The sequence below is a fragment of the Artemia sp. Qi Xiang Cuo genome, chromosome 7 (assembly GCF_049724085.1).
Source record: "Artemia sp. Qi Xiang Cuo chromosome 7, ASM4972408v1, whole genome shotgun sequence".
Taxonomy (NCBI): domain Eukaryota; kingdom Metazoa; phylum Arthropoda; class Branchiopoda; order Anostraca; family Artemiidae; genus Artemia; species Artemia sp. Qi Xiang Cuo.
This window is the reverse complement of record NC_142800.1, coordinates 25,213,453-25,285,541: the sequence shown is the minus strand read 5'-3', so window position 1 is coordinate 25,285,541 and position 72,089 is coordinate 25,213,453. Positions and strand designations below refer to the sequence as shown.

General features: G+C 34.1%; 3 non-coding genes across 3 annotated transcripts; all 3 read right to left on the bottom strand.

Moving 5' to 3' along the window:
• Positions 1-14,330: 14,330 nt before the first annotated feature.
• LOC148950091 (U1 spliceosomal RNA) lies at positions 14,331-14,486 on the bottom strand. The gene has a single exon (XR_016142059.1). It is a non-coding gene; the product is annotated as a U1 spliceosomal RNA (small nuclear RNA).
• Positions 14,487-37,401: 22,915 nt separating this feature from the next.
• Positions 37,402-37,563, bottom strand: LOC148950090 (U1 spliceosomal RNA). Its single transcript, XR_016142040.1, has one exon. It is a non-coding gene; the product is annotated as a U1 spliceosomal RNA (small nuclear RNA).
• A 5,527-nt stretch (positions 37,564-43,090) lies between these two features.
• Positions 43,091-43,250, bottom strand: LOC148950089 (U1 spliceosomal RNA). Its single transcript, XR_016142056.1, has one exon. It is a non-coding gene; the product is annotated as a U1 spliceosomal RNA (small nuclear RNA).
• Positions 43,251-72,089: the final 28,839 nt, after the last annotated feature.

Below are 72,089 nucleotides of genomic sequence, written 5' to 3'. Positions count from 1 at the left end.
CCAAAGACTCCTGAGCCCCACATTATAATACTTTTTTAAGGCGTTATTATATCTTTTCAGAACAAATTATTATTTTAGGGAATTATTTCGGCGAAACAGTTAGAGACATTTTAAAATATTATTTTTGAAGAGATTTTAGAAGAGGATTTGAGAGTCAAACTCCGTGGTCGTTATAATACACAAGTTCCATTTGAACAGTGTTGTGAGGTCCTCTACCCCAACCCCAAAGGGTTCCGATACCCCCCCCCAACCCCGAAGGAAGCCCCGGTACTCAAAGGTCCCCCCAAGCTCCCAAAGAGCCCCAGCCCCCCAAACGCCCTACACAGACCCACAAAGGCCCTCCGCTGGTCCGCAAACGGCCCCCGGACCCCCAAAGGGCACCCCGGACCTTAGAGGCCCTCCCCCCGGTCCTCAAAGGTCCCCCGGGCCCGAGAAGCGCCGCGGGGCAGGAATGCGCCGCAAGGGGATGCGCCGCAGGGGGATGCGCCGCGGGTCGGGGGAAGCGCCGCAGGGATGCGCCGCAGGGATGCGCCACCGGGATGCACCGCAGGGATGCGCCGCAGGGATGCGCCACAGGGATGCGCCGCAGGGATGCGCCGCAGGAATGCGCCGCAGGGATGCGCCGCAGGAATGCGCCACAGGGATGCGCCGCTTTTTGTTAGAGTTATAGTTTAATTTAATTTTATTTAAGAGTTTGATTTTTTACCTTTGAGTTTAAGTTAGAGTTATTGTTTATTTTTAGTTAAGATTTTATAGTTTTTATATTATAGTTTTTGTTGAAGTTATAGTTTAGTTTAGTTTTAGTTAATAGTTTAGAGTTTTAGCTTAGAGTCTTAGCTTAGAGTTTTTGTTAGAGTTCTAGTTTAGTTTAATTTTAGTTAAGAGTTTGATGTTTTACCTTTGAGTTTCAGTTAGAGTTCTAGTTTAGTTTGGTTTTAGTTAAGAATTTAGAGTTTTTAGCTTAGAGTCTTAGCTTAGAGTTTTTGATGAAGTTCTAGTTTAGTTTAGTGTTAGTTAATAGTTTAGAGTTTTAGCTTAGAGTCGTAGCTTAGAGTTTTTATTAGAGTTCTAGTTTATTTTAATTTTATTTTAGAGTTTAGAGTCGTAGCTTTGTCTTAGCGTAAAGTTTTTTTTTTAGAGTTCTAGTTTAGTTTAATTTTAGTTAAGAGTTTGATTTTTTTACCTTTGAGTTTCGGTTAGAGTTTTAGTTTTGTTTTAGTTAAGAGTTTGGTGTTTTACCTTAGAGTATTAGCTTAGAGTTTTAATTTGAGTTGTAGTTTAGTTTAGTTTTAGTTAAGATTTTAGAATTTTAGCTTAGAGTTTTTTTTTGTTAGAGTTCTACTTTAGTTTAATTTTAGCTAAGAGTTCGATTTTTTACCTATGAGTTTCAGTTAGAGTTCTAGTTTAGTTTTAGTTAAGAGTTTAGAGTTTTTAGATTAGAGTTTTATTGAAGTTCTAGTTTAGTTTAGTTTTAGTTAATAGTTTAGAGTTTTAGCTTAGAGTCTTAGCTTAGAGTTTTTGTTAGAGTTCTAGTTTAGTTTAATTTTAGTTAAGAGTTTGATGTTTTAACTTTGAGTTTCAGTTAGAGTTCTAGTTTAGTTTAGTTTTAGTTAGGAATTTAGAGTTTTTAGCTTAGAGTCTTAGCTTAGAGTTTTTGTTTGTGTGTGTGTGTTTGTTTTTGTTTGTGTGTTATTTTTTTTGTGTGTTTTATTTTTTTTGTGTGTGTTTAAGTTTTTGTGTGTTTGTAAGTTTTTTTGTGTGTTTTTAATTTTTTGTTTGTGTTTTTTTTTTTTTGTGTGTGTTTTTTTTTGAGTGTTTGTTATTTTTTGTGTGTTTTTAAGTTTTTTTTTTGTTTTTTTGTTTGTTTTTGTGAGTTTATAATTTTTTTTGTGTGTGTGTTAGTTTTTGTGTGTGTGTGTATTTTTTTTTTTGTGTGTTATTTTGTGTTTGAGTTTAATTTTTTTTGTTTTTGTAAGTTTTCGTCTGTGTTTAATTTTTTATGTGTTTCTTTTTTTTTTTGTGTACGTAAGTTTTTGTGTGTGTGTGTTAGTTTTTGTGTGTGTAAGTTTTTGTGTGTCTGTGTAAGTTTTTATGTGTGTGTTAGTTTTTTTTTGTTTTTTTAAGTTTTTGTGTGTGTTTGTGTGTGTGTGTTTAAGTCTTTCTGTGTGTGTAAGTTTTTGTGTGTGTAATTTTTTGTGTGTATGTGATTTTTTGTGTGTGTGTCATTTTTCGTGTGTGCGTTTAAGTTTTTGTGTGTGTAAGTTTTTTTTATGCGTGTAAGTTTTTTTGTGTTTGTAAGTTTTTGTGTGTGTTTAAGTTTTTGTTTGTGTGTAAGTTTTTGTGTTAGTGTAAGTTTTTTTGTTTGTTTAAGTTTTTTTGTGTGTGTAAGTTTTTTTGTTTGTGTTATTTTTGTGTGTGGGTGTAAGTTTTTGTGTGTGTGTAATTTTTTTTGTGTTTGTAATTTTTTTTGTGTTTAATTTATTGTTTGTGTGTTATTTTTTTTGTGTGTTTTTGTTTATGTGTTTGTGTAAGTTTTTGTTTGTGTTTTAGTTTTTGTGTGTGTGTAAGTGTATGTTTGTGTTTTTGTTTTTGTGTGTGTGTTATTTTGTGTGTTTGTGTGTGTTAGATTTTGTGTGTGTGTGTTTGTTTTTTTGTGTGTGTGTAAGTTTTTGTGTGTGTGTAAGTTTTTGTGTGTGTTTAAGTTTTTTTTGTGGTTTTTTTTTCTTGTTTTTTTGCAAGTTTTTTTGTGTGTGTGTATTTTTATTAGTGTTTTTAATTTTTTGTTTTTTTTTATGTTTTTTTTGTTGTGTAAGTTTTTTTGTTTTTTTGATTTTATGTGTGTGTGTAAGTTTTTTTGTGTGTGTAATATTGTGTGTGTTTGTCAGTTTTTGTGTGTGTGTGTAAGTTTATGTGTGTGTGTAAGTTTTTGTGTGTGTCTTAGTTTTTGTGTGAGTGTTAGTTTTTGTGTGTGTGTAAGTTTTTGTGTGTGTGTAAGTTTTTTTGTGTGTGTAGGTTTTTGTGTATGTGTGTGTAAGCTTTTGTGTGTGTGTGAGTTTTTGTGTGTGTACCCATATCAATTCTATTTTCCTAAAATAATATAAAAATTTCCACTTCAATTCAGATTTATCTCAAACAGATGAAAGAATTTAAAATACTGCTCTAAATTTTTCATAGAAGATAGAAAAGTTCAAGTTCCCTTCTGAATTTTACCAAAGAACATAATTCAATTCTAATTTCTCCAGAGAAAATAAAAAGCTTCCACTTCAGTTTTAAGTTCACCAAGACATGAAAAATTTAAAGTTCACTTCTAAATTTTTCCGTAGAAGATAGGAAAAGTTATACTATGATTCTGATTATTTTCCATGAAGATACAAAGTTTCACTTTAATTCGAAATTTTCTCAAATTCAATTCCGACCTTTCTCAAAGAGATGAAAAAATTTAAAGTTCTGTTCCAAATATTTTCCCGGAAGAAGAAAAGTTCAATTTCGATTCTGAATTTTCTCAATGAAAATGAAATAAGTTATTGATCGATTCTATTTTCCCAAAATAATATAAAAAGTTTCCACTTCAGTTCAGATTTTTCTCAAAGAGATGAAAAAATTTAAAATACTGTTCCAAATTTTTCATAGATGATAGAAAAGTTCAAGTTCTCTTCTGAATTTTACCAAAGAACACAATTCAATTCTAATTTCTCCCGAGAAAATAAAAAGCTTCAACAGATTATTTTCAATGAAGATAAAAAGTTTCACTTTAATTCTAAATTTTCTTAAATTCAATTCCGACCTTTCTCAAAGAGATGAAAAAATTTAAAGTTCTGTTCCAAATATTTTCCAGGAAGAAGAAAAGTTCAACTTCGATTCTGAATTTTCTCAATGAAAATGAAATAAGTTATTGATCAATTCTATTTTCCTAAAATAATATAAAATTTTACACTTCAATTCAAATTTTTCTCAAAGAGATGAAAAAATTTAAAATACTGTTCCAAATTTTTCTTACAAGATAGAAAAGTTCAAGTTCTCATCTGAATTTTACCAAAGAACATAATTCAATTCTAATTTCTCCAGAGAAAATAAAAAGCTTCCACTTGAGTTTTAAGTTGACCAAGCCATAAAAAATTTAAAGTTCAGTTCTAAATTTTTCCGTAGAAGATAGGAAAAGTTATACCATGATTTTGATTATTTCCCGTGAAGATGAAAAGTTTCACTTTAATTCTAAATTTTCTTAAATTCAGTTCCGACTTTTCACATAGAGATGAAAAAATTTAAAGTTCTGTTCCAAATTTTTCATTGAAGATAGGAAAAGTTATACTTTGATCTTGAATATTCAAGTTCTCTTCTGAATTTTACCAAAACTATAATTCAATTCTAATTTCACCAGAGAAAATAAAAAGCTTCCACTTCAGTTTTAAGTTCACCAAGACATAAAAAATTTAAAGTTCACTTCTAAATTTTTCCGTAGAAGATATGAAAAGTTATACTATGATTGTGATTATTTTCTATGAAGATAAAAAGTTTCACTTTAATTCTAAATTTTCTTAAATTCAATTCCGACTTTTCTCAATGAGATGAAAAAATTTAAAGTTCGGTTCCAAATATTTTCCCGGACGAAGAAAAGTTCAACTTCGATTCTGAATTTTCTCAATGAAAATTAAATAAGTTATTTATCAATTCTATTTTCCCAAAATAATATAAAAAGTTTCCACTTCAGTTCAGATTTTTCTCAAAGAGATGAAAAAATTTTAAATACTGTTCCAAATTTTTCACAGAAGATAGAAAAGTTCCAGTTCTCTTCTGAATTTTACCAAAGAACACAATTCAATTCTAATTTCTCCATAGAAAATAAAAAGCTTCCACAGATTATTTTCCATGAAGATAATAAAAATTTTCCATAGAAGATAGGAAAAGTTATACTCTGATTGTGATTATATTCTATGAAGACAAAAAGTTTCTCTTCAATTTTAAATTTTCTCAAAGAAGTGAAGAAAAGTTCAACTTCGATTCTGAATTTTCGCAATGAAAATGAAATAAGTTATTGATCAATTCTGTTTCCCCAAAATAATATAAAAATTTTCCACTTCAGTTCAGATTTTTCTCAAACAGATAAAAAAATTTTAAATACAGTTCCAAATTTTTTCATAGAAGATAGAAAAGTTTAAGTTCTCTTCTGAATTTTACCAAAGAACATAATTCAATTCTAATTTCTGCAGAGAAAATAAAAAGCTTCCACGTCAGTTTTAAGTTCACCAAGACATAAAAAATTTAAAGTTCAGTTCTAAATTTTTCCATAGAAGATAAGAAAAGTTATACTATGATTTTGATTATTTTCATGAAGATAAAAAGTTTCACTTTAATTCTAAATTTTCTTAAATTCAATTCCGACCTTTCTCAAAGAGATGAAAAAATTTAAAGTTCTGTTCCAAATATTTTTCCAGAAGAAGAAAAGTTCAATTTCGATTCTGAATTTTCTCAATGAAAATCAAATAAGTTATTGGTCAATTCTATTTTCCTAAGATATTATAAAATTTTCCCCTCCAATTCAGATTTTTCTCAAAGAGATGAAAAAAATTAAAATATTGTAACAAATTTTTCATATAAGATAGTAAAAGTTATACTTTGATTGTGAATATTCTTCATGAAGATATGGAGCTCCACTTTAATTCTGAGTTTTCTCGAAGGAGTTTAATATGTACAAGTTCTCTTCTGAATTTTCTTAGAGAAGAGAAAAAAAGTTAGCTCAATTCTGAAATTTACCTTTGAAAATGAAAAAGCTTCCATGTCAGTTACTAACTTCTCAAAGATATAAAAAATTTAAAGTTCAATTCTAAATTTTTCATTTGAAGATAAGAATGGCTTTACTATGTTTGTGATTATTTACCATGAAGATAAAAAGTTTCACTTTATTTCTAATTTTTGTTAAATTCAGTTCATTCATCTAACCACCAAAAACAATAGGATAGGTTATTTTATTTATAAATAAATATTAATAAATAATTAGAAACATTTCTCCATGTTTTAGTTAGGTTAGGTTAGGTAAACTTATCACGAGCGCTCATGATAAGCTAACCTAACCTAACTTAAATATGATAAAAAGATTAAATTAGGTTAGGTTAGGCTAGATTAAGTTAGGTTAGGTTAGGTTAAGTTAGGTTAGGTTAGCCTACGTACGCGCGCGTACGTAGGCTAACCTAACCTAACTTAACCTATTGTTTTTGGTGGTTAGATGAATGAACTGAATTTAAGAAAAATTAGAAATAAAGTGAAACTTTTTATCTTCATGGTAAATAATCACAATCATAGTATAACCATTCTTATCTTCTAAGGAAAAATTTAGAATTGAACTTTAAATTTTTTATGTCTTTGAGAAATTAGGAACTGAAATGGAAGCTTTTTCATTTTCAATGGTAAATTTCAGAATTGAGCTAACTTTTTTTCTCTTCTCTAAGAAAATTCAGAAGAGAACTTGTACATTTTGCACTTCTTCGAGAAAACTCAGAATTAAAGTGGAGTTCCATATCTTCATGAAGAATATTCACAATCAAAGTATAACTTTTCCTATCTTCTATGAAAAATTTGGAACAATGTTTTAAATTTTTTCATCTCTTTGATAAAAATATGAATTTAAGTGTAAAATTTTATATTATTTTATTAAAATATAATTGATCAATAACTTATTTCATTTTAATTTATAAAATTCAGAATCGAAATTGAACTTTTCTTCTTACGGAAAAATATTTGGAACAGAACTTTAAATTTTTTCATCTCTTTGAGAAAGGTCGGAATTGAATTTAAGAAAATTTAGAATTAAAGTGAAACTTTTTATCTTCATGAAAATAATCAAAATCATAGTATAACTTTTTTTATCTTCTATGGAAAAATTTAGAACTGAACTTTAAATTTTTTATGTCTTGGTGAACTTAAAACTGACGTGGAAGCTTTTTATTTTCTCTGGGGAAATTAGAATTGAATTATGTTCTTTGGTAAAATTCAGAAGAGAACTTGAACTTTTCTATCTTCTATGAAAAAATTTGGAACTTTATTTAAAATTTTTTCATCTGTTTGATAAAAATCTGAACTTAATTTGGAAATTTTTATATTATTTAGGGGGAATAGAATCGATCAGCAACTTATTTAACTTTCATTAAAAAAATTTAGAATCGACGTTGAGATTTTCTTAACTTCATTGATAAAATGTAAAATTGAAGTGAAAATTTTTATGTTCATATAAAATAATCACAATCATAGTATAAATTTTCATATCTTCTAAGGAAATTTTTTTTATCTTCATGGAAAATAATCTGTGGAAGCTTTTTATTTTCTCTGTAGAAATTAAAATTGAAATGTGTTCTTTAGTAAAATTAAGAAGAAAACTTCAACTTTTATATCTTATATGAAAAATTTGGATCAGTATTTAAAAATTTTTAATCTCTTTGAGAAAAATCTGAACTGAAGTGGAAACTTTTTATATTATTTTGGGAACATATAAATGATCAATTTCTTATTTAATTTTCATCAAGAAAATTCAGAATTATAATTGAATTATTCTTTTTCTAATAAAGTTTTTGGGAAAGAACTTCAAATTTCTTCATATCTTTGAGAAAGGGTGAAACAGATTTTAATAAAATTATGAATTAAGATGACACTTTTGATTTTCATAAGAAATAATCGCAATCATAGTATAACTTTTCCTATCTTCTAGGGAAAAATTTAGAACTGAACTTTAAATTTTTTATGTCTTGGTGAACTTAAAACTGAAGTGGAAGCTTTTTATTTTCTTTGGAGAAATTAGAATTGAATTATGTTCTTTGGTAAAATTCAGAAGAGAACTTGAATATTCACGATCAAAGTATAACTTTTCCTATCTTCAATGAAAAATTTGGAACAAAACTTTAAATTTTTTCATCTCTATGTGAAAAGTCAAAACTGAATTTGATCAAATTTAGAATTAAAGTAAAACTTTTCATCTTCACAGGAAATAATCAAAATCACAGCAAAACTTTTCCTGTCTTCTACGGAAAAATTTAGAACTGAAATTTAAATTTTTTATTTATTGGTCAACTTCAAACTGAAGTGGATGCTTTTTATATTCTCTGGAGAAATTAGAATTGAATTATGTTCTTTGGTAAAATTCAGATGAGAACTTGAACTTTTATATCTTGTAAGAAAAATTTTTATCATTATTTTAAATTTTTTCATCTATTTTATAAAAATCTTATTTGAAGTTTAAAATTTTATATTATTTTAGGAAAATAGAATTGATCAATAACTTATTTCATTTTCATTGAGAAAATTCAGAATCGAAATTTAACTTTTCTTCTTCCGGGAAAATATTTGGAACAGAACTTTAAATTTTTTCATCTCTTTGAGAAAGGTCGGAATTGAATTTAAGAAAATTTAGAATTAAAGTGAAACTTTTTATCTTCATGGAAAATAATCTGTGGACGCTTTTTATTTTCTCTGGAGAAATTAGAATTGATTTGTGTTCTTTGGTAAAATTCAGAAGAGAACTTGAACTTTTCTATCTTCTATGAAAAATTTGGAACAGTATTTTAAATTTTTTCATCTCTGAGAAAAATCTGAACTGAAGTGGAAACTTTTTATATTATTTTGGGAGAATAGAATTGATCAATAACTTATTTCATTTTCATTGAGAAAATTCAGAATCGAAGTTGAACTTTTCTTCTTCCGGGAAAATATTTGGAACAGAACTTTAAATTTTTTTATCTCTTTAAGAAAGGTCGGAATTGAATTTAAGAAAATTTAGAATTAAAGTGACACTTTTTATCTTCATGGAAAATAACCACAATCAGAGTATACCTTTTCCTATCCTCTATGCAAAAATTTAGAAGTGAACTTTAAATTTTTCATGTCTCGGTGAACTTGAAACTGAAGTGGGAGATTTTTATTTTCTCTTGTTAAATTAGAATTGAAACGTTCTTTGGTAAAATTCAGAAGAGAACTTGAACTTTTCTATCTTCTATGAAAAATTTAGAACAGTATTTTAAATTCTTTCATCTAATTGAGAAAAATCTGAATTGAAGTGGAAATTTTCATATTATTTTAGGAAAATAGAATTGATATGGGTACACACACAAAAACTCACACACACACAAAAGCTTACACACACACAAAAAAACTTACAAACACACAAAAAAGCTTACACGCACACACAAACTTACACACACACAATCAAATACACACACACATAATAATACACACACACACAAAAAAATACACACACACAAAAACATACACACACACAAAAAATTACACACACACAAAAAATTACACACACAAAAAAAACATACACACACACAAGAAAATACACCCCAAACCTCGAAAACAAAACCGATCAATATTAAACCCACAAACACAAACTTACAAACACCACCACAAATACACACACAAAAAAAAACATACACACACACAACAGAATACACACACACAAAAACTCAAACACACAAATAAACTTACAAACACACATAAACAATTACACACACACACACAAAAACTTAAACAAACAAAATTACTATCAATAACACAAAAACTTACACACACACACAAAATAATACACACACACAAACAAATACACACACACAAAAACATAAAAACCCAAACAAACTTACACACACACAAAAAAAAATACACACAAAAAATAACAAACACACAAAAAATAACAAACACAAAAAAACATACACACACACAAAAAACTTACACACACAAAAACTTACACACACACAAAAACTTACACACACACAAAAAACTAACGCACACACAAAAACTTACACACACACAAAAAAAAACACACAAACAAAAACTTACACACACAAAAAAAATTACACGCATACACAAAACTTACACACAAAAAAAATAACACACACAAACAAAAACTTACACACACAAAAAAAATCAAACACACACAAAAAATTAAACACACACAAAATTACACACACACACACACATAAACTAACACAAAGACACAGAAACTTAAACACACACAAAAACTAAAACACACACAAAAAAACTTACACACACACAAAAACTTAAACACACACACAAAAACTTACTCACACACAAAAACTTACACACACAAAAGAACTTACACACAGATGAAAAATTAAACACACATAAAAACTAACACACACACAAAAACTTACACACACACAAAAAATAACACACACACACACAAAATAAAACACACACAAAAAAACAAACACACACACAAAAAAAAAACTTACCCACACAAAAAAAATAACACAAATTCAAAAAATTACAAAAACACAAAAAAAAAAACTCACACACAAAAACATACACACACAAAAAAACTAACACACACAAAAAAAAATACACACAAACAAAAAAACTTACACACACAAAAAGTTACACACGCACAGAAAATTACACACACATAAAAACTGAAACACACAAAAAAACTTACACACACACACAAAACTTACACACACAAAAACTTAAACACACACACAAAAACTTACACACACACACACAAAAAAACTCTAAGCTAAGACTCTAAGCTAAAAACTCTAAATTCTTAACTAAAACTAAACTAAACTAGAACTGTAACTGAAACTCAAATGTAAAACATCAAACTCTTAACTAAAATTAAACTAAAATAGAACTCTAACAAAAACTCTAAGCTAATACTCTAAGGTAAAACTCTAAACTCTTAACTAAAACTAAACTAAACTAGAACTTCAATAAAACTCTAAGCTAAAAACTCTAAACTCTTAACTAAAACTAAACTAGAACTCTAACTGAAACTCATATTTAAAAAAATCAAACTATTAGCTAAAATTAAACTAAACTAGAACTCTAACAAAAAAACTCTAAGCTAAAATTCTAAAATCTTAACTAAAACTAAACTAAACTAGAACTCAAATTAAAACTCTAAGCTAAGACTCTAAGGTAAAACACCAAACTCTTAACTAAAACTAAACTAAAACTCTAACTGAAACTCAAAGGTAAAAAAATCAAACTCTTAACTAAAATTAAACTAAACTAGAACTCTAACAAAGAAACTCTAAGCTAAGACTAAGCTAAAACTCTAAACTCTAAAATAAAATTAAAATAAACTTGAACTCTAACAAAAACTCTAAGCTACGACTCTAAGCTAAAACTCTAAACTATTAACTAAAACTAAACTAAACTAGAACTTCAACAAAAACTCTAAGCTAAGACTCTAAGCTAAAAACTCTAAATTCTTAACTAAAACTAAACTAACCTAGAACTCTAACTGAAACTCAAAGGTAAAACATCAAACTCTTAACTAAAATTAAAATAAACTAGAACTCTAACAAAAACTCTAAGCTAAGACTCTAAGCTAAAACTCTAAACTATTAACTAAAACTAAACTAAACTAGAACTTCAACAAAAACTCTACGCTAAAAACTCTAAACTCTTAACTAAAACTAAACAAGAACTCTAACTGAAACTCAAAGGTAAAACATCAAACTCTTAACTAAAATTAAAGTAAACTAGAACTCTAACAAAACGCGGCGCATCCCTGCGGCGCATCCCTGCGGCGCTTCCCCCGACCCGCGGCGCATCCCCCTGCGGCGCAGTCCGGGCCAGTGGCGGGTCGCAGGCCCAGGGGGCCTTGGAAGACGGGAGGGAGGATCGCGGGGGTTCGGGGTACCGGGGGGAGCTCCGGGGGCCCTGGGAGGACCAGAGAAGGGCTTGGGAAGGTCTTTGTGGGGCGGGGGGATGGCTGGGGTTCTTGGGGAGCTGGGGGGGACCTGTGAGTACCGTGGCTTCCTTCGGGGTTGGGGTGGGGGATCGGAACCCTTTGGGGTTGGGGTAGAGGACCTCACAACACTGTTCAAATGGAACTTGTGTATTATAACGACCACGGAGTTTGACTCTCAAATCCTCTTCTAAAATCTCTTCAAAAATAATATTTTAAAATGTCTCTAACTGTTTCGCCGAAATAATTCCCTAAAATAATAATTTGTTCTGAAAAGATATAATAAAGCCTTAAAAAAGTATTATAATGTGGGGCTCCGGTGTCTTTGGGGGCGCCGGGGGCCCTTGGGGAGCCGGGTGGACCTTTGGGGACTGGAGGGGGGTCTTTGGGGGTTCGGGGGCCCTTTGGGAGCCTGGGGAGCCTTTGAGGATCGGGGAGGGCCTTTGGGGGTCCAGGGGGCCTTTGGGGACTGGGGAAGGGCCTTTGGGGGTCTGGGGGGCTCTTGAGGGTCGAATGGTCCTTTGGGAGCCCGGTGGATCCTTGAGGACCGGGGGAGGGCCTTTGGGGGCCCGGGGAGAGCCTTTGGGGGGCTGGGGGCCCTTGGGGAGCGGGGGGGGACGCTTGAGGACCGGGGGCTTCCTTCGGGGTTGAGGTAGGGAGATTGGAACCCTTTGTGGTTGGGGTAGGGGGATCGGAACCCTTTGGGGTTGGGGTAGGGGGTTGGAGCCCTTTGGGGTTGGGGTAGAGGACCTCACAACACTGTTCAAATGGAACTTGTGTATTATAACGACCACAGAGTTTCACCATTAAATTCTCTTCTAAAATCTTTTCAAAAATCATATTTTATAATGTCTCTAACTGTTTCGTCGAAATAATTCCATAAAATAGCTAAAACGGTTTCGCCAAAATTATCCCTAAACGGAATTTCAGCATGTTCCCTTTGTTTGGCATCTCTGCGCTGGCGCATTTCAATTATTTGGAAACCTGATTCCCGCGCTAAAACAATTCATCGCTAAGATCTAAACTTTGCCTCGGAAACGATTCTTCTGGAAGAACTCCAGACATTAATAAACTTCGCGCCGGAGACAATTCAATCAATCATTACATCATCTGTCATGTGTGATCTAAACTTTGCCTCGGAAACATTTCTGTTCGAAATCCAAAGACATTAATTAACTTTACGTCATCTGTCAGACATTAGTTAACTGTTTCCCGGAAACAATTTGATTAATGACTGACAGCACAGGTGTTCCCCGGAAACTCATAACATTTGGCTCGAACAAGAACAGGAAGGAAGTATCATTAACTTTGCCCGGAAACGGTTTGGTTAATGACTCAATAATCCATGAAAGTGACAAAATTCCTGTTTTTCAAATTCTCACTGACAAAAACCATAAAACATCCAAGAAAACACACATAAATTTGTCAAAGTTCCTGTTTTTCAAATTCTCACTGACAAAATCCATAAAACATCCATGAAAAACATCAAATAAATCGACCAACACACATAACCATCCATGAATTATGTAAAAAAAGTTATAGGTGGCAGCACGGGTGCGTGACACGAGATATTATAGCATCTCTACTAGTTTTTACTTTGAAAAATATTTGACAATATTTCTGCTTATTTTTAGTTTAGTGAGGCTCTTTACTTCTCTTTAAAAAAATTTATCCGCATGTTTTCCCCTGCTAAAAAAAATAAAAAAAACAAGTCTTGCAACTGAAAGTAAGGAGCAATATCAAACATTAAAACGAACAGAAAAGCGTATCGAAAAGTAAAAATTGAGAGAGCCAAACAAAACAGCAAGGAGTTTTATCACAATGATGAAGATTACCAAAACATATATAAGAAAAAGTTGTTACCAGAATAATGGGTAGCTGCTGGGGTGACAAAAGCTATAATGAAAAAATCAGATCCTCTACGAGGCTGTACCAAAGAGCGCATAAAGACGAAAAAAAAGTTTACATTCAGAAGTCCAAGAAGATGGCAAAAATGCAGGCTGATCTTTCTAAATTGAGAAATATTTTACGAATGTTTTACCAGGATTACAAAAAATATTCAAAATTACAGATTAAAATTCTCTTTAAAAGAGTGGATGTTGTTGAAAAGTCGACTAAAAATGCTCTGGTAGAACTTCATAGTAATATCCAAACGAAATGTTGTATGTTTAATGAAACACTTCCAAGATAGCGACGGAGGCTCGATGAGATTTCAATCCATCCTTCTCCGGTGCAAACACCCAGCGCACTTCCACTGCGCTAAGCTGCTCACGTTAGAGAATGTAACGGTTTATGATGTATCATGCGCTAAAGCTTTGCTAAATTCACAATTTTATAGTAAAGAACAAGCTCTAAATGATGGTTGTAGCTGTAGATGCAATCAAACAAACTGAAGCCCATACTAACTAGAAGTTTAAAACATGTTTTGAAAAATCATAATTGCAGTAGTTGCCACAACCTAGTGAAAGACGAACCAGAGCCAAAACAAACTACTCTTTTCAAAGCCCAATGATGAATTTGACATGTCTCGTTATTGTCTTGAACAACATCAAATTCTCTACTTTTTCCTTTCAAATTCAAAATGTGTGACAAATAAAAGGGGCCAAAATGAAAATACTTTTCAATGTGTGGAAAGGGGTCCACGAGAACGAAGCCCCCACTGTAAAAATTACGCTTTTAAGTTACCCCCATTTGGGGTAATCACAGGGGTCAACCATTCCAACGTGCAATGGAAAGGCCTCACCCTAGGAGCGCCTCCTTTATGATCTAGGTAACATTTTACTAATATCTTTCGACATAAATCTGGCTACTTTGAATGCCACTCAGAAGGTCCAATTAATAAAAAAGATGCACGTGTACATAAATTTTTTCACATCAATGAATAAAGTCTCTAAATTATTCTTGAAAATAGCAATTTACCATTTCGTTATATAGGCAAACATTTTAATCGTTTGAATACAAATTTACCTTTTTGAGAAAAGAAAATAAGGGATTTCTCAATCTCTTAACAATTTAACTAAATAGTCGAAACTTTAATATCTGAGAACCCAGTGGCCGTTCTACTGATTATGTTAATTATTTTCTCGTTAACAACCAAAAGGGGCTTTAGTCATTACTAATACTACTGCTAGCACCTCACCTCAGAACTAAGCTGTCTAAAGCCAAAAACAATCGCTTTGGTAATTCTACCGAGTCTTGGTTCAATTTAAATTTCAGTAGTTAATAATTACGGACTATATCCAAAAAAAATGCATGGGAACTTTAATCCAGCTTAGGCACTTTAATTATGGCAAGTAGTTATTGGCTTTATCATCAACTTTTGTAAACTATATAAAATTGAAAAAAAGAATTCAGCCCCTTTTCAATTAAAATACCACGAATTTTTTTTTGAATCCAAGACGGGGAATGCAGAAAACGTATTATAGAAAAAATCAACTTCCCAGATTAAAGCCACTGGTATTCATTTATAATATCCGGGTTGCAGCGGTAGCTAGCGGCCTAGTAAGAGATGATCATGTCCCATGCTAAGAAATACAATAGCCCATAATTCCTAAAAATAATGCCGGGTAGAAGCACAAAGTACACTATTAGAACTGCCTTGTTTTAAACTTTTATATAGGAAATTTACAGTCTCTTGGCTTGAACAACAAAGAAAATATGCTTGCTTGAAAAACAAAAACAGTGGCTTGACCTACGATATTCGAAATCGAAGGCATCTTTTTTTCGTTGTTTCGTCTCGGCTATCTGGGCACTGGCAAAATCACAGAGAGCTGTTTAATAGATCGTTTTAAAGAGAATTGCTATGCCTATTTTGTTTTGTAATTAAAAAGATTGCTTTTAAAACAGTATCACTTTTTACACAAAAAAAAACTGCATCTTCGTATACAAACTTGATGAAAGATGTCATAATCGTAGTTTATTATTATATATGACTTAATAAGTTAATAAAATATTTATACACTATTATCTTTCAAAAAGATATCGGGGTTACAGCGACTATTTGCAACATAGTAAGAAGCGTCCAAGTCCCATATTAAGAGATACAATAACCCATAACTCCTAAAAATAGAGTCAGATCGAATCACAAAGTACACTATTAGAACTGCCTTTTCGAAACTCTTACATAGGAAACTTACAGTCTCTTGGCTTAAACGACAAAGAAAATATGTTGGCTTTAAAAACAAGAAAATTTGCTTTAACTGCGATATTCTGCATCGACAGCATTTTCCCCCCATTTTTTCTTTCTCCTCAGCTAACTGGGCACTGGAAAATCGTAGAGAGCAGTTTAATGGCTCATTCTAAAGTGTGAGCAGCTTAGCACAGCGGTTCTACTGGTGTACTTTTTGTTTTGAACTGACTCCTTTTTTTAGGAGTTATGGGTTTTTATATTTCTTAACATTGGACGTGATCGTCTCTTACTACATTGCTAGCTACCGCTGCAACCCGGATTTATGTACAAAATCAAACATCTTTGAAAAGACTGCAGTATGAAAAGACAAAAAAACTGCAGTTTTTAGTGGAAAAATTTATTCTCTTTTAGAAATAATTTATTTTAGTTACAAAAGATTTTTAACCCAATTAATTTCTTTAAAATGAGCCATTGAACAACTCTGTACGATGTTCCAGTGCAAAGCTATCTGTGGAAAAGAAAGAAGAAAGAAAAAAAATATACCGTTTAGGTAGAATGTTTCAGCAGCCGCCACTTTTCTTGATTTTCAAGCCAATATATTTTCCTTGCTGTTCAAGCCAAATGACAGAAAGGTTACTAGGTTGTGCCAACTACTGCAATAATGATTTTCCAAAACATGTTTTAAACTTTTAGTTACAATGGGCTTCGGTTTGTCTTTTACTTGATATAGCTACAACCATCATTTAGAGCTCGTAAATTGCTATAAAATTGTGGATTTAGGAAAAATAAATATGATGATTTATTTTAACATTACAGTTACTATGGCCTAGATTTCGGTGGATCTAAACCTAACCAAAGAACGCTAGACCTTAGGCCCAGCGAGGTTTGATGAGATTTCGATCCATCCATCTCCGGGGCAAACGTCCAACGCACTTCCGCTGCGTTAAGCTAATCACACTAAAGGATTTGATTTAAACAGTTTATGATTTATTATACGGGAAATTTTTTCTAAACCCACATTTGTATAGTAAAGAACGAGCTCTAAATGATGGTTGTACCTAAAGCTGCAATCAAGTAAAAGACAAACCGAAGCATATTTTAACTAAAAGTTTAAATATGTTTTGAAAAAACATAATTGCTGTAGTTGGCACAACCTAGTGAAAGGCGAACCAGAGCTCATATTAACCAAAAAGTAAAGAAACACGTTTTTGAAAACAGTAACAAAGAACGAAATCTAGGCCATAGTAACTGAAATGTTAAAATAAATCATCATATTTATTTTTGCTAGATCCACAATTTTATAGTAAAGAACAAGCTCTAAGTGATGGTTGTAGCTATAGCTGCAATCAAGTAGAAGACAAACCGAAGCCCATTGTAACTAAAAGTTTAAAACATGTTTTGGAAAATCATTATTGCAGTAGTTGGCACAACCTAGTAACCTTTCTGTCATTTGGCTTGAACAGCGAAGGAAATATATTGGCTTGAAAATCAAGAAAACTGGCGGCTACTACAACATTCTGCCTAAACGTCATATTTTTTCTTTCTTCTTTCTTTTCCACAGATAGCCTAGCACTGGAACATCGTAGAGAGTTGTTCAATGGCTCATTTTAAAGAAAATTAATTGGTTTAAAAAGCTTTTGTAACTAAAAAAAATTATTCCTAAAAGAGAATAAATTTTTCCACTAAAAACTGCATTTTTGATGTCTTTTCATACTGCAGTCTTTCCAAAGATATTTAATTTTTGTACATAAATATGGGTTGCAGCGGTAGCTAGCAGCCTAGTAAGAGACGATCAGTCTCTTACTCGGCCACGCTGCCACTCATAGCTATGTATGTGAATCCGAATTGCAGCGGTAGCTAGCAACCTAGTAAGAGACGATTACGTCCAATGTTAAGAAATATAAAAACCCATAACTCCTAAAAAAAGCGTCAGATCAAAACAAAAAGTAAGCCATTAGAACCACCTTGTCTGAAACCCCTGTATAGGAAACTTTCTGTCCCTTGGCTTGAACAAGGGAAATATCTTGATCTCGCTTATATATAGGATCTAATCTCGCTTTATATAGGAAATTTACAGTCTCTATATATGCTTGCTTGCAAGCAGAAAATATGCTTGCTTGAAAAACAATAAAAAGTGGCTTGACCTACGATATTCGAAATCGACGGCCTCTTTTTTTTGTTTTTTTCTCGTTGATTTTGAATATCGTAGGTCAAGCCACTTTTTTTGTTTTTCAAGCAAGCATATTTTATTTGTTGTTCAAGCCAAGAGACTGTAAATTTCCTATATAAAAGTTTAAAACAAGGCAGTTCTAATAGTGTACTTTGTGCTTCTACCCGGCATTATTTTTAGGAATTATGGGCTATTGTATTTCTTAGCATGGGACATGATCATCTCTTACTAGGCTGCTAGCTACCGCTGCAACCCGGATATTATAAATGAATACCAGTGGCTTTAATCTGGGAAGTTGATTTTTTCTATAAGACGTTTTCTGCATTCCCCGTCTTGGATTCAAAAAAAAATTCGTGGTATTTTCATTGAAAAGGGGCTGAATTCTTTTTTTTAATTTTATATAGTTTACAAAAGTTGATGGTAAAAAAGCCAATAACCATTTGCCATAATTAAAGTGCCCAAGCTGGATTAAAGTCCCCATGCATATTTTTTTTATATAGTCCGTAATTATTAACTACTGAAATTTAAATTCCACCAAGATTCGGTAGAATTACTAAAGCGATTGTTTTTGGCTTTAGACGGCTTGGTTCTGATGTGAGTTGCTACTTTTCAACTTTTCAGTACAATTTTTTTTACTTGATTTTGAGCTCGTTCTTTACTAAAAAATTGTGGATTTAGCAAAAATAAATATGATGATTTATTTTAACATTTCAGTTACTATGGCCTAGATTTCGGTGGATCAAAACCTAACCAAAGAACGCTAGACCTTAGGCCCTGCGAGGTTTGATGAGATTTTGATCCATCCATCTCCGGGGCAAACGTCCAACGCACTTCTGCTGCGTTAAGCTGCTCACACTAAAGGATTTGATTTAAACAGTTTATTATATATTATACGGGAAATTTTTTCTAAACCCATATTTGTACAGTAAAGAACGAGCTCTAAATGATGGTTATACCTAAAGCTGCAATCAAGTAAAAGACAAACCGAAACATATGTTATCTAAAAGTTAAAAATATGTTTTGAAAAATCATAATTGCCGTAGTTGACATAACCTAGTGAAAGGCGAACCAGAGCCCATAGTAACTAAAAAGTGAAAAAAATACGTTTTTGAAAACAGTAATAAAGAACGAAATCTAGGCCATAGTAACTGAAATGTTAAAACAAATCATCATATTTATTTTTTCTAGATCCACAATTTTATAGTAAAGAACAAGCTCTAAATGATGGTTGTAGCTATAGCTGCAATCCAGGAAAAGACAAACTGAAGCCCATTGTAACTAAAAGTTTAAAACATGTTTTAAAAAATCAGTATTGCAGTAGGTGGCACAACCTAGTAACCTTTCTGTCATTTGGCTTGAACAGCAAGGGAAATATATTGGCTTGAAAATCAAGAAAAGTGGCGGCTACTACAACATTCTGCCTAAACGGCATATTTTTTCTTTCTTCTTTCTTTTCCACAGATAGATTAGCACTGGAACATCGTAGAGGGTTTTTCAATGGCTCATTTTAAAGGAATTTAATTGGGTTAAAAATCTTTTGTAACTAAAATAAATTATTTCTAAAAGAGAATAAATTTTTGCACTAAAAACTGCATTTTTGATGTCTTTTCATACTGCAATCTTTCCAAAGATATTTAATTTTTGTACATAAATATGGGTTGCAGCGGTAGCTAGCAACCTAGTAAGAGACGATCAGTCTCTTACTCGGCCACGCTGCCTCTCATAGCTATATATGTGAATCCGGGTTGCAGCGGTAGCTAGCAACCTAGTAAGAGACGATTACGTCCAATGTTAAGAAATATGAAAACCCTTAACTCCTAAAAAAAAGCGTCAGATCAAAAGAAAAAGTAAGCCATTAGAACCACCTTGTCTGAAACCCCTGTATAGGAAACTTTCTGTCCCTTGGCTTGAACAAGGGAAATACCTTGATAAGAATCTTCAGAGCAGGTTCAGAGGTCGGTAGATCGAAACCTAACCAAAGAACGCCAGACCTTAGGCCCAGCGAGGTTCGATGAGATTTCGATCCATCCATCTCTGGGGCAAACGCCCAATGCACTTCCGCTGCGCTAAGCTGCTCACACTAATGAGTTTGATTAAAATAGTTTATGATATCTCATACTGGAATTTTTTTCTAAAACCACAATTGAAGAGTAAAGAATGATCTCTAAATGATTGTTGTAACTGAAGCTGCAATCAAGTATAAGACAAACCGAACTATATTTTAAATTAAAGTTTAAAATATGTTTCGAACAATCATAATTGCTGCAGTAGGGATAACCTAGTGAAAAGAGAACCAGAGCCCAATGTAACTAAAAAGTGAAAAAAACACGTTTTTGAAAACAGTAACAAAGAACGAAATCAAGGTCAAAATAACTGATATGTTAAAATAAATCATCATATTTATTTTTGCTAAATCCACAATTTTATAGTAAAGAACAAGCTCTAAGTGATGCTTGTAGCTATAGCTGCAATCAACTAAAAGACAAACCGAAGCCTATTGTAACTATAAGTTTAAAATATGTTTTGAAAAATCATTATTGCAGTAGTTGGCAAAACTTAGTAACCTTTCTGTCATTTGACTTGAACAGCAAGGGAAATATATTGGCTTGAAAATCAAGAAAAGTGGCGGCTACTACAACATTCTGCCTAAACGGCATATTTTTTTCTTTCTTCTTTCTTTTCCACAGATAGCTTAGCACTGAAACATCGTAGAGGGTTGTTCAATGGTTCATTTTAAAGGAAATTAATTGGGTTAAAAGTCTTTTGTAACTAAAATAAATTATTCCTAAGAGACAATAAATTTTTCCACTAAAAACTGCATTTTTGATGCCTTTTCATACTGCAGTCTTTTCAAAGATATTTGATTTTTGTACATAAATCCAGGTTGCAACGGTAGCTAGCAACCTAGTAAGAGACGATGAGTATCTTACTCGGTTACGCTGCCTCTCATAACCATATATGTGAACCCGGGTTGCAGCATTAGCTAGCAACCTAGTAAGAGACGATCAGTCCAATGCTAAGAAATATAAAAAAATAGAGTCAGATCAAAACAAAAGTACATCATTAGAACCACCTTTTCTGAAACCCCAGTAGATAAATAATGAATGTCGTCATAGTCCGGGTTGCAGCGGTAGCTAGCAACCTAGAAAGAGACGATCACTTCCAATGTTAAGAATTATAAAAACCCATAACTCCTCCTCTTAACAATTTAACTAAATAGTCGAAACTTTAATATATGAGAGCCCAGTGGCCGTTCTACTGATTATGTTAATTATTTTCTCATTAACAACCACAAGGGGCTTTAGTCATTACTAATACTACTGCTAACAACTCACCTCAGAACCAAGCCGTCTAAGGCCAACAACAATCGCTTTAGTAGTTATACCGAATCTTAGTTGAATTTAAATTTCAGTAGTTAATAGTTACTGACTATTTCCAAAAAAAAATGCACGGGGAATTTAATCCGGCTTGGGAACTTTAATTACGGCAAATGGTTATTGGATTTTTTACCACCGACTTTTGTAAACTATATAAAATTTCAAAAAAGAATTCAGCCCCTTTTCAATGAAAATACCACGAATTTTTTTTTGAATCCAAGACGGGGAATGCAGAAAACGTCTTATAGAAGAAATCAACTTCCCAGATTAAAGCCACTGGTATTCATTTATGATATCCGGGTTGCAGCGGTAGCTAGCAGCCTAGTAAGAGATGATCACGTCCCATGCTAAGAAATACAATAGCCCATAATTCCTTAAAATAATGTCGGGTAGAAGCACAAAGTACACTATTAGAACTGCCTTGTTTTAAACTTTTATATAGGAAATTTACAGTCTCTAGGCTTGAACAACAAAGAAAATATGCTTGCTTGAAAAACAAAAAAAGTGGCTTGACCTACGATATTCGAAATCGACGGCATCTTTTTTTGTTTTTTCCTCTCGGCTATCTCGGCACTGGCAAAATCACAGAGAGCTGTTTAATAGCGGGTTTTAAAGAGAATTACTATATATATTTTGTTTTGTAATTAAAAAAATTGCTTTTAAAACAGTATCACTTTTTACAAAAAAAAAACTGCATCTTCGTGTACAAACTTGATGAATGATGTCATAATCGTAGGTTATTATTATATATGACGTAATAAGTGAATACAATATTTATCCACGATTATCTTTCAACAAGATATCCGGGTTGTAGCGACAGGTTGCAACCAAGTAAGAAGCATAAATGTCCCATATTAAAAGATACAATAACCCATAACTCCTAAAAATAGAGTCAGATCGAATCACAAAGTACAGTATTAGATTTGCCTTTTTGAAACTCTTACAAAGGAAACTTACAGTCTCTTGGCTTAAACGACAAAGAAAATATGTTGGCTTTAAAAACACGAAAATTTCCTTTAACTGCGATATTCTCCATCGACAGCATTTCCCCCCCCCCCATTTTTTCTTTCTCCTCAGCTAACTGGGCACTGGAAAATCGTAGAGAGCAGTTTAATGGCTCATTCTAAAGTGTGAGCAGCTTAGCACAGCGGTTCTAATGGTGTACTTTTTGTTTTGAACTGACTCTTTTTTTTAGGAGTTATGGGTTTTTATAGTTCTTAACATTGGACGTGATCGTCTCTTACTACATTGCTAGCTACCGCTGCAACCCGGATTTATGCACAAAAATCAAACATCTTTGAAAAGACTTCAGTATGAAAAGACATAAAAACTGCAGTTTTTAATGGAAAAATTTATTCTCTTTTAGAAATAATTTATTTTAGTTACAAAAGAATTTTAACCCAATTAATTTCTTTAAAATGGGCCATTGAATAACTCTCTACGATGTTCCAGTGCAAAGCTATCTGTGGAAAAGAAAGAAGAAAGAAAAAAAAAATATACCGTTTAGGTAGAATGTTTCAGTAGCCGCCACTTTTCTTGATTTTCAAGCCAATATATTTTCCTTGCTGTTCAAGCCAAATGACAGAAAGGTTACTAGGTTGTGCCAACTACTGCAATAATGATTTTCCAAAACATGTTTTAAACTTTTAGTTACAATGGGCTTCGGTTTGTCTTTTACTTGATATAGCTACAACCATCATTTAGAGCTCGTAAATTACTATAAAATTGTGGATTTAGCAAAAATAAATATGATGATTTATTTTAACATTTCAGTTACTATGGCCTAGATTTCGGTGGATCTAAACCTAACCAAAGAACGCTAGACCTTAGGCCCAGCGAGGTTTTGATGAGATTTCGATCCATCCATCTCCGGGGCAAACGTCCAACGCACTTCCGCTGCGTTAAGCTAATCACACTAAAGGATTTGATTTAAACAGTTTATGATTTATTATACGGGAAATTTTTTCTAAACCCACATTTGTATAGTAAAGAACGAGCTCTAAATGATGGTTGTACCTAAAGCTGCAATCAAGTAAAAGACAAACCGAAGCATATTTTAACTAAAAGTTAAAAATATGTTTTGAAAAATCATAATTGCTGTAGTTGGCATAACCTAGTGAAAGGCGAACCAGAGCCCATAGTAACCAAAAAGTAAAGAAACACGTTTTTGAAAACAGTAACAAAGAACGAAATCTAGGCCATAGTAACTGAAATGTTAAAACAAATCATCATATTTATTTTTGCTAGATCCACAATTGTATAGTAAAGAACGAGCTCTAAGTGATGGTTGTACCTATAGATGCAATCAGGTAAAAGATAAACCGAAGCCCATTGTAACTAAAAGTTTAAAACATGTTTTAAAAAATCATTATTGCAGTAGTTGGCACAACCTAGTAACCTTTCTGTCATTTGGCTTGAACAGCAATGGAAATATATTGGCTTGAAAATCAAGAAAATTGGCAGCTACTACAACATTCTGCCTAAATGGCATATTTTTTTCTTTCTTCTTTCTTTTCCACAGATAGCTTAGCACTGGAACATCGTAGAGAGTTGTTCAATGGCTCATTTTAAAGGAAATTAATTAGGTTAAAAAGCTTTTGTAACTAAATAAATTATTCCTAAAAGAGAATAAATTTTTGCACTAAAAACTGCATTTTTGATGTCTTTTCATACTGCAGTCTTTCCTAAGATATTTAATTTTTGTACATAAATATGGGTTGCAGCGGTAGCTAGCAGCCTAGTAAGAGACGATCAGTCTCTTACTCGGCCACGCTGCCACTCATAGCTATGTATGTGAATCCGGGTTGCAGCGATAGCTAGCAACCTAGTAAGAGACGATTACGTCCAATGTTAAGAAATATAAAAACCCATAACTCTTAAAAAGAGCGTCAGATCAAAACAAAAACTAAGCCATTAGAACCACCTTGTCTGAAACCCCTGTATAGGAAACTTTCTGTCCCTTGGCTTGAACAAGGGAAATATCTTGATCTCGCTTATATATAGGATCTAATCTCGCTTTATATAGGAAATTTACAGTCTCTTGGCTTGAACAACAAAGAAAATATGCTTGCTTGAAAAACAAAAAAAAAGTGGCTTGACCTACGATATTCGAAATCGACGGCCTCTTTTTTTTGTTTTTTCCTCGTTGATTTTGAATATCGTAGGTCAAGCCACTTTTTTTGTTTTTCAAGCAAGCATATTTTCTTTGTTGTTCAAGCCAAGAGACTGTAAATTTCCTATATAAAAGTTTAAAAGAAGGCAGTTCTAATAGTGTACTTTGTGTTTCTACCCGGCATTATTTTTAGGAATTATGGGCTATTGTATTTCTTAGCATGGGACGTGATCATCTCTTACTAGGCTGCTAGCTACCGCTGCAACCCGGATATTATAAATGAATACCAGTGGCTTTAATCTGGGAAGTTGACACAACCTAGTGAAAGGCGAACCAGAGCCCATAGTAACTAAAAAGTGAAAAAAATACGTTTTTGAAAACAGTAATAAAGAACGAAATCTAGGCCATAGTAATTGAAATGTTAAAATAAATCATCATATTTATTTTTTCTAAATCCACAATTTTATAGTAAAGAACAAGCTCTAAGTGATGGTTGTAGCTATAGCTGCAATCCAGGAAAAGACAAACTGAAGCCCATTGTAACTAAAAGTTTAAAACATGTTTTAAAAAATCATTATTGCAGTAGTTGGCACAACTTAGTAACCTTTCTGTCATTTGACTTGAACAGCAAGGGAAATGTATTGGCTTGAAAATCAAGAAAACTGGCGGCTACTACAAGATTCTGCTTGAACAGCATATTTTTTTCTTTCTTCTTTCTTTTCCACAGATAGACTGGCACTAGAACATCGTAGAGAGTTGTTCAATGGCTCATTTAAAAGGAAATTAATTAGGTTAAAAAGCTTTTGTAACTAAAAAAAATTATTCCTAAAAGAGAATAAATTTTTGCACTAAAAACTGCATTTTTGATGTCTTTTCATACTGCAATCTTTCCAAAGATATTTAATTTTTGTACATAAATATGGGTTGCAGCGGTAGCTAGCAACCTAGTAAGAGACGATCAGTCTCTTACTCGGCCACGCTGCCTCTCATAGCTATATATGTGAATCCGGGTTGCAGCGGTAGCTAGCAACCTAGTAAGAGACGATTACGTCCAATGTTAAGAAATATGAAAACCCTTAACTCCTAAAAAAAGTGTCAGATCAAAACAAAAAGTAAGCCATTAGAACCACCTTGTCTGAAACCCCTGTATAGGAAACTTTCTGTCCCTTGGCTTGAACAAGGGAAATATCTTGATAAGAATCTTCAGAGCAGCTTCAGAGGTCGGTAGATCGAAACCTAACCAAAGAACGCCAGACCTTAGGCCCAGCGAGTTTCGATGAGATTTCGATCCATCCATCTCTGGGGCAAACGCCCAACGCACTTCTGCTGCGCTAAGCTGCTCACACTATAGAGTGTGATTAAAATAGTTTATGATATAGCGTACTGGAATTTTTTTCTAAACCCACACTTGAAGAGTAAAGAATGATCTCTAAATGATGGTTGTAACTGAAGCTGCAATCAAGTATAAGACAAACCGAACTATATTTTAAATTAAAGTTTAAATATGTTTCGAACAAACATAATTGCTTCAGTAGGCGCAAACTATTGAAAAGCGAATCAGAGCTCACAGTAACCAAAAAAGTGAAAAAAACATATTTTTGAAAACAGTAATAAAGAACAAATTCTAGGTCTTAATAATTGAAATGTTAAAATAAACCATCATATTTATTTTTGCTAAATCCACAATTTTATAGTAAAGAACAAGCTCTAAATGATGGTTATAGTTATAGCTGCAATCAACTAAAAGACAAACCGAAGCCCATTGTAACTATAAGTTTAAAATATGTTTTGAAAAATCATTATTGCAGTAGTTGGCAAAACTTAGTAACCTTTCTGTCATTTGACTTGAACAGCAAGGGAAATATATTGGCTTGAAAATCAAGAAAAGTGGCGGCTACTACAACATCCTGCCTAAACGGCATATTTTTTCTTTCTTCTGTCTTTTCCACAGATAGCTTAGCACTGGAACATCGTAGAGGGTTGTTCAATGGTTCATTTTAAAGGAAATTAATTGGGTTAAAAATCTTTTGTAACTAAAATTAATTATTTCCAAGAGAGAATAAATTTTTCAACTAAAAACTGCATTTTTGGTGTCTTTTAATCCTGCAGTCTTTTCAACGGTATTTGATTTTTGTACATAAATCCGGGATGCAGTGGTAGCTAGCAACCTAGTAAGAGACGATCAGTATCTTACTCGGTTACGCTGCCTTTCATAGCTATATATGTGAATCCGGGTTGCAGCAGTAGCTAGCAACCTAGTAAGAGACGATCAGTCCAATGCTAAGAAATATAAAAAAAATAGAGTCAGATCAAATTAAAAGTACATCATTAGAGCCACCTTGCCTGACCGTACTAGACAAATAATGAATGTCGTCATAGTCCGGGTTGCAGCGGTAGCTAGCAACCTAGTAAGAGACGATCACTTCCAATGTTAAGAAATATAAAAACTCATAACTCCTAAAAAAAAGAGTCTGATCAAAACAAATAGTACATCATTAGAACCGCCTTGTCCGAAACCCCTATATAGGAAACTTTCTGTCCCTTGGCTTGAATAGCAAGGGAAATATCTTGATAAGAATCTTCATAGCAGCTTCAGAGGTCGGTAGATCGAAACCTTACCAAAGAACGCTAGACCTTAGGCCCAGCGAGGTTCGATCAGACTTCAATCCATCCTTCTCCGGGGTAAACGCCCAACGGACTTCCGCTGCACTAAGCTGCTCACACTAAAGAATGTGATTTAAACAGTTTATGATGTATTATACGGGAAATTTTTTTCTAAATCCACAATTGTATTTTAAAGAACGAGCTCTAAATGATGGTTTTACCTATAGCTGCAATCAAGTAAAAGACAAACAGAAGCATATAGTAACTAAAAGTTTAAAATATATTTTGAAAAATCATAATCGCTTTGGATGGCGCAAACTAGTGAAAAGCGAAGCAGAGCCCATAGTAACCAAAAAGTGAAAAAAACACGTTTTTGAAAACAGTAATAAAGAACAAAATATAGGCCTTAGTAACTGAAATGTTAAAATAAATCATCATATTTATTTTTGCTAAATACACAATTTTATAGTAAAGAACGAGCTGCAATCAAGTAAAAGACAAACCGAAGCCCATTGTAACTAAAAGTTTAAAACATGATTTGAAAAATTATTATTGCAGTAGTCCAATTAATAAAATATCCAATAGTTGCTGAAGGTCCAATTAATAAAAATGATGCAATTGTACATAAATTTTCACATCAATGAATAAAGTCTCTAAATTATTCTTGAAAATAGCAGTTTACCATTTCGTTTTATAGGCAAACGTTTTAATCGTTTGAATACAAATTTACATTTTTTAGAAAAGAAAATCAGGGATTTCTCAATCTCTTAACAATTTGACTAAATAGTCGAAACTTTAATATCTGAGAACCCAGTGGCCGTTCGACTGATTATGTTAACTATTTTCTCATTAACAACCAAAGGGGGCTTTAGTCATTACTAATACTACTGCTAGCAACTCACCTCAGAACCAAGCCGTCTAAGGCCAAAAACAATCAATTTAGTAATTCTACCAAATCTTGGTTGAATTTAAATTTCAGCAGTTAATAATTACGGACTATTTCCAAAAAAAAAATGCATGGGGACTTTACTTCAGTTTGGGCACTTTAATTATGGCAAGTAGTTATTGGCTTTTTCACCATCATCTTTTGTAAACTATACATCATTTCAAAAAAAATTCAGCCCATTTTCAGTGAAAATACCACGAATTTTTTTTTTAATCCAAGACGGGGAATGCAGAAAACGTCTTATAGAAAAAATCAATTTCCCAGATTAAAGCCACTGGTATTCATTTATGATATCCGGGTTGCAGTGGTAGCTAGCAGCCTAGTAAGAGATGATCACGTTCCATGCTATGAAATACAATAACCCATAATTCCTAAAAATAATATCGGATAGAAGCACAGAGTACACTATTAGAACTGCCTTGTTTTAAACTTTTACATAGGAAATTTACAGTCTCTTGGCTTGAACAACAAAGAAAATATGCTTGCTTGAAAAACAAAAAAAGTGGATTGACCTACGACATTCGAAATCGACGACATCTTTTTTTCGTTTTTTCCTCTCGGCTATCTGGGCACTGGCAAAATCACAGAGAGCTGTTTAATAGCTCGTTTTAAAGGGAATTGCTATGCATAGTTTCTTTTGTAATTAAAAAATTGCTTTTAAAACAGTATCACTTTTTACAAAAAAAAAACTGCATCTTCGTATACAAACTTGATGAATGATGTCATAATCGTAGGTTATTATTATATATGACGTAATAAGTGAATACAATATTTATCCACTATTATATTTCAAAAAGATATCGGGGTTGTAGCGGCAGTTTGCAACATAGTAAGAAACGTCAATGTCCCATTTTAAGAGATACAATAACCCATAACTCCTAAAAATAGAGTCAGATCGAATCAAAAAGTACACTATTAGAACTGCCTTTTCAAAACTCTTACAACGGAAACTTACAGTCTTTTGGTTTAAATAACAAAGAAAATATGTTGGCTTTATAAGCAATAAAATTTGATTTAACTGCTATATTCTACATCGAGAGCATTTTTTCTCCCATTTTTTCTTTCTCCTCAGCTAGCTTGGCAGTGGAAAATCGTAGAGAGCTGTTTAATGGCTCATTCTAAAGTGTGAGCAGCTTAGCACAGCGGTTCTAATGGTGTACTTTTTGTTTTGATCTGACTCAACATTGGACGTTTTATATTTCTTAACATTGGACGTGATCGTCTCTTACTAGGTTGCTAGCTACCGCTGCAACCCGGATTTATGTACAAAAATCAAACATCTTTGAAAAAACTACAGTATGAAAAGACATAAAAACTGCAGTTTTTAATGGAACAATTTATTCTCTTTTAGAAATAATTTATTTTAGTTACAAAAGATTTTTAACCCAATTAATTTTCTTTAAAATAAGCCATTCAACAACTCTGTACGATGTTCCAGTGCAAAGCTATCTGTGGAAAAGAAAGAAGAAAGAAAAAAAATATGCCGTTTAGGCAGAATGTTGTAGTAGCCGCCACTTTTCTTGATTTTAAAGCCAATATATTTCCCTTGCTGTTCAAGCCAAATGACAGAAAGGTCACTAGGTTGTACCAACTACTGCAATAATGATTTTTCAAAACATATTTTAAAATTTTAGTTACTTTGGGCTCCTGTTTGTCTTTTACCTGATTGCAGCTATAGGTACAAGCATCACTTAGAGCTTGCTCCTTACTATAAAATAGTGGATTTAGCAAAAATAAACATAGTGATTTTTTTTAAATATCAGTTACTATGGCCGAGATTTCGGTGGATCAAAACCTAACCAAAGAACGCTAGACCTTAGGCCCAACTAGGTTTGATGAGATTTCGATCCATCCATCTCCGGGGCAAACGCCCAACGCACTTCCGCTGCGTTAAGCTGCTCACACTAAAGGATTTGATTTAAACAGTTTATGATATATTATACGGGAAATTTTTTCTAAACCCATATTTGTACAGTAAAGAACGAGCTCTAAATGATGGTTATACCTAAGGCTGCAATCAAGTAAAAGACAAGCGGAAGCATATTTTAACTAAAAGTTTAAAATATGTTTTGAAAAATCATAATTACTGCAGTTGGAACAACCTAGTGAAAGGCGAACCAGAGCCCATAGTAACCAAAAAGTGAAAAAAAACACATTTTTGAAAACAGTAATAAAGAACGAAATCTAGGCCATAATAATTGAAATGTAAAAATAAATCATCATATTTATTTTTGCTAAATCCCAATTTCAAACAGTTCGTGGTAACGAACTGTAAGTAAGGAGCGACCCGGCTCAATGGTAACCGAAACTCTAAAAAACGGAATTTTGATACCAATAGATACATCAAAAGAATCAGATTTTAATTCTGATTTCAAATATATAAGTTTAATCAAGTTTAATCTCACCCATCAAAAGTTAGGCGCCTGAGAAAATTTGGCTGATTTTCGAGAAAAGGGGGAAAGACCCCCTAAAAAATATAGAAACTCAATGAAAATCACACCATCATATTCAATGCATCAGAGAACCCTACTGTAGAGGTTTCAAGCTCCTATCTACAAAAATGTGGAATTTTGCATTTTTTGCCAGAAGAAAGATCACGGGTGTGTGTTTATTTGTTTTTTTTTTATTTTTTTTCTTTTTCCCAGGCGTGATCGTATTGACCCAGTGGTCCTAGAACATCGTCGGAGGGCTCATTCGAATGGAAATTAAAATTTCTAGTGCGCATTTTAAGTGACCAAAAAAATGGAGGCCAACTAGGCCCCCTCCCACGCTCATTTTTTCCAAAAGTCACCCGATCAAAATTTTGAGGTAGCTATTTTGTTCAGCATAGTCGGAAATTTAATAAATATGTCTTCTACGATGACTTAATCCCCCACAGTTCCCAGGGGAAGGGCTGCAAGTTATGAACTTTGCCCATTGCTTACATATTGTATTGGTTATTGGGAAGTATACAGACATTTTCAGGAAGAATTTTTTTCTGGTCGGGGGGGGGCTGACAGCGGGGGTTAATCAGGAGAATCTTTTCGTGGAGGATGTTTCTTTGGGGTAAGGGACATTTCTATGAAGGGGGCGCCGGATTTCCAAGCATTATTTAAAATACGATCAGAAATTAAATTTAAAAAAACAAGTTTTTTCAACTGAAAGTAAGAAGCACCATTAGAACTTAAAATGAACAGAAATTATTACGTATATGAGGGGGTTCTCCCCCAAGTCAATACCTCGTTCTTTAAGCCAAAGATTTTTTAGTACTTTCATAAGAGCTATTTATTCTAATTAACGGCCTTTTTGATTAAGCGGTCATTTTTAAAGAATTGGAACAAAATTCGAACTTTAGCTTAAAGAGCAAGGTATTGATTAGAGGGTAAACCCCCTAATATACGTATTAAAAATATATGAATATAGAAGTTCGTTACGTAAGTTATTTCGTAAGTTACATATATTTATTACTAATAAAAACGTTCGTAAATAAAATTAAACAAGTTTCGAGAAAGCCATTTAACCAAATAAAATTAAATTAATATGCAAATTTTGTTTTAATTATTCATATACGGTGAGCCAAGATCAAAACCTGAATTTATTCAAAAACGTTCAAAAATTAAATAAAAAAAACAAGTTTTTTAAACTGAAAGTAAGGAGCGAAATTAAAACTTAAAACGAACAGAACTTATTCCGTATATGGAAGGGGCTTTTCCCTCCTCAACGCCTCGCTCTTTACGCTAAAGTTTGCCTCTGTCTCAAAACTTTATTTTTTAAAACAAAAACAAACTTTAGCGTAAAGAGCGAGGCGTTGAGGAGGGGAAAGCCCCTTCCATATACGGAATAATTTCTGTTCGTTTTAAGTTTTAATGTCGCTCCTTACTTTCAGTTTAAAAAACTTGTTTTTTTTATTTAATTATAGTAAAGAACGAGCTCTAAATGATGGTTGTAGCTATAGCTACAATCAAGTAAAAGACAAACCGAAGCCCATTGTAACTAAAAGTTTAAAACATGTTTTAAAAAATCATTATTGCAGTAGTTGGCACAACCTAGTAACCTTTCTGTCATTTGGCTTGAACAGCAAGGGAAATGTATTGGCTTGAAAATCAAGAAAAGTGGCGGCTACTACAACATTCTGCCTAAACGGCATATTTTTTTCTTTCTTCTTTCTTTTCCACAGATAGCTTAGCACTGGAACATCGTAGAGGGTTGTTCAATGGCTCATTTTAAAGGAAATTAATTAGGTTAAAAATCTTTTGTAACTAAAATAAATTATTCCTAAAAGACAATAAATTTTTCCACTAAAAACTGCATTTTTGATGTCTTTTCATACTGCAGTCTTTTCAAAGATATTTAATTTTTGTACATAAATCCGGGTTGCAACGGTAGCTAGCAACCTAGTAAGAGACGATCAGTTTCTTACTCGGCCACGCTGCCTCTCATAGCTATATATGTGAACCCGGGTTGCAGCAGTAGCTAGCAACCTAGTAAGAGGCGATCAGTCCAATGCTAAGAAATATAAAAAAATAGAGTCAGATCAAAACAAAAGTACATCATTAGAACCACCTTTTCTGAAACCCCACTAGATAAATAATAGATTTCGTCATAGTCCGGGTTGAAGCAGTAGCTAGCAACCTAGTAAGAGACGATCACTTCCAATGTTAAGAAAAATATAAACCCATAAGTCCTAAAAAAAAGAGTCAGATCAAAATAAGAAGTACGCCATTAGAACCGCCTTGTCCGAAATCCCTGCATAGGAAATTTTCTGTCCCTTGCCTTGAACATTAAGGGAAATATCTTGGTAAAAATCTTCAGAGCAGCTTCACAGGTCGGTGGATCGAAGCCTAGCCAAAGAACGCTAGACCGTAAGCCCAGCGAGGTTCGATGAGATTCGATCCACCCATCTCCGGGGCAAACGCCCACAGCAGTTCCGCTGCGCTAAGCTGCTCACACTTAAGAATGTGATTCAAACAGTTTATGATCTAGTATACGGGAAATTTTTTCTAAATCCACAATTGTATAGTAAAGAACGAGCTCTAAATGATGGTTGTACCTATAGCTGCAGTCAAGTAAAAGACAAACCGAAGCCCATTGTAACTAAAAGTTTAAAACATGTTTTGAAAAATCATTATTGCAGTAGGTTGCAATATCTAGTAACCTTTCTGTCGTTTGGCTTGAACAGCAAGGGAAATATATTGGCTTGAAAATCAAGAAAAGTGGCAGCTACTACAACATTCTGCCTAAACGGCATATTTTTTTCTTTTTTTTTTGGCACTGGAACATCGTAGAGAGTTGTTCAATGGCTCATTTTAAAGTAAATTATTTGGGCTAAAAATCTTTTGTAACTAAAATAAATTATCTTAAAAGATAATAAAATTTTCCAAAACAAACTGCACTTTTGATGTCTTTTCATACTGCAGTCTTTTCAAAGATATTTGATTTTTGCACATAAATCATAATCGTATACCAGCGGTAAGATTTGAACCCACGCCTCCGAAGAGACGGGTGGCTAACACCAGCATCAGCACCAGCCCTACTAGATAAATAATGAATCTCTTCTTAGTCCAGGTTGCAGCGGTAGCTAGCAACCTAGTAATAGACGATCACTTCCAATGTTAAGAAATATATAAACCCATAACTACTTTATAGTAGTCAGATCAAAACAAAAAGTACATCATTAGAACCGCCTTGTCCGAAACCCTTGTATGGGAAACTTTCTGTTCGTTGGCTTGAACAACAAGGGATATATCTCTATAAGAATCTTCAGAGCAGCTTCAAAGGTCGGTGGATCGAAACCTAACCAAAGAACGCTAGACCTTACGCCCAGCGAAGTTTGATGAGATTTCGATCCAACCGGGGCAAACGCCCAATGCACTTCCGCTGCGCTAAGCTGCTCACACTAAAGAGTTTGATTTAAACAGTTTATGATATATTATACGGGAATTTTTTTCTAAACCCACAATTGTATAGTAAAGAACGAGCTCTAAATGATGGTTGTAACTATAGCTGCAATCAAGTATAAGACAAACCGAAGCATATTTTAACTTAAAGTTTAAAATATGTTTTGAACAATCATAATTGCTGTAGTTGGGACAACCTAGTGAAAGGCGAACCAGAGCCCAAAGTAACCAAAAAAGTGAAAAAAACATGTTTTTGAAAACAGTAATAAAGAACAAAATCTAGGCCATAGTAACTGAAATGTTAACATTCTGCCTAAACGGTATATTTTTTTTCTTTCTTTTTCTTTTCCACAGATAGCTTGGCACTGGAACATCGTAGAGAGTTATCCAATGGCTCATTTTAAAGGAAATTAATTGGGTTAAAAATCATTTGTAACTAAAATAAATTATTTCTAAAAGAGAATAAATTTTTCCACTAAAAACTGCATTTTTGATGTCTTTTCATACTGCAGTCTTTTCAAAGATCAGTCTTTTGTCTTTTGATGTTTTTCAAAGATCAGTCTTTAGTCTTTTCAAATCTGCAGTCTTTTCTTACTAGGTTACGCTACCTCTCATAACTATGTATGTGATTCCGGGTTGCAGCAGTTCGTAGCAACCTAGTAAGAAACGATCATTCCAATGCTAAGAAATATAAAAAAAACAGAGTCAGATCAAAACAAAAGCACATAATTAGAACCACCTTGTCTGAAATCCTATTGGATAAATAATGAATGTCGTCATAGTCCGGGCTGCAGCGGTAGCTAGCAACCTAGTAAGAGACGATCACGTCCAATGTTAAGAAATATAAAAACCCAGAAGTCCTAAAAAAAGAGTCAGATCAAAACAAAAATTACACCATTAGAACAGGCTTGTCCGAAACCCCTGTATTGGAAATTTTCTGTCCCTTGGCTTGAACAGCAAGGGACATATCTTGATAAGAATCTTCAGAGCAGCTTCAGAGGTCGGTGGATCAAAACCTAACCAAAGAACGCTAGACCTTAGGCCCAGCGAGGTTCAATGAGATTTCGATCCATCCATCTCTGGGGCAAACACCCAACGCACTTCCGCTGCGCTAAGCTGCTCACACTAAAGAATGTGATTTAAACAGTTTATGATGCAGTGTACGGGAAATTTTTTCTAAATCCACAATTGTATAGTAAAGAACGAGCTCTAAGTGATGGTTGTACCTATAGATGCAATCAGGTAAAAGATAAACCGAAGCCCATTGTAACTAAAAGTTTAAAACATGTTTTGAAAGATCATTATTGCAGTAGTTGGCACAACCTAGTAACCTTTCTGTCATTTGGCTTGAACAGCAATGGAAATATATTGGCTTGAAAATCAAGAAAATTGGCAGCTACTACAATATTCTGCCTAAATGGCATATTTTTTTTCTTTCTTTTTCTGTCCACAGATAGCTTGGCACTGGAACATCGTAGAGAGTTGTTCAATGGCTCATTTTAAAGAAAATTAATTGGGTTAAAAATCTTTTGTAACTAAAATAAATTACTTCTAAAAGAGAATAAATTTTTCCACTAAAAACTGCATTTTTGATGTCTTTTCATACTGCAGTCTTTTTAAAGATATTTGATTTTGACACATAAATCATAATCGTATACCAGCGGTAAGATTTGAACCCACGCCTCCGAAGAAAATGGTTTCTAACACCAGCACCTTGGACCACTTGGCCACACTGCCTCTCATAACTATATATGTGAATCCGGGTTGCAGCAGTAGCTAGCAACCTAGTAAGAGACGATCAGTCCAATGCTAAAAAAAAAATAGAGCTAGATCAAAACAAATAGTGCATCATTAGAACCGCCTTGTCCGAAACCCCTGTATAAGATACTTTCTGTCCCTTGGATTGAATAGCAAGGGAAATATCTTGATAAGAATCTTCAGACCAGCTTCAGAGGTCGGTGGATCGAAACCTAACCAAAGAACACTAGACCTTAGGCCCACCGAGGTTCGATGAGATTTCGATCCATCCATCTCCGGGGCAAACGCACAACGCACTTCCGCTGCGCCAAGCTGCTCACACTAAACAATGTGATTTAAACAGTTTATGATGTATTATACGGGAAATTTTTTCTAAATCCACAATTGTATAGTAAAGAACGAGCTCTAAATGATGGTTTTACCTATAGCTGCAATCAAGTAAAAGACAAACCGAAGCATATAGTAACTAAAAGTTTAAAATATGTTTTGAAAAATCATAATTGCTGTAGTTGGCACAACCTAGTGAAAGATGAACCAGAGCCCATAGTACCCAAAAAGTGAAAAAAAAACACGTTTTGGAAAACAGTAATAAAGAACAAAATCTAGGCTATAGTAACTGAAATGTTAAAAAAATCATCATATTTATTTTTGCTAAATCCACAATTTTATAGTAAAGAACGAGCTCTAAATGATGGTTGTAGCTATAGCTGCAATCAAGTAAAAGACAAACCGAAGCCCATTGTAACTAAAAGTTTAAAATATGTTTTGAAAAATCATTATTGCAGTAGTTGGCACTATCTAGTGAAAGGCGAACCAAAGCCCATAGTAACCAAAAAGTGAAAAAACACGTTTTGAAAACAGTAATAAAGAACAAAATCTAGGCCATAGTATCTGAAATGTTAAAATAAATAATCAAATGTATGATGATGCAACACATATATAATAGTTTTTACTTTGAAGAATATTTGACAATATTTCAGCTAATTTTTAGTTTAGTGAGGCTCTTTACTTCTCTTTAAAAAAAAATTCTCCGCATGTTTTCCATTGATTATTACTATCTGTAAGTAATTAAATAATAAAAAAACAAGTCTTGCAACTGAAAGTAAGGAGCAATATCAAACATTAAAACGAACAGAAAAGCTCATCGAAAAGTAAAAATTGAGAGAGCCAAACAAAACAGCAAGGAGTGTTATCACAATGATGAAGTTTGGTCTCATCATTATATTTGTTTGGTCAGTGGATCAAAACCTAACCAAAGAACGCTAGACCTTAGGCCCATCGAGGTTCGATGAAATTTCGATCCATCCTTCTCCGGGCAAACACCCAGCGTACTTGCACTGCGCTAAGCTACTCACGTTAGAGAATGTGATTAAAACGGTTTATGATGTATTATGCGCTAAAGTTTTGCTAAATTTACAATTTTATAGTAAAGAACAAGCTCTAAATGATGGTTGTAGCTGTAGATGCAATAAAGTAAAAGACAAACCGAAGCCCATACTAAATAAAAGTTTAAAATATGTTTTGAAAAATCATAACTGCAGTAGTTGCCACAACCTAGTGAAAGACGAACCAGAGCCAAAACAAACTACTCTTTCCAAAAGGGCCCAATGATGAATTTGACATTTCTCGTTATTGTCTTGAACAACATCAAATTCTCTACTTTTTCCTGTCAAATTCAAAATGTGTGACAAATAAAAGGGGCCAAAATGAAAATACTTTTCAATGTGTGGAAAAGGGTTCACGAGAACGCAGCCCCCACTGCCAATATTACGCTTTTAAGTTATCCCCATTTGGGGTAATCACAGGGGTCAACCATTCCAGCGTGCAATGGAAAGGCCTCACCCTAGGAGTGCCTCCTTTATGATCTAGGTAGCTTCTCAGTCAGGTAAGTATGATTAGATAAAAATCTAACATTTTACTAATATCTTTCGACACAAATCTACCTAAACGGTAGATTTACAACATTCTGCCAAAACGGCATATTTTTTTCTTTCTGCTTTCTTTTCCACAGATAGCTTAGCACTGGAACATCGTAGAGAGTTGTTCAATGGCTCATTTTAAAGGAAATTAATTGGATTAAAAATCTTTTGTAACTAAAATAAATTATTTCTAAAAGAGAATAAATTTTTCCACTGAAAACTGCAGTTTTTTTTGTCTTTTCATACTGCAGTCTTTTCAAAGATGTTTGATTTTGTACATAAATCCAGGTTGCAGCGGTAGTAACCTAGTAAGAGACGACCACGTCCAATGTTAAGAAATATAAAAACCCATAACTCCTTAAAAAAAGAGTCAGATCAAAACAAAAAGTAAACTATTAGAACCGCCTTATCCGAAACCCCTGTATAGGAAACTTTCTGTCCCTTGGCTTGAACAAGGGAAATATCTTGATAAGAATCTTCAGAGCAGCTTCAGAGGTCGGTGGATCGAAACCTAACCAAAGAACGCCAGACCTTAGGCACAGCGAGGTTCGATGAGATTTCGATCCATCCACCCAACGCACTTCCGCTGCGCTAAGCTGCTCACACTAAAGAATTTGATTAAAACAGTTTATGATATATCATACGGGAAATTTTTTCTAAACCCACAATTGAATAGTAAAGAATGATCTCTAAATGATGGTTGTACCTATAGCTGCAATCAAGTAAAAGACAAACCGAAGTATATTTTAACTAAAAGTTTAAAATATGTTTTGAAAAATCACTATTGCTGCAGTTGGAACAACCTAGTGAAAGGCGAACCAGAGCCCATAGTAACCAAAAAGTGAAAAAAAACACATTTTTGAAAACAGTAATAAAGAACGAAATCTAGGCCATAATAATTGAAATGTAAAAATAAATCATCATATTTATTTTTGCTAAATCCACAATTTTATAGTAAAGATCAAGCTCTAAATGATGGTTGTAGCTATAGCTGCAATCAAGTAAAAGACAAACCGAAGCCCATTGTAACTAAAAGTTTAAAACATGTTTTGAAAAATCATTATTGCAGTAGTTGGTACAACCTAGTAACCTTTCTGTCATTTGGCTTGAACAGCAAGGGAAATATATTGGCTTTAAAATCAAGAAAAGTGGCGGCTACTACAACATTCTGCCTAAAAGACATATTTTTTCTTTCTTCTTTCTTTTCCACAGAAAGCTTAGCACTGGAACATCGTAAAGGGTTGTTCAATCGCTCATTTTAAAGGAAATTAATTGGGTTAAAAATCTTTTGTAACTAAAATAAATTATTTCTAAAAGAGAATAAATTTTTCAACTAAAAACTGCATTTTTGATGTCTTTTAATACTGCAGTCTTTTCAAAGATATTTAATTTTTTTACATAAATCCGGGTTGCAGCGGTAGCTAGCAACCTAGTAAGAGACGATCAGTCTCTTAATCGGCATGATAACAGTTTATGATGTAGTATACGGGAAATTTTTTCAAATCCACAATTGTATAGTAAAGAACAAGCTCTAAATGATGGTTGTACCTATAGCTGCAATCAAGTAAAAGACAAACCAAAGCCCATTGTAACTAAAAGGTTAAAACATGTTTTGAAAAATCATTATTGCAGTAGTTGGCACAACCTAGTAACCTTTCTGTCATTTGGCCTGAGCAGCAAGGGAAATATATTGGCTTGAAAATCAAGAAAAGTGGCATCTTCTACAACATTCTGCCTAAACGGCATACTTTTTTTTCTTTCTTCTTTCTTTTCCATAGATAGCTTGGCACTGGAACATCGTAGAGAGTTGTTCAATGGCTCATTTTAAAGGAAATTAATTGGGTTAAAAATCTTTTGTAACTAAAATAAATTATTTCTAAAAGAGAATAAATTTTTCCACTAAAAACTGCATTTTTTTTGTCTTTTCATACTGCAGTCTTTTCAAAGATGTTTGATTTTGTACATAAATCCAGGTTGCAGCGGTAGCTAGCAACCTAGTAAGAGACGACCACGTCCAATGTTAAGAAATATAAAAACCCATAACTCCTAAAAAAAGAGTCAGATCAAAACAATAAGTAAACTATTAGAACCGCCTTGTCCGATCCTAAAAAAAGAGTCAGATCAAAACAAAAAGTAAACTATTAGAAACGCCTTGTCCGAAACCCCTGTGTAGGAAACTTTCTGTCCCTTGGCTTGAACAAGGGAAATATCTTGATAAGAATCTTCAGAGCAGCTTCAGCGGTCGGTGGTTCGAAACCTAGCCAAAGAACGCCAGACCTTAGGCACAGCGAGGTTCGATGAGATTTCGATCCATCCACCCAACGCACTTTCGCTGCGCTAAGCTGCTCACACTAAAGAATTTGATTTAAACAGTTTATGATATATCATACGGGAAATTTTTTCTAAAACCACAATTGAATAGTAAAGAATGATCTCTAAATGATGGTTGTACCTATAGCTGCAATCAAGTAAAAGACAAACCGAAGTATATTTTAACTAAAAGTTTAAAATATGTTTTGAAAAATCATAATTGCTGCAGTTGGCACAACCTAGTGAAAGGCGAACCAGAGCCCATAGTAACCAAAAAGTGAAAAAAAACACATTTTTGGAAACAGTAATAAAGAACGAAATCTAGGCCATAATAATTGAAATGTAAAAATAAATCATCATATTTATTTTTGCTAAATCCACAATTTTATAGTAAAGATCAAGCTCTAAATGATGGTTGTAGCTATAGCTGCAATCAAGTAAAAGACAAACCGAAGCCCATTGTAACTAAAATTTTAAAATATGTTTTGAAAAATCATTATTGCAGTAGTTGGTACAACCTAGTAACCTTTCTGTCATTTGGCTTGAACAGCAAGGGAAATATATTGGCTTTAAAATCAAGAAAAGTGGCGGCTACTACAACATTCTGCCTAAACGGCATATTTTTCTTTCTTCTTTATTTTCCACAGAAAGCTTAGCAGTGGAACATCGTAAAGGGTTGTTCAATCGCTCATTTTAAAGGAAATTAATTGGGTTAAAAATCTTTTGTAACTAAAATAAATTATTTCTAAAAGAGAATAAATTTTTCAACTAAAAACTGCATTTTTGATGTCTTTTAATACTGCAGTCTTTTCAAAGATATTTAATTTTTGTACATAAATCCGGGTTGCAGCGGTAGCTAGCAACCTAGTAAGAGACGATCAGTCTCTTACTCGGCATGATAACAGTTTATGATGTAGTATACGGGAAATTTTTTTTAAATCCACAATTGTATAGTAAAGAACGAGCTCTAAATGATGGTTGTACATATAGCTGCAATCAAGTAAAAGACAAACCGAAGCCCATTGTAACTAAAAGGTTAAAACATGTTTTGAAAAATCATTAAGGCAGTAGTTGGCACAACCTAGTAACCTTTCTGTCATTTGGCCTGAGCAGCAAGGGAAATATATTGGCTTGAAAATCAAGAAAAGTGGCATCTTCTACAACATTCTGCCTAAACGGCATACTTTATTTTCTTTCTTTTTCTTTTCCACATATAGTTTGGCACTGGAACATCGTAGAGAGTTGTTCAATGGCTCATTTTAAAAGAAATTAATTGGGTTAAAAATCTTTTGTAACTAAAATAAAAAAATATTTCTAAAAGAGAATAAATTTTTCCACTAAAACTGCATTTTTTATGTCTTTTTATACTGCAGTCTTTTCAAAGATATTTAATTTTTGTACATAAATTCGGGTTGTAGCGGTAGCTAGCAACCTAGTAAGCAAGGGAAATATATTGGCTTGAAAATCAAGAAAAGTAGCAGCTACTACAACATTCTGCCTAAACGGCATATTTTTTTTCTTAGTTTTCTTTTCCACAGATAGCTTGGCACTGGAACATTGTAGAGAGTTGTTCAATGGCTCATTTTAAAGGAAATTATTTGGGTTAAAAATCTTTTGTAACTAAAATAAATTATTTCTAAAAGAGAATAAATTGTTCCACTAAAAACTGCATTTTTGATGTCTTTTCATACTGCAGTCTTTTCAAAGATATTTAATTTTTGTACATAAATCCGAGTTGCGGCGGTAGCTAGCAACCTAGTAAGAGACGATCAGTCCCTTACTCGGCATGATAACAGTTTATGATGTAGTATACGGGAAATATTTTCTAAATCCACAATTGTATAGTAAAGAACGAGCTCTAAATGATGGTTGTACCTATAGCTGCAATCAAGTAAAAGACAAACCGAAGGTCATTGTAACTAAAACTTTAAAACATGTTTTGAAAAATCATTATTGCAGTAGTTGGGACAACCTAGTAACCTTTCTGTCATTTGGCTTGAACAGCAAGGTAAATATATTGGCTTGAAAATCAAGAAAAGCGGCAGCTATACAATATTTCTGCTTATTTTTAGTTTAGTGAGGCTCTTTACTTCTCTTTAAAAAAATTTATCCGCATGTTTTCCATTGAATATTACTATCTGTAAGTAATTAAATAATAAAAAAAACAAGTCTTGCAACTGAAGGTAAGGAGCAATATCAAACATTAAAATGAACAGAAAAGCGTATCGAAAAGTAAAAATTGAGAGAGCTAAAGAAAACAGCAAGGAGTTTTATCACAATGATGAAGATTACCAAAACATATATAAGACAAAATTGTTACCAGAATAATGGGTAGCTACTGGGGTGACAAAAGCTATAATGAAAAAATCAGAACCTCTATGAGGCTGTACCAAAGAGCGCATAAAGACGAAGTAAAAATTTACATTCAGAAGTCCAAGAAGATGGCAAAAATGCATGATCTTTCTAAATTGAGAAATATTTTACGAATGTTTTACCAGGATTACAAAAAATATTCAAAATTACAGATTAAAATTCTCTTCAAAAGAGTGGATGTTGCTGAAAAAACGACTAAAAATGCTCTGGTAAAACTTCATAGTAATATCCAAACGAAATGTTGTATGTTTAATGAAACACTTCCAAGGTAGGGACGGGCAACTGTGGAATAGGTTTCTTGATAAAAATCTTCAGACCAGCTTCTGAGGTCAGTGGATCAAAACCTAACCAAAGAACGCTAGACCTTAGGCCCACCGAGGTTCGATGAAGTTTCGATCCATCCTTCTCCGGTGCAAACACCCAGCGCACTTCCACTGCGCTAAGCTGCTTACGTCAGAGAATGTGATTAAAACGGTTTAAGATGTATTATGCGCTAAAGTTTTGCTAAATTCACAATTTTATAGTAAAGAACAAGCTCTAAATGATGGTTCTAGCTGTAGATGCAATCAAACAAACTGAAGCCCATACTAACTAGAAGTTTAAAACATGTTTTGAAAAATTGTAATTGCAGTAGTTGCCACAACCTAGTGAAAGACGAACCAGAGCCAAAACAAACTACTCTTTTCAAAGCCCAATGATGAATTTGACATGTCTCGTTATTGTCTTGAACAACATCAAATTCTCTACTTTTTCCTTTCAAATTCAAAATGTGTAACAAATAAAATTGGCCAAAATAAAAATACTTTTCAATGTGTGGAAAGGGGTCCACGAGAACGCAGCCCCCACTGTCAAAATTCCACTTTTAAGTTACCCCCATTTAGGGTAATCACAGGGGTCAACCATTCCAACGTGCAATGGAAAGGCCTCACCCTAGGAGCGCCTCCTTTATGATCTAGGCAACATTTTACTAATATCTTTCGACATAAATCTGGCTGCTTTGAATGCCACTCAGAAGGTCCAATTAATAAAAAAGATGCACGTGTACATAAATTTTTTCACATCAATGAATCAAGTCTCTAAATTATTCTTGAAAATAGCAATTTACCATTTCGTTTTATAGGCAAACGTTTTAATCGTTTGAATACAAATTTACCTTTTTGAGAAAAGAAAATCAGGGATTTCTTAATCTCTTAACAATTTGACTAAATAGTCGAAACTTTAATATCTGAGAACCCAGTGGCCGTTCTACTGATTATGTTAATTATTTTCTCATTAACAATGAAAGGGGCTTTAGTCATTACTAATGCTACTTCTAGCAACTCACCTCAGAACCAAGCCGTCTAAGGCCAAAAACAATCGCTTTAGTAATTCTACCGAATCTTGGTTCAATTTAAATTTCAGTAGTTAATAATTAAGGACTATTTCCAATAGTCCGTATCATATCAATAGAACGATATTCGAAATCGAAGGCATCTTTTTTTCGTTGTTTCGTCTCGGCTATCTGGGCACTGGCAAAATCACAGAGAGCTGTTTAATAGCTCGTTTTAAAGGGAATTCCTATATCTAGTTTCTTTTGTAATTAAAAAAATTGCTTTTAAAACAGTATCACTTTTTACAAAAAAACTCCATCTTCGTGTACAAACTTGATGAATGACGTCATAATCATAGGTTATTATTATATATGACGTAATAAGTGAATACAATATTTATACACGATTATCTTTCAACAAGATATCCGGGTTGCAGTGGCAGGTTGCAACCTAGTAAGAAGCGACCAAGTCCCATACTAAGAGATACAATAACCCATAACTCCTAAAAATAGTAGTAAGTAGTATGACGACACTAGACCCTTAAGGTCCAAACCGAAGGTGCTGATCTCTGTTTCGTGGCCCTTCAGCCAGGAAGTGCAATGGGGGGCTGGGGGCCAGTCATCCTGTGCTTTCACACACTCTTCCTGCTTACCTTTCCCAGATTTCTCCAGGTACCCATGTAGAGCTGGGTCGACTCTGGCTAAGCTTACAGAATCACACCACTGACCCGCGTCCCAAACCAAATAACTGGCCACGCCAGAGGTCGAACCCGTGCCCCTTGGACAAAGAATTCTCAACCCAGCGTACGTCCACTTAAAAGCAAAGGTTTTTAAAAGATCAGGCTTATCGAGAAGTATGTTTAGTATCAAGAGCAGCTTCAGATGTTGGTGAATTGAAGCCTAACCAAAGCTCCCTTGGTTTTTGGCCTGGCGAGGTTTGATGAGGTTTCGATCCACCCACTTCTGGGTTAAATACCCAGCGTGCATCCGCTGCGCCAAGCTGCCCTCAGATTTGAACCTCAGCATCTTCAATTCTATAGCCTCGGCTTCCTCCACTACACCTGTACCATGTGGAATTGTCTCGTTACTATTACGCTACGGCAACTAGAAAGTGGTAGACCCTACGCTATAAATAAAGCTTTACAAAATGCTTAATAAGAATCTTCATAGCAGCTTCAGGATTCGATGAGACTTCAACCCATCCTTCTCCGGGGCAAACGCCCAGCGCACTTCCGCTGCGCTAAGCTGCTCACAAAATTTATAATCAGGATTCACTTGTTACTGTATAGCGACTAGAAATTCTGCAATCGACAGCATTTTTTCTTTTTGTAACTAAAATAAATTATTTCTAAAAGATAATAAATTTTTCCACCAAAAACTGCATTTTTTTATGTCTTTTCATACTGCAGTCTTTTTAAAAATATTTGATTTTTGTACATAAATCCGGGTTGCACCGGTACCTAGAAACCTAGTAAGAGACGATCACTTCCAATGTTATGAAATATAAAAACCCATAACTCCTAAAAAAAGAGTCAGATCAAAACAAAAAAAACAGCATTAGAACCGCCTTGTCCGAAACCCCTGTATAGGAATTTTTCTGTCCCTTGGCTTGAACAGCAAGGGAAATATATTGGCTTGAAAATCAAGAAAAGTGGCAGCTACTATAATATTCTGCCAAAACGGCATTTTTTTCTTTCTTTTTCTTTGCCACAGATAGCTTGATACTGGAACATCGTAGAGAGTTGTTCAATGGCTCATTTTAAAGGAAATTATTCGGGCTAACAATCTTTTGTAACTAAAATAAATTATTTCTAAAAGAGAATAAACTTTTCCACTACGAACTGCATTTTTGATGTCTTTTCATACTGCAGTGTTTTCAAAGATATTTGATTTTTGCACATAATTCATAATCGTATACCAGCGGTAAGATTTGAACCCACAACTCCGAAGAGACGGGGAGCTAACACCAGCACCTTCGACCACTCGGCCACGCTGCCTCTCATAAATATATATGTGAATCCGGGTTGCAGCAGTAGCTAGCAACCTAGTAAGAGACGATTAGTCCAATGCTAAGAAAAAAAAATAGAGTAAGATCAAAACAAAAGTACATCATTAGAACCACCTTGTCTGAAACCCTACTAGATAAATAATGAATGTCGTCATAGTCCAGGTTGCAGCGGTAGCTAGCAACCTAGTAAGAGACGATCACTTCCAATGTTAAGAAATATATAAACCCATAACTACTTAAAAAAAAAGTCAGATCAAAACAAAAAGACAAACGAAACTCAGAGAAGAGAGAAAGTAACAAAATGAAAAATAAAATCAAAAAGGGTGAAAAAACGAGGATTTTGTCAGCCAGCGAACCATGAAGATGACAAAATATAAGCAAATATTTCGACAAGGACCTCCGCCAAGTCGTCCTCAGTGCTAAACAAAAAAAAAAAAAAAGAGAAAAAAAACGAGAATCTAACCTTTCGAAGTTTCCTGTACAAAGACAGAATAGAAACTGAATAAAAAACCAGGCAGGAATCAATGAAAATGAAATTTACCAAGATGATTGTGTAAGGATCTTTCGTCTTGCATTAATTTTGGCTGGTTGACAATTTCGGTTTTCATTAGATATGCGAATAGATTCTTTTAAGTTATTTCGGGTGAAAATATTGATTGAGTCCTTCAAGATTAAACTGTCGTAAATTGGGCTTAATGAAATATCTCCAGTATCTTTATTTATTGCTAAATTTTGGTTCATATATTTTTTTTATCTCAATTACCTCCTTAAAAGTTTGTGGTACGCCATTAACAGTTGATATTAAAGTTGCCTCGTCAAACAGAACTAGATGGGTCGGGTTTACGAAAATATGCGAAGCCAATGCCGAATCAAAGTTGTCATTGTTATTTTTTAATCTCAGGGACTTGTCTATTGAAATTTTGTGCTCATGCAAACGTTCACCTAGTTGTTGATGGGTTCTACTAATGTAAAATTTTCCACAAGAACACGGGATTCTGTAGACACCACTACCCAGTACAGGGTCTGTTTTATCCTTTCCTGAGTTAAAAAAATGTTCAACCTTTTGTTCGGTTCTGAAAGAAACAGAGAGATTATGTTTATTTAAAATTTTTCTAATTTTATCGCCAAGTTTCGGGATGTATGGTAAAACGATGAAAGTTTTTTTCTCAATTGCCTGTGTACCTGAATCAAGGGGGACAAGCTCCCTATTTTGTTCTTTTATCTTTTTTAATCGTCTATCTATTATATTTTCAATGAGTTTGATTGTGTAACCATTGCAAAAAAGAATATCTTTGACATAATTTAGTTCAGAATTTATATGATTACGGGAACAAATTTTTAAAACTCTGTCGACTAATGAGATTATTACCCCTCTTTTTACAGAAGGAGGGTGATGGGAATAGAAATGTAGATATCGATCATTATGAGTCGGCTTTCTATATATAGAAAATTCAAGACCAGGATTAGTTTTTATAATCAAAACATCAAAGAAAGTCAGCTTACCTGAATCTTCTAGTTCCATTGTGAAATGGAGATTCTAATCAAAAGAGTTCAAATGTGCCAAAAAATCTCTTAGAGAGTCTTGTCCATGTTCCCAAACAGAAACGATATCATCAACAAAACGAAACCAGATGGAGTGTTTTAAGTGGAAACTGTTCAAAGCAGACTGTTCTATGAAATCCATGTAAAAATTTGCCAAATAAGGAGACAAGACAGTGCCAATGGATAATCCCATTATTTGAAGAAAAAATTTGTTTCGGAATTTAAAATACGAGGAGAACTTGTTGCAAATACGGACAGGGGTCATTATTGTATCAATTTCAAAAGTTTTTTAATCCGACAAAGCTGAATTTTCCTCTAATTTTCTTTGTAAAGCCTGCTCACATTTATGAACATCGCATGAAGTGTACATATAAACTGCATCAAAAAAAAAAAAAAGACAAAAACACAGTAATTACGAAAGCGGAAAATTGAAACAAATTTTTAATTATTAATTCTTAAGATTATTAATTGAAATTTAATAACATTTTAATATATAAAAATATTTACAACGAAATAAAATTTAATCACACAGACAAATAAACACCGAAGTTGAGACCTTAACGATTACTTTTAAAATACACTAGACTAATTACCCCTCAAATGTACAGAAAATTTTATCCCAAATTTTATCCCAAAACTTAGAAAAATTTTAAATAAACATAATCTCTCTGTTTCTTTCAGAACCGAACAAAAGGTTGAACATTTTTTTAACTCAGGAAAGGATAAAACAGACCCTGTACTGGGTAGTGGTGTCTACAGAATCCCGTGTTCTTGTGGAAAATTTTACATTGGTAGAACCCATCAACAACTAGGTGAACGTTTGCGTGAGCACAAAATTTCAATAGACAAGTCCCTGAGATTAAAAAATAACAATGACAACTTTGATTCGGCATTGGCTTCGCATATTTTCGTAAACCCGACCCATCTAGTTCTGTTTGACGAGGCAACTTTAATATCAACTGTTAATGGCGTACCACAAACTTTTAAGGAGGTAATTGAGATAAAAAAAATATATGAATCAAAATTTAGCAATAAATAGAGATACTGGAGATATTTCATTAAGCCCAATTTACGACAGTTTAATCTTGAAGGACTCAATCAATATTTTCACCCGAAAAAACTTAAAAGAACCTATTTGCATATCTAATGAAAACCGAAATTGTAAACCAGCCAAAATTAATGCAAGACGAAAGATCCTTACACAATCATCTTGGTAAATTTCATTTTCATTGATTCCTGCCTGGTTTTTTATTCAGTGTCTATTCTGTCTTTGTACAGGAAACTTCGAAAGGTTAGATTCTCGTTTTTTTTTCTTCTTTTTTTTGTTTTTGTTTAGCACTGAGGACGACTTGGCGGAGGTCCTTGTCGAAATATTTGCTTATATTTTGTCTTCTTCATGGTTCGCTGGCTGACAAAATCCTCGTTTTTTGACCCTTTTTGATTTTATTTTTCATTTTGTTACTTTCTCTCTTCTCTGAGTTTCGTTTGTCATGTATAGCCAGTGTGGTCTAAGAAGGTATTTGCAAAACAAAAAGTAAACCATTAGAACCGCCTTGTCCGAAACCCTTGTAAAGGAAACTTTCTGTCACTTGGCTGGAACAAGGGAAATATCTTGATAAGAATCTTCAGAGCAGCTTCAGAGGTCGATGGATCGAAACCTAACTAAAGAACGCCAGACCTTAGGCCCAGCGAGGTTCGATGAGATTTCGATCCATCCATCTCCGGGGCAAACGCCCAACGCACTTCCACTGCGCTAAGCTGCTCACATTAAAGAATTAGATTTAAACAGTTTATGATATATCATACGGGAAAGTTTTTCTAAACCCACAATTGTATAGTAAAGAAAAAGCTCTAAATGATGGTTGTACCTATAGCTGCAATCAAGTAAAAGACAAACCGAAGCATATTTTAACTAAAAGTTTAAAATTTGTTTTCAAAAATCATAATTGCTGTAGTTGGCACAACCTAGTGAAATTCAAACCAGATTCCATAGTAACCAAAAAGTGAAAAAAAACGTTTTTGAAAACAGTAATAAAGAATGAAATCTAGGCCATAGTAACTGAAATGTTAAAATAAATCATCATATTTATTTTTGCTAAATCCACTATTTTATAGTAAAGAACAAGCTCTAAATGATGGTTGTAGCTATAGCTGCAATCAAGTAAAAGACAAACCGAAGCCCATTGTAACTAAAAGTTTAAAACATGTTTTGAAAAATCATTATTGCAGTAGTTGGCACAACCTAGTAACCTTTCTGTCATTTAGCTTGAACAGCAAGGGAAATGTATTGGCTTGAAAATCAAGAAAAGTGGCAGCTACTACAACATTCTGCCTAAACGGCATATTTTTTTTTCTTTCTTTTTCTCTTCCACAGATAGCTTGGCACTGGAACATCGTAGAGAGTTGTTCAATGGCTCATTTTATTAATATCTGTCAATTAATATTAATATATTAATAAAGTTAAAAATAAATTATTTCTAAAAGAGAATAAATTTTTCCACTAAAAACTGCATTTTTGATGTCTTTTCATACTGCAGTCTTTTCAAAGGTATTTAATTTTTGTACATAAATCCGGGTTGCAGTGGTAGCTAGCAACCTATTAAGCAAGGGAAATATATTGGCTTGAAAATCAAGAACAGTGGCAGCTACTTCAACATTCTGCCTAAACGGCATATTTTTTTTTTCTTTTCCACAGATAGCTTGGCACTGGAACATCGTAGAGAGTTGTTCAATGGCTCATTTTAAAGGAAATTATTTGGGTTAAAAATCTTTTGTAATTGAAATAGATTATTTCTAAAAGATAATAAACTTTTCCACTAAAAACTTCATTTTTGATGTCTTTTCATACTGCAGTTTTTTCAAAGATATTTGATTTTTGAACATAAATCATAATCGTATAGCAGCGGTAAGATTTGAACCCACGCCTCCAAAGAAAGTGGTGGCTAACACCAGCACCTTGGACCACTCGGCCACACTGCCTCTCATAACGATTAATGTGAATCCGAGTTGCAGCAGTAGCTAGCAATCTAGTAAGAGACGATCAGTCCAATGCTAAAAATATAAAAAAAATAGAGTCAGATCAAAACAAAACTACATCATTAGAACCACCTTGCCTGACCCTACCAGACAAATAATGAATGTCGTCATAGTTCAGGTTGCAGCGGTAGCTAGCAACATAGTAAGAGACGATCACTTCCAATGTTAAGAAATATAAAAACCCATAGCTCCTAAAAAAAGAGTCAGATCAAAACAAAAAAACAGCATTAGAACCGCCTTGTCCAAAACCCCTGTATAGGAAACTTTCTGTCCCTTGGCTTGAACAGCAAGGGAAATATATTGGCTTGAAAATCAAGAAAAGTGGCAGCTACTATAATATTCTGCCAAAACGGCATTTTTTTTTCTTTCTTTTTCTTTGCCACAGATAGCTTGATACTGGAACATCGTAGAGAGTTGTTCAATGGCTCATTTTAAAGGAAATTATTCGGGCTAACAATCTTTTGTAACTAAAATAAATTATTTCTAAAAGATAATAAACTTTTCCACTACAAACTGCATTTTTGATGTCTTTTCATACTGCAGTGTTTTCAAAGATATTTGATTTTTGCACATAATTCATAATCGTATACCAGCGGTAAGATTTGAACCCACACCTCCGAAGAGACGGGGAGCTAACACCAGCACCTTCGACCACTCGGCCACGCTGCCTCTCATAAATATATATGTGAATCCGGGTTGCAGCAGTAGTTAGCAACCTAGTAAGAGACGATTAGTCCAATGCTAAGAAAAAAAAAGAGTAAGATCAAAACAAAAATACATCATTAGAACCACCTTGTCTGAAACCCTACTAGATAAATAATGAATTTCGTCATAGTCCAGGTTGCAGCGGTAGCTAGCAACCTAGTAAGAGACGATCACTTCCAATGTTAAGAAATATATAAACCCATAACTACAAAAAAAAGTCAGATCAAAACAAAAAGTAAACCATTAGAACCGCCTTGTCCGAAACCCTTGTAAAGGAAACTTTCTGTCACTTGGCTTGAACAAGGGAAATATCTTGATAAGAATCTTCAAAGCAGCTTCAGAGGTCGATGGATCGAAACCTAACTAAAGAACGCCAGACCTTAGGCCCAGCAAGGTTCGATGAGATTTCGATCCATCCATCTCCGGGGCAAACGCCCAACGCACTTCCACTGCGCTAAGCTGCTCACATTAAAGAATTAGATTTAAACAGTTTATGATATATCATACGGGAAAGTTTTTCTAAACCCACAATTGTATAGTAAAGAAAAAGCTCTAAATGATGGTTGTACCTATAGCTGCAATCAAGTAAAAGACAAACCGAAGCATATTTTAACTAAAAGTTTAAAATTTGTTTTGAAAAATCATAATTGCTGTATTTGGCACAACCTAGTGAAATTCGAACCAGATTCCATAGTAACCAAAAAGTGAAAAAACACGTTTTTGAAAACAGTAATAAAGAATGAAATCTAGGCCATAGTAACTGAAATGTTAAAATAAATCATCATATTTATTTTTGCTAAATCCACTATTTTATAGTAAAGAACAAGCTCTAAATGATGGTTGTAGCTATAGCTGCAATCAAGTAAAAGACAAACCGAAGCCCATTGTAACTAAAAGTTTAAAACATGTTTTGAAAAATCATTATTGCAGTAGTTGGCACAACCTAGTAACCTTTCTGTCATTTAGCTTGAACAGCAAGGGAAATGTATTGGCTTGAAAATCAAGAAAAGTGGCAGCTACTACAACATTCTGCCTAAACGGCATATTTTTTTTTCTTTCTTTTTCTCTTCCACAGATAGCTTGGCACTGGAACATCGTAGAGAGTTGTTCAATGGCTCATTTTATTAATATCTGTCAATTAATATTAATATATTAATAAAGTTAAAAATAAATTATTTCTAAAAGAGAATAAATTTTTCCACTAAAAACTGCATTTTTGATGTCTTTTCATACTGCAGTCTTTTCAAAGGTATTTAATTTTTGTACATAAATCCGGGTTGCAGTGGTAGCTAGCAACCTAGTAAGCAAGGGAAATATATTGGCTTGAAAATCAAGAAAAGTGGCAGCTACTTCAACATTCTGCCTAAACGGCATATTTTTTTTCTTTCTTTTTCTTTTCCACAGATAGCTTGGCACTGAAACATCGTAGAGAGTTGTTCAATGGCTCATTTTAAAGGAAATTAATTGGGTTAAAAATCTTTTGTAACTAAAATAAATTATTTTTAAAAGAGAATAAATTTTTCCACTAAAAAATGCATTTTTGATGTCTTTGCATACTGCAGTCTTTTCAAAGATATTTGATTTTTGAACATAAATCATAATCGTATAGCAGCGGTAAGATTTGAACCCACGCCTCCAAAGAAAGTGGTGGCTAACACCAGCACCTTGGACCACTCGGCCACACTGCCTCTCATAACGATTAATGTGAATCCGAGTTGCAGCAGTAGCTAGCAATCTAGTAAGAGACGATCAGTCCAATGCTAAAAATATAAAAAAAATAGAGTCAGATCAAAACAAAAGTACATCATTAGAGCCACCTTGCCTGACCGTACTAGACAAATAATGAATGTCGTCATAGTTCAGGTTGCAGCGGTAGCTAGCAACATAGTAAGAGACGATCACTTCCAATGTTAAGAAATATAAAAACCCATAACTCCTAAAACAAGCGTCAGATCAAAACAAAAAGTACACCATTAGAACCGCCTTGTCCGAAACCCCTGCATAGGAAACTTTCTGTCCCTTGGCTTGAACAGCAAGGGAAATATATGGCTTGAAAATCAAGAAAAGTGACATCTAGTACAACATTCTGCTTAAACGGCATATTTTTTTTTCTTTCTTTTTCTTTGCCACAGATAGCTTGACACTGGAACATCGTAGAGATTTGTTCAATGGCTCATTTTAAAGGAAATTATTTGGGCTGAAAATATTTGTTAACTAAAATAAATCATTTCTAAAAGAGAATAAATTTTTCCACTATAAACTGCATTTTTGATGTCTTTTCATAATGCAGTCTTTTCAAAGATATTTGATTTTTGTACATAAATCATAATCCTATACCAGCGGTAAGATTTAAACTCACGCCTCCGAAGACCACTCGGACCACTCGGCCACGCTGCCTCTCATAACTATATATGTGAATCCGCGTTGCAGCAGTAGCTAGCAACCTAGTAAGAGACGATCAGTCCCATGCTAAGAAATATAAAAAAAATAGAGTCAGATCAAAACAAAAGTACATCATTAGAACCCCCTTGTCTGAAACCCTACTAGATAAATAATGAATGTCGTCATAGTCCAGATTACAGCGGTAGCTAGCAACCTAGTAAGAGACAATCACTTCCAATGTTAAGAAATATACAAACCCATAACTACTAAAAAAAGAGTTATAAAAATTGGCCGAATAGTGTGCACTATTTGGCTATTTCGGCTCCAGTTGCTCGTTTTTGTGACTAGTGGACATACTCGTCGATTACTAGGTTGCACCTACTACTGTAACCACGATTATTTCAATATTTGAGTTATCGATCTTACGATTATTCCAAATATTGGACGTGATCGTCTCTTAGTAGGTTGCTAGATACCGCTGCAACCCGGAAAACCGTTCGAACCTTATATTTCTAGTTTGAATTAAAACATTAAAACTTTTGCTCAAGCACCGTAAATGTTTTTGCAGCTTACATAATAACATTAGTGATTCTGAATTGAATGCTACCGCTACCGCTGCAATCCGGATCATGGTGTAATGATTAGCACTTAGGACTTTATAGAGAACGAACTATAACCTATAGTATCTGAAAGGTTTGTATGGGTATATGGAGTTGTTATTATAGTAAGAATAGACATATCTTTTGAAATCATCCAGGTTGCAGCAGTAGCTAGTAACCTAGTAAGAGACGATCACTTCCAATGTTAAGAAATATAATAACCTATAACTCATAAAAATAGAGTCAGATCAAAACAAAAAGTACACCTTTAGAACCACCTTGTCCCAAAACCCCTGTATAGAAAACTTCCTGTCCTTTGGCTTTAACAGAAAGGGAAATGTTGTATTAAAGGAGGAACTTTATCCCGTAACAATGGAAGTATTTATAGCCCAAAACAGTTGATTATATAAAATATCCGTATGGTCATAGTTTTATTAGAATTATGACGTGAATAGAAAAACACTACGTTATGAAGTTACCTCTGATGACATTGATTATGACGTCATAGTTATGACGTAAATAGCAAACCACTTCATTGTGATGCTTCCTCTGATGAATTTACCTCTAAGGACATTGGTTATAACCTCATGATTATAATATAACATTCCGTAAAAATACAAAGCTGAAACAATAATATGGTTTCATCCAAGCAAGCTATTCGTAAGTTAAAAGAAAGGAAGTATTAGACAAAACAACAGAGATAACATCCTGAAAAAAGAAAAGCAAAGGTATTTAATAGACCAGGCGTATCGAGAAATATGTTTATTATCAAGAACAGCTTCAGAGGTTGGTGAATCGAAACCTAAAACAAACGGAAGCGCACTAGGTCTTTGGCCCAGCGAGGTTCTATGAGGTTTCGATCCATCCACCTCTAGGTTAAATACCCAGCACGGATCCGCTGTGCCAAGCTGCTCTCGTCAGTAGGTGTGATTAAAATGCTTTATGATGTATTTGAGTATAAGCAATGAATTTCTAACACACAAAAAAAATTAAAAATTTCAAGTTCAGTTCAGAATCGCTAATGTTATTATGTAAACGGCAAAAATATTTACGGTGCTTGAGCAAAAATTTTAATGTTTTAGTTCAAATTACACTAAAAGACGATCATTGGAATAGCTACTTGATTGTTTGAGGTTCGTCTCTTACTATTTCAAAGAGAAAAAGCCGTAGGCTTTTTCCTGTTTGTAATCAGTTTATTATCCGGGTCTGCAGCAATAGCTAGCTACTTACATAAAGGAACGATATAGTTCATCATAATGCGGGTTGCAGCGGTAGCTAGCAACCTAGTAAGAGACGATCACGTCCAATGTTAAGAAATATAAAAACCCATAGCTCCTAAAAACGGAGTCAGATCATAACAAAAAGTACACCATTAGAACCGCCTTGTCCGAAACCCCTGTATAGGAAACCTTCTGTCATTTGGCTTGAACAGCAAGGGAAATATATTGGCTTGAAAATCAAGGAAATTGACTTTAATCTCGTTATTCTCCACAAACGGCATATTTTTTTCTTTTTTTTTCTTTCTTTTCCACAGATAGCATGGCACTGGAACATCGTAAAGAGTTGTTCAATAGCTCATTTTAAATGAAATTAATTGGGTTACAAATATTAAGTAACTAAAATAAGTTATTTTTAAAAGAGAATAAATTTTTCCACCAAAAACTACATGTTTGATTTTTTTTCATGCTCCAGTCTCTTCAAAGATATTTGATTTTTGTAAATAAATCTTAATCGTATATAGCTATATACCAGCGGTTAGATTTGAACCCACGCCTCTGAAGAGACTGGTGGCTAGCACCAGTGCCTTGGACCACTCGGCCAGGCTGCCTCTCTTAAATATATATGTGAATCTGGGTTGCAGCAGTAGCTAGCAACCTAGTAAGAGACGATCAGTCCAATGCTAAGAAATATTAAAAAACCTGAACTCCTAAAAATATAGTCAGATCAAAACAAAAGTACACCATTAGAACCACCTTGTCTGAAAACCTACTAGATAAATAATGAATGTCGTTATAGTTTTATCAGAGCTATGACTTGAATAGAAAAACACGACATGAAATTGTTGTTTCTGAAGACGTCATGAAATAATATCATAACGCCATGACGTCATGAAATAAAATCATTACGCCATGCCGTCATAATTGTAGCGATATAAACTTTTATTGGGCACTGGGCTTAATTGTGGTCATAAATATTGACCGCGTCAAATGTAATATTATGCTTAAAAGCTGTGAACTTACACCTTATAAGTTCTCCTATAGCGCCACTTATAGCACTAATTACTGTGGCATATGTAATATTATGATTTAAAGCGATGTACCGATCGCGCCAGTTCTTCCGGGTTGATTTTTCTTAGGCTACTCAATAGGCCAGGCAAGCTACAAAAATAATGAAAAAGTTGAGTTTATGATCGCGCCACAGCAATGGGGAGTAAAGTAAATTTGTGACCGCGCCACCCTCAATTATTGAAAGAAGATAAAATGTGTATCCATAAAATGTAACCTGTTTTCCTCGAGCTATCTGGAGATCAGATTCATGGGAACGTACCTTGGAGACATGCGAGCTAATTACCTGTCGTGTGGCTAGATACAGACATATAAAACAAAATAAACACAAATAGAAGAGCAATAGATCTATTGTTACTTACATTTTGGTGTACAACAGGGCTCACTTCAATTGACGGCAAATAATAACCAAGTCTCTACAATCGCAATGCCTGAATGCCAATATAATTCTGTCGATAATAATGATGAAAGAACGAAAATTACTATTTTTCACTATATATCGTAAATCCTGGTCAGATGCCGTGGGAAGTACCCCACGAACGGCCTAATTCCTGAGGTGGGGCGATCCCTCCGTCCAATAGTCTGTCTTCAATATTTCTGATGATTTAAACGTTCACACACTCCTATAACTTAGAATTCCTGCGAAAACATTGTATTTTGTAGTTTTTTTTATTACCACTCTTCTCGGCGAAATTCAAACTGGATAGCGCCGTTCTTTGTCTGAGGCTAAGACAAAATTTTTCTCTTTGCTGACTAAGAACTTTTCTTTTTTTTAAACTAGATTTAAACTTAATCAGAGGAAGTCGGAATTATCTTTAGAAGGAAGGAACATTATTTTTTTGTGTTTTAAATATATCACATTTTACTCACAGTAAATATTACCCTTCCCATTATTTAATGACGTCCCGTCATTAGGACTTGCTTGCCCTTGGGCTTTTGAAATGTTCGCAATTTGTTAACTATTTATTCTACATAATTTTGATTGACATTGTATTATTTCTTTTTTTTTATTTTGGCTTAATCAGGAGTGCTAAAAATTGTCTCTATTACTTTTCTTATTTTACTCTACATCCCTATATAAAATTCATCTACCGGACTAAGATTATTCATGGTTCTAGCCTAGCTACTGTACTAAAGATTTTTTTTCTACATCTAACATTGATTACTTTTACATTTCCAACAAGGTTGGGGCTATTCTACCTTTACATAAGATTTTTTTGAGAATTCACCTTTTACAAGTTTTTTTTTCGGTTTTCCTGTCTATAGGGCACTCTTCTTTCTATTTACGCTACATTAAATGAATAGTACGACAAAACTACACATAACTCTATCTAAATATCCAACAGTACATACAAGAATAATTTAAAACACGCAACATTTCGTTTACCATGTTCACTGATAATATTATAACACTTTCACTGGGGATGTTTGCTACACAACGTTAATGATAGGATATAGGAATTTTTGAGTTATCAAATTTATTAAGAAGTAACATATGTAAATTCACATCTATTTCATCACCATTCATGTCTTTTTAGCGTACTCAATCCTTCTGTTGTAAATTATGGTCCTTCACTCCTTTCGTCTTGGCAAAATTTTTAAAGTACTTACAATATAGTTTCTTCATGGAACAGTTCGAGCATGATTGTGTTAACACGACGAGCTTTCTCTAAATGTCAATTGGGAAATGATGCTTCCAACTACAGGTGTGGGAATGTGCCATCAGAGTTCATTCTCACTTGCTTTTTGATAGTTCACAGGGTGCCTTATTATTAAGGGGTCGAACACTGGGAGTGCGTTCATTTTCTTCTCAGCTTATCATTTTTGGGATAATTTAAGGTGAGTAGAGAATGTATTTCTCGTATAAAATTGTTCATTCGTGCACTTAGGGATCACAGTTCTCTTATAAAATTGTTAGTTCAATGCTTGCGTCTATTAACCTTTGCGGTGACTCCTAGGTAAATCCACAGGGGAATTGAAGTTTGGATTTGGAACAGGTTGACATCAAACTATAGTGACTCCTTCAAAATATTGTCTTTAACTTGTGGGAGGGGTGTTTTGTCACTAAGGGGTTAGTCACTGGGGTTAATTTTGGTTTCTGATAATTCAATGGTTGGTTTCCAGGTCCATTTTTCAGAAATTATCTCGTAATATTATGGGATAACAGAGATATGAATTTTCCACACAGAGGGGATAGGATGGATTCCGAGAGGTGGTCGAAAGGGATTCAACGCGTGAATCCGCGTCATATAAATAATTTTCGGGATCATCAAATATCATAACTATACAGTCAAATGGTTCATGTGTCCATAAGGATTATCATGGGTGATATTTAGTTATTTATATCTTGTACTGGTCAAGGGGGTTCTCAGGATTTATGTGATTATATAGTTCGACAAAGCACTGGATACTGAGATTCAAATATAATGTTACCTGGTACGTAATGTGGTTCATGGTCGAGGAAACAATGATGAAAAGGTAACTGTAATTTTCGTAGACGTAGCTGGGATGAAAATTGGCTGGAGTCTATGGTGAGTACTCTTCGTTGGTTGAGGTACGATGAAAATAGATGCTACTAGGCTGTATCTGCACTGGACAACTCATTGTAATTATTGATATCCAATATGTCAATCCACTTCCTGCAATAAAAATAACGAGGCAGAATCACACGTTCTTTAAAATCAAGTAGTCTTAATACATAATAAACAAAAATCACATTGTTGCTGTAAATAAGGTCTCTTATTATTTTCGTTAGTATACTTTAATACACACATTTCTCTTTAACTTCCTTTGGCACTTATTTAATACTACGTTAGATTTAAAATAACCATTTAACATAATTTACGCTACATTATTAAGTTTGAGGTCTAATTTTACAACATATTTCATGCCTGCATTGTTCACGCACGTCCGTGCTGTTTAAGAAACGCATGTTGCAGCGTCAGAACCACACGGTTTTACGTTAACAACCTTACAATGAGGAAACAAGACATAGCAAGGACGAGTGGAGACCTCTATACCCACTAATGTCTTTCCTTTTTCTTGGCTTAGACGTTCTCATGGGGTTCCGGGTTTAACCTCTGCATTTCAGCCGTTTCCCTGTGTTTTTCTCTTGGTTTTCACCGTCTTGGTCTCAGGATTTTTCCGTAATTAAAAGTCAATAGGGTTCTTATTGTCAGTGAAGTCGCGAATATGAAACATACGGCCAGTAGTATGTTCCACCGCAAATTGTTTGAGAACAAGCCGTATCTATTATCCACATACGTTAATCTCTGGTCTTCATTTGTAAATAGGGGAATCTGGGAGTCTAATGCTTCTCTTATTTTTGTAAGCTTTAATATCCCTTTATTTTTTTCTATTTTGGACCATATTGAGGTTTTCATTTCTTCATTTTCTATATTGGGAATAGTGTACGACAGGTTAATTGCCTTGAAATTGATTATTTTGGGACTTATTATCTTTGTGCTCGTGGTGATTAAAGGCGTTCGAACAGCTGACTCTCTAGTTACAAATCGACATCCTTGTTTTATGGTTATCGTGACCACATCTTGAAACAGTAATTCTGTTTTGTAACTTGGGTCTATTCTTTCTGTATTATTGTAACAAGACATAGTTCCAACAGTTTCTCTTGGAACAGAAAATAACCAAAGATCATTTCTAAGTTGTATGAATATTTCTCGCTTAGTACTTCCTATCACGGCTTCTTTCAGTTAGACTGGATGCATCGTACTGGAATGGAACGTGTAGACTTTATATATTAAAGGAAATTATTCAAATTAATTATAAGCAACTTTTTAATTAGAATTTGTTTTTGGGAACTGATACATGTTGAACAGACGGTATCAGCCGGTTTTGATTCATGCGAAGCCATGATATATGTTGAACAAAATTTTTCTACAGCATTTTTTATAATTGTATGATTTTTACTCGTAAATTAAAAGTTTTTAAATTATTATTCTTTTATGACGCCTATCGATTAAAATCTTTTAATCCTATGCTGATTAAGTGTAATTCCATCTATCGGGTTTTTTAACCGTTCTACCCGATTGTGTCGTTACTTTTTCCTCGACTTCTTGCGGTTTTTTCTTTTTCGATTTTTCTAGCGAAATAAGATCAAACTTTTTGTATTGTTTTTTTCACAAATTCTTCCCCTTTTAATTTTGTTTCCTGAGCGTGTGCAGCTGCTGAAGTCGGTTTTGATTTTCCTATTTATTTAACTACTATATGGTCTGATTCGCCGTCAGACTCTTCGGAACTGGTTTCCGATAATTCTGTATTATAAATTTTAGAGGTTGCACTTCGTGTTTTTGAGGTATCACCTCCCCTTGCTTCGTAAATTTCTACTCCTCTGGAAGTAGAAGGTTTATTCTCTAAGTCCTCGCTTTGAGTTTTCAACTCGGGAGATTTGAAGAATTCTTGAGAGCTTAGAGAGGAATCAAGAGTTTTTGTGGGGTTCCTCCACTGTTTAAATGCCATGTCTTCAGGGGGATGGGGCATTCTTTGCACTAGTGTTTCCCTCCATGAAGTCCATTGATTAGGTTTGACCTTGGACACGGTTATATCATGATATTGTCCTTTCTTGTCATTCTTGGGACTTTTATTCTAAGACAATGTACTTTGACTCGTTTTTATTGGAAAATTTATTAAATCCATAGCTTCTCGCAGATTTATTTTAGTCTAATCTTTGGGAGGAGTCTTCTTTAAAGTAATATCGGGGGTTTATACAGCTCGGTTCAATTCTTTCTGCAATGACAGGGGCCTTTCTATTGGTGTCGAAGGGGAAACCCTATCGTCTGGAAATATTTTGGGGGGACAAGAGGTTGAAATTCTATTGGGGAAAAATTGGGTTTTTGGAGATATCTTATAATCTAATTCTCCTGCGCTCTCCGATGATGAACTTTTTGGATCTTTTGGCATTTTTATTCTTACTGGTATTAGGGATTTTTTCTTTGGAATAACTAGATTTTTCATAGCTAAACATTGTTCGAAGTTTTCCTCATCGCTCTCATTCTCGAAATAGTCTTGCTTGAAATTAAAGGATTTTAGCTCTGCCAATCTTGATTTAGGGGGCTCATTTTCTGCATCTGACGAATCAGTAGAGGAGGGACGTGATACCTATCTCTCTGGAAATTTTGCTCTTCTTATTCGGCTAAAATGTGCCTTGTAAGTTCTTCCGCTATCGGGGTTCTCCATTTTAAAATTATAATCGTTATCATACTTTTTGACTATTCTGTACGGTCCAGAATATCTGTTGGAAAGTTTTTTGCCTTCCATTTTTGCCTCGTTCTTTAGGTAAACGCAATCTCCTATCTTAAAATATATGTTCCCCTTGACTTTTTGCGTTGGTTTCTTAGCTCTTGGTTCATTTTACATTTTTCCAACTCTTGCCTAACTATTTTGTAAGTTTTCCTCATCCTATTTATGAATTCTTGTTTGTAATCCTCCGAGTTATTAAAATAATGCCTAGATTCAATAATCTCATCAGACGGAATTCTAAAATCACGACCAAAAAGTAAAAAAAATGGATTGTCTTTAGTTGTTTCTGAATAAGCATTATTGATTACGTTGGTTAAATAAGGTAAGAATAGATCCCAATCGTTCCTGTTGTCTCTTGTATAAATGCTTAATACGTTCGAAAATATTTTATGCCTATTTTCTATTTTACCATCAGCTTGTGAGTGATACATAGATGTCACCATTTTCTCTATGTTAAGGAAACTCATTAAATCTTTTGTTACCTTTGAAACAAAATTGCTTCCGCTGTCACTTAAAACCTTATTTGGAATACCAAATTTTAAAAATAATTTCGCCGACGCCTCACTTGTGGCGTAAGCGCTTTGATTTTTTAATGCTTTTGCAAAAGTAAATCCAGAAAAATGGTCTATAACTGAAAGAATACAAGTATGGCCTCGGTTGGAAACAGGCAAGCCTCCGCTGGTTCCATATAAGTCAAATGAGATAATATCGAAGGGTTACTTTGCTACCGGAACCCTTCCATTTGAGGATTAGGATAAGCTTGGGGGTTTTTCTTAAGTTACACGCTTCACATGTACTTACAAATTCATTAAGTTTTATTATTCCCGACGGCACGTAAAAATATTGTTTTAGTTTATGGAAAGTTTTCGTTACTCCTAAATATCCGCCTATATCTGAATGAATATATTTGAAAGCAGGTATTATTAAGTTTTGTGGTAATACAGGTATTATTGAGGTTTAATTTCTATTTGTCTCAGCAGTCACGATTCTACATAGTATTTCTTCATCAAGATCATAGTAAAAATGGTCTATCTCTTTTCTAAGAGTTTTTAATTTACCCGGTAACGCATCGTCATTCACAAAATAATTAATAAGTACTGAACACATCTCGTCCTTTTTTTGCTTTCTTTTTATATTTTCTAAAGACAGGGTACAATGGTTAACCTTATTTTCCTTTACTGTGTCTTTGACTTTGTTTTTCTTACATTTATGTTTACTCTTAGCATTGATAGTGTTAACTTCATTTTCCTCAGTTTCCGACGGCATATTTTAAGTCGCAAGCTGTATTTTGTTTACCTTTTAAATGTTCAAATTCGTAATCTAGGTTTTGGATTTTCATAATCCATCTAGCTAGAATGTCCGTGGGGTTTTTAAATGTACGCAGGTACTGCAAGCTTTTATGGTCTGATCGTAGTATAAATTTTCTACCAATTAAATAGTGTCTAAATTTGTCCAAGGGGTGGATTATAGATAATAATTCTAAGTTTGTGGCGGAATAACTACTTTCGCCTTTTGATAAAGTTCTACTCGAATAGCATATAACTTTTTCTATTTGTTTTTGTTTAGGTGTTCCCTCTAGAGGATTAGGGTTTTCTACCGGGATTATTTGCGAAAGAATAGCGCCAATGCCCTTTGAACTAGCTTCGGTTCTGACCACAAATTGTCCGTTTTCTAAATTAGGCAGTGATAATATTGGTTCAGAAGTGAGTGCCTGTTTGAGACAGTCTAGGGAAGTTTGAGCTTCCTGGGACCAGGTAACATTTTGGGAGTTCCCTTTAGTTGATTCCGTGAGGGGTTTCACAATTTGGGCGTAATAGTGCACGAATTTTCTAAAGTAGCCAGTAAGACCTAAAATTCCTATTAATTCTTTCATAGTTCTAGGGGGTTTGAGGTTTTCAACACATTTTATTTTCTCAGGGTCTGGGAATATCTCTCCTTGTGTCACTACTACTCCTAAAAATTTAATTTTAGGTTGAAATAAATTTACTTTTTCAGGCCGGAATTTTAAATTATCCTGTCTGAATTTCTCGAACACCTTAGCTAATGTTGCTAAGTGTTGTTCAGTGTTTTCTCCCACCTATATGACATCATCAACAAAATGAATGATATTTTTTAATCCTCTTAATAGATGCAATAAGGGTCTACATAGTGCGCTTGAAGTTGTCTTGAGTCCAAAAGGTTCTCTTAAATATTCATATGTACCACATTCAGTTGTTGAAAATGCAGTTTTGTGGACATCTTTTTCGGCTATTTTAAATTGGTGGTAGCCTTGGGTAAGGTGCAAAGAAGTAAAGATTTTATTTTTGCTTGAAATAGAGTCAAGAATTTCATCTATTCTTGGTAGAGTAAATTTATCACTAACTACTTGTTTGTTAAGGGCTCTATAGTCTACTACAAGTCTAAGGTCACCATTCTTCTTTGGTACCAAGATCAATGGTGCAGAATACGGACTTATACTGGGGCGTATAATTTCATTTTTTTCTAATTCATGGATTTAATTTTTTAACCAGTCTTTGTGCTAATACAATAAAAAGTAAAGCTGTTTTTTTAAAGAAGTACCGGTTGTAAAAGTTTAATAATATTAAAACAGTTTAAGTCCGATGAAGTCATAAGATTCATCAAAAGAAACTTAAAAAATACATAACATATAGCGGAATTTTTTCTTAATATATAAGCCTCTAATAAGAGACAGATCAAATTTGTTTAAAAATTGCGATTTAGTTAAAGGATACTTGTTAATTGAGGTTTTAATGCCGCTAACTAGGTTTGTTTTAGAATTCTCCCATTTGTTTTAATCATTTTCGGAGACAACTTGGAGTGGGACTAAACATGCCCCCATTTTTAATGTAATTGTGTCATTTTCGTGGTTATTAGTTACCCAAATAAAACCTTCTCCTTTGTCGTAAGATATAATCTGTTCCTCACATAGTAGATTTTCAGGAATTTCAGATGGGGTCGCAAACCACATTTCAGATTTGCTATCCACTGGTTCCATCATTTGTGATATTTGAATTTTTTGCATCGGTTTGGGATGGACATTTGTTTTCCTTATTGCGAATCAGTAATATTTCTCTTTATTTTCATTATCTATTAGATTCATACTGGTGCTATGTTGCGTCATTGTGGCATCTTGCGGCGTCACGCTGGGTTTTTACTATGTTTTTCCATAATTCCGCTATTTTCTTGATTTCGTTTGACCTGTACTGTCACATATCTCCTATTTTTATTTTCGTAGATTCAATACCCTTATTTTTTAATTTACTTCATCTCTGCAATGTCTTTCAGAATAACTGGACAAGTTTCTGATTATTCCTTCTCCTCCTTGCGAGACATGAGGTTCAAAAGATTGCGACATTATACCGCCAGAAATTTTATTTACTGTTACGTTGTCTTCGTAACCTCTGTTACAATTTCTTAAGGTAGAAATTCCTTCCCCTACCTTAGCCGGGTAGACAAGCCTTTCGTTCGCTACGTCTAATAGTACTCTATTAGACCTTAAAATATTTGCGCCAATAATGGCTTCGTACGGAAAGTTATCGCATATTATAAAATTTGTCGGAAAGATTCTGTTATCCCTCTTTACGTTTAGGCGAATTGAACCTTTTGCATCCAATTTAAGCCCTGTCACACTAGTTAAATTGGGACTAATAGGGTTCCTCTGTAACCTAATATGCAGAGGCAGCATATTAATTACGTATGAGTTTATGATACTAATCGTTGCACCAGAGTCAATCAAGGTCTTAAAGTAAACATTTGCCACACAAAAATCATTAAATATAGGTAACTTGTTATTACTATCACTACAAGACGGTACTACTATCAGTTTGGACCTATTAAATATTCTGGGCACCCTTTGGGTCCAATTTATATTTCTGAGGGGCCTGATACGTTTCCCTGCTGATTTATTTCATGTGTCGGTGCCTGCAACGGATATTCAGACATATGAGATTCCGTAGGCATATCTAATTGGTTTACATCTGTCTGCCTTCGCCATGTATTATTATGGTAACTTGGATGTCTTGCGTCAGTGCCGCTTGCTGGCGCTGACTGCCAATGCCGTTGGCTCGCAAAATTTTCATTTCCCGTCGGCAAATTTTCGTGATTTCTATATACCATTCTCGCATTATATTGGCTTTGGCGATTATTTGGGTTTTCAAATCGGTGACTAATTTGTCTATTGGGGGGAGGGTTATACAAAATTGGTTGTTACGCGTTTTAGGGTACTGATTTTCATGCAATCTTTTCCTGGCTATAGCCTAGTGCACCACCGGCGCTAAAATTTGTTCTTCCGAACAAATGGTTGCCATAATTTTGCCTACTGCCGACAGCAATTCTTGGTGTGCTATTGGGGACATAACGGCACTCCCTTGCGATGTGCCCAGGTCGATTACAAATACAGGATCTTATTGTTGTATGGTTATTTTCGTAACTACATTGTTTGATGGGCTGAAAACGTACTGTTTTCTGCCTAGCGGGTTCTTGCGTTTTATTTCTTTGTGGTACTGGGGAGTTATCCCTTGAAAAGAAATTGAGAGACGCCTGATCGCCCTTGAAGATTAGGTTCGCATTTGAATCGCCTAGGCTATTTATTTTTGCTTTACTGTGATTTGCGACCATCGTGTCGACTTGGATCAATTGATCTACCTCTTGAACTGCAAGATTCAATGTCTGAATATTTTTTATATTACCATTCTATATAGTTTTGGGGGTAGCCCTTGCGAAAAGGTATTTAGTATGAATTTTTCATACAGTTGTCCTGAACCTCTTCCGTATTTTGCCTCTACTGAAATGCGTATATTATCAAGATATTCTCTTATATTTTGTAAACAGTCAAAGCACACCATTCCGTGTTTTAATTTATTTATGGAACTGGTTTCGATAAATATATCTTTAAATGCCGTTAATAATTTGTCCACCGTATTTATTGGAAAGCTGGCGTCGTCACCTATAGTATGTTCAATCTGCTTTAGAAAGGTTGATGCCTGGCCTTTTGATCGTAATAGAAGCATGGCGACTAACGTTTCTAGCTCTGTGTTTGTTAATTCTACAAACTGGGCCAATTGGATCTTAAATTCGTCAATATCTGATTGACCATTGTACTGCGGGATAGACTTTGCTATGTCTATATTTTTCGCGACGAATTTTGCGCCTTTAATTGTTCTTCTAAATCTTCTGACATTTTTTTTTGCGTTCGAATAACTCAAAATAATTTTTTTTTTCACATGATCTATTTTGGGGGAGGCTATTATCTCCTATGAGATATTCTAAAGGGTTTCCTGTTGTAGCTTAGCGGTTATAGGCCTAATCACTTTACTTATATGTCTATATCTCTCCAATAATTAAATTTAAATTACAAAGTTTATAGCCTAATTAGTTCGCATGATTTTCTCCAATTTCCGACCGCGACATTTGTAGCGATATAAACTTTTATTGGGCACAGGGCTCAATTGTGGTCATAAATATTGACCGCGTCAAATGTAATATTATGCTTTAAAGCTGTGAACTTACACCTTATAAGTTCTCCGATAGCGCCACTTATGGCGCTAAGTACTGTGTCATATGTAATATTATCATTTAAAGTGATGTACCGATCGCGCCAGTTGTTCCGGGGTGATTTTTCGTAGGCTACTCAATAGGCCAGGCAAGCTACAAAAATAATGAAAAAGTTGAGTTTATGATCGCGCCACAGCAATGGGGAGTAAGGTAAATTTGTGACCGCGCCACCCTCAATTATTGAGAGAAGATAAAATATGTATCCATAAAATGTAACCTTTTTTCCTCGAGCTATCTGGAGATCAGATTCCTAGAAACGTACCTTGGAGATATGCGAACCAATCACCTATCGTGCGGCTAGATACAGATATGTAAAATAAAATAAACGCAAATAGAAGAGCAATAGATTTATTGTAACTTACATTTTGGTGTACAACAGGGCTCACTTCAATTGACGGCAAATAATAACCAAGTCTCTACAATCGCAATGCCTGAATGCCAATATAATTCTGTCGATAATAATAATGAGAGCACGAAAAACACTTTTCTTCACTATATATCCTAATACCTCACGATTAGCCTAAGTCCTGAGGCAGGCCAAACCCTCCGTCCAATAATCCGTCTTAAATATTTTTGATGATTTAAACGTTCACACACTCTTATAACTTAGACTTCCTGCGAAAACATTGTATTTTGTAGTTTTTTTATTACCACTCTTCTCGGCAAAATTCAAACTGGATAGCGCCGTGTTTTTTCTGAGTCTAATATGAAAATTTTATCTTTTCTTTTTGATGACTTTTTCTTTTTTTTGAAACTAGATTTAAACTTAATTAGAGGAAGTCAGAATTATCTTTAGAAAGAAGGAACTTTATTTTTTTCTGTGTTTTAAATATAACATATTTTACTCACGGTAAATATTACCCTTTCCATTATTTAATGACGTCCCGTCATTAGGACTTGCTTGCCCTTAGGCTTTTGAAATGTTTGCAATTTACTAACTATTTATTCGACATAATTTTGATTGATATTGTATTATTTTATATTTTTATTTTGGCATAATCAGGAGTGCTAAAAAATTTCTCTATTACTTTTATTATTTTATTAAACAACCCTCATTAAAATTCATCTATCGGACTAAGATTATGCATGGTTCTAGGCTAGCTACTATACTAAAGATTTTTGTTTCTACAACTAACATTGATTAATTTTACATTTCCAACAAGGTTGGGGCTATTCCACCTTTACATAAGATTTTTTTGAGAATTCACCTTTTACAAGTTTTTTTTTCGATTTTCCTGGCTATAGGGCACTCTTCTTTATATTTACGCTACATTAAATGAATAGCACTACAACGCTACACATAGCTCTATCTAAACATCTAACAGTACATACAAGAATGATTTAAAACACACAATATTTGGTTTACCATGTTCTCTGGTAACATTAGAACACTTTCACTGGGGATGTTTACTACGCAACGTTAATGATAGGATATAAGAATTTTTGAGTTATCAAAGTTATTAAGAAGTAACATATGTAAATTCACATCTGTTTCATCACCATTCATGTCTTTTTAGCGTACTCCATCCTTCTGTTGTAAATTATGGTCCTTCACTCCATTCGTCTTGTCAAAATTTTTAAAATACTTACGATATAGTTTCTTCATGGAACAGTTCAAGCATGATTGTGTTCACGCGACGAGCTTTCTCTAATTGTCAATTGGGAAATGATGCTTCCAACTACAGGTGTGGGAATATGCTATCAGAGTTCATTGTCACTTGCTTTTTGATAGTTCACAGGGTACCTTATTATTAAGGGGTCGAACACTGGGAGTGCGTTCATTTTCTTCTCAGCTTATCATTTTTGGGATAATTTAAGGCGAGTAGAGAATGTATTTCTCGTATAAAATTGTTCATTCGTGCACTTAGTGATCACAGTTCTCTTATAAAATTGTTAGTTCATGGCTTGCGTCTATTAACCTTTGCGGTGACTCCTAGGTTAATCCACAGGGGAATTGAAGTTTGGATTTGGAACAGGTCGACATCAAACTATAGTGACTCCTTCAACACATTGTCTTTGAGTTGTGATAGAGGTATATTGTCATTGATGGAATAGTAATTGGGGTTAGTCTTGGTCTCTGTAATTCAATGGTTGGTTTCCAGGTCCATTTTTCAGAAATTATCTCGTAATATTATGGGATAACAGAGATATGAACTTTCCACACAGAGGGGATAGGATGGATTCCGAGAGATGGTCGAAAGGGTTTTGACGCGTGAATCCGTGTCATATAAATAATTTTCGGGATCATCAAATATCATAACTATACAGTCAAATGGTTCATGTGTCCAAAAGGATTATCATGGGCGATATTTAGGTACTTATATCTTGTACTGGTTGAGAGGGTTCTCAGGATTTATGTGATTATATAGTTCGATAATGCACTGAATGCTGAGATTCAAATATAATGTTACCTGATACGTAATATGGTTCATGGTCGAGGAAAAAACGATCAAAAGGTAACTGTAATTTTCGTAGACGTAGCTGGGATGAAAATTGGCTGGAGACTATGGTGAGTACTCTTCGTTGGATGAGGTATGATGAAAATAGATGCTACTAGGCTGTATCTGCACTGGACAACTCATTGTAATGATTGATATCCAATATGTCAATCCACTCCCTGTAATAAAAATAACGAGGCAGAATCACACGTTCTTTAAAATCAAGTAGTCTTAATACATAACAAACAAAAAATCACATTGTTGCTGTAAATAAGGTCTCTTATTATTTTCGTTAGTATACATTAATACACACATTTCTCTTTAGTTTCCTTCGGTCCTTATTTAATACTATGTTAGATTTAAAATAACCATTTAACATAATTTACGCTGCATTATTAAGTTTGAGGTCTAATTTTACAACATATTTCATGCCTGCATTGTTCACGCACGTCCGTGCTGTTTAAGAAACGCATGTTGCAGCGTCATAACCACACGGTTTTACGTTAACAACCTTACAATGAGGGAACAAGACATAGCAAGGACGAGTGGAGACCTCTATACCCACTCGTTTGCTAATGTCTTCCCTTTTTCTTGGCTTAGACGTTCTCAGGGGGTTCCGGGTTTAACCTCTGCATTTCAGCCGTTTCCCCGTGTTCTTCTCTTGATTTTCGCCTTCTTAGTCTCAGTATTTTTCCATAATTAAAAGTCAGTAAGGTTCTAATGGTCAGGGAAGTCGCGAATACGAAAAATACGGCCAGTAGCATGTTCCACCAGAAATCGGTTGAGAACATTCCGTATCTATTATCCACATATGTTAATCTCTGGTCTTCATTTGTAAATAGGGGAATCTGGAAATCTAATGCTTCTCTCATTTTTGTAAGCTTTAATGTCCCTTTATTTTTTTCTATTTTGGACCATATTGAGGTTATCATTTCCTCATTTTCTATATTGGGAATAGTGTACGACAGGTTAATTGCCATGAAATTGATTATTTTGGGACTTATTATCTTTGTGCTCGTAGTAATTAACGGCGTTCGAACAGTTGGCTCTCTAGTTACAAATCGACATCCTTGTTTTATGGTTATCGTAACCACACCTTGTAACAGTAATTCTGTTTTGTAACTTGGGTCTATTCTTTCTTTATTATTATAACAAAACATAGTTTCAACAGTTTCTCTTGGAACAGAAAATAACCAAATATCATTTCTAAGTTGTATAAATATTTTTCGCTTATTACTTCCTATCACGGCTTCTTTCAGTTAGACTGGATGCATCGTACTAGAATGGTACGGGTAGACTTTTTATATTAAAGGAAATTATTCGAATTAATTATATGCAACTTTTTAATTAGAATTTGTTTTAGGGAACTGATACATGTTGAACAGACGGTATCAGACGGTTTTGATTCATGCAAAGCCAAGATGTATGTTGAACAAAATTTTTCTATAGCATTTTTTATAATTGTATAATTTTAAATCGTAAATTAAAATTTTTTAAATTATTATTCCTTTATGACGCCTATCCATTAAAATCTTTTAATCCTATACTGATTAAATGTAATTCCATCTATCGGGTTTTTTAACCGGTCTATCCGATTGTGTCGTTACTTTTTCCTCCACTTCTTGCGGTTTTTTCTTTTTCGGTTTTTCTAGCGAAATAAGATAAAACTTTTTGTATTGTTTTTTTCATAAATTCTTGCCCTTTTAATTCTGTCTCCTTCGCGTGTGCGGCTGCTGAAGTCGGTTTTGATTTCCCTATTTCTTTAACTACTATATGGTCTGATTCGCCGTCAGACTCTTCGGAACTGGTTTCCGATAATTCTGTATTATAAATTTTAGAGGTTGCACTTTGAGTTTTTGAGGTACCACCTCCCCTTCCTTCGTAAATTTCTACTCCTCTGGAAGTACAAGGTTTATTCTCTTAATCCTCGCCTTGAGTTTTCAACTCGGGAGATTTGAAAGATTCTTGAGAGCTTTGAGAGGAATAAAGAGTTTTTGCGGGGTTCCTCCACTGTTTAAATGCCTTGTCTTCAGGGGGATGGGGCACTCTTTGCACTAGTGTTTCCCTCCATGAAGTCCATTAATTAGGTTTGACCTTGGACACAGTTATATCATGATATTGTCCTTGCTGGTCATCCTTGGGAGTTTTATTCTTAGACAATGTACTTTGACTCGTTTTTATGGGAAAATTTATTAAATCCATAGCTTCTCGCTGAATTGTTTTAGTCTAATCTTTGTGAGGAGTTTTCTTTACAGTAATACCGGGGGTTTCAATTCTTCCTGCAATGACAGGGGCCTTTCTATTGGTGTTGCAGGGTAAACCATGTTGTCTGAAAATCTTTTGGGGGGACAACGGGTCAAAATTCTATCAGGGAAAAATTGGGTTTTTGGAGATATTGTATAATCTAATTCTCCTGCGCTCTCCGATGATCAACTTTTTGGATCTTGTGGCGTTTTTATTCTTACTGGTATTAGGGTTTTTTTCTTGGGAATAACTAGGTTTTTCATAGCTAAAAATTATTCGAAGTCTTCCTCATCGCTCTCATTCTCGAAATAGTCTTGCTTGAAATTAAAGGGTTTTAGCTCTGCCAATCTTGATTTAGGGGGCTCATTTTCTGCTTGTGACGAATCAGTAGAGGAGGGACGTGATACCCATCTTTCTGGAAATGTTGCTCTTTTTATTCGGCTAACATGTGCCTTGTAAG